General features: G+C 44.8%; 2 protein-coding genes and 1 pseudogene across 4 annotated transcripts; all 3 read right to left on the bottom strand.

The window, feature by feature from the left end:
* Positions 1-11,911: 11,911 nt before the first annotated feature.
* Positions 11,912-33,150, bottom strand: LOC136648786 (DGAT1/2-independent enzyme synthesizing storage lipids-like). 3 transcript variants are annotated; one of them, XM_066625023.1, is made up of 8 exons: positions 33,077-33,150; positions 29,204-29,546; positions 25,750-25,914; positions 21,486-21,679; positions 19,971-20,031; positions 14,726-14,865; positions 13,096-13,236; positions 11,912-12,881 (listed from the first exon to the last, which is right to left on the bottom strand). In XM_066625023.1, exons 2-7 carry the CDS (start codon positions 29,493-29,495, stop codon positions 13,132-13,134), a joined length of 957 nt encoding a protein of 318 aa, XP_066481120.1. In that variant the 5' UTR covers positions 29,496-29,546; positions 33,077-33,150; the 3' UTR covers positions 11,912-12,881; positions 13,096-13,131. The 3 variants fall into 3 exon arrangements, with proteins under 3 accessions (XP_066481120.1, XP_066481118.1, XP_066481119.1); XM_066625021.1 differs by having other exon boundaries at positions 11,912-13,236; XM_066625022.1 differs by having other exon boundaries at positions 11,912-13,236; positions 33,082-33,138.
* A 5,368-nt stretch (positions 33,151-38,518) lies between these two features.
* Positions 38,519-50,674, bottom strand: LOC136649159 (DGAT1/2-independent enzyme synthesizing storage lipids-like). Its single transcript, XM_066625605.1, has 6 exons — positions 50,386-50,674; positions 48,258-48,422; positions 46,415-46,608; positions 43,474-43,534; positions 42,836-42,975; positions 38,519-38,623 (listed from the first exon to the last, which is right to left on the bottom strand). The coding sequence occupies exons 1-6, from the start codon at positions 50,672-50,674 to the stop codon at positions 38,519-38,521; spliced, it is 954 nt and encodes a 317-aa protein (XP_066481702.1).
* Positions 50,675-58,655: 7,981 nt separating this feature from the next.
* On the bottom strand, positions 58,656-58,771 carry LOC136650295 (5S ribosomal RNA; annotated as a pseudogene).
* Positions 58,772-71,433: the final 12,662 nt, after the last annotated feature.

Here is a 71,433-nt window from a genome sequence, read left to right as displayed (position 1 = left end):
GGAGTATTTTGTCACTGTTGGAAGTGGTACACAGAAGATGTGTACTGCCTGCGGCATGGAAGCAGTGTTCTCCTCTGTCCTGGGCACTACTTCCATTGGCAACAAGATGCTCTGATGGAGACTTTTCACACCACTTACAAGTAGAACAGAGGACTCCATCAGAGCCAGAAACAGCACACATCTCCTCCGTAATCAGAGGAGGTACGTGCCACTTCCCGCCACTCTGAGGGCTACCCCTCTCTACTCCCCTTTATTTAAAGGGGAGGAGAGGGGGCGGCCCTCAGATGCAGCCGGGAACTGTGCCAAGAGTAGCTGGAGGAGTGCAGCCACTCTTGGTGTGATTTCCCACTGATCTGAGCCCTCAGAGCAGCACGGAACAGCACCGACAGTGCCTCCACTCCTGCAGCCACTGTTGGTGTGGTTGTCAGTGTACATGGGGGGGCAAGAGGGTCACAGCGCAGCCCCCCAAGTGTGGCACATGGGGCATTTGCCCCCCTTGCAACCCCTGGGTATGCCACTGAATTAAAACTCTCTTAAAATGAATTCACTTGGACTCTACACTTACTCTGGCTGCACTGAAATTTTACAAAATCATATAGAATATCTACATTACGTTACTATGTTGCTTTTAGCATAGACCAGAGTCTTGTCTTGGAATTAGCACATTTGGACCTTGTCTATCCATCTCCCATTTTGCCTGCCAATTTAGCAAAGGGGAATATGAGACCACCAGAATGGTCCCAATCTGATGCAACTGGAGCTCAACAAATTCTCCAGAAGGCATCCCCTCCTCCAATAAAAAGAATAAAACAGGCTTGAGCTGGTAAGGTGAATTCTTTTCTATTTTAGTCTTGTAAAGCCAGCTGGGTTCTGATAGTGATATGCTTGAAATATAAGAATTTAAATTGAACTGGGCACTGGGTAGGGCTGAAAATCTCAATGATTTTGGGGGAGGGTGTTATTGCAGGCAGTCTTCAGAGCAAATACACTCAATGGAACAGGGCTGGCTTCCCCTTGTTTAATTATTTGTTTTTCTTTAATTATTTATAATTATTTATTTTAGTTTGCTTGGTGATGTCACTTTCAGCCATGACATCACTTGAAAAAATTAATTAATTGTGTTGTATGGGGTGACAAAAATGTATGGGCCCCAGATGTCAAATGACCTAGTTATGCCACTTTGCTGAGAGGAACAGGCAGAAGCAGCGTTGTGGAGGTTGTAGTATACATTATTTCAAAGAGGGGTTGTTTCAAAGCGATACATTGTTTCAAAGAGGGGTAAGCAGGCCACTAGACTGGAAGTAAGCTAATATCCCAATCTTTAAAAAGGGGAAAAAAGAAGTCCCCGGAAATTACAGACCTGTCAGTTTGACTTCAATACTGGGGAAGATTGTACAACAAATCACAAAACATGCAGTTTGTGCACATCTAGACAACAACCCAATCTATTGACAATCTATTGATCCTAGATCAATAGAACCCAGCATGGATTTGTCAAAAATAAAACTTGCCAGACAAATCTCATCTCCTTTTTCGATCAAGTTACTAGTTTACTGGAATGTGGGAATGCTGTGGATGTAATTTATCTTTACTTCAATAAAGCATTTGACAAGGTCCCACATGACATCCTAATCTGCAAGTTGGTAAAATATGGGTTCGATGATACAATCTGGGCTGATTAGATGATACAATCTGTTATAAAATATGGGCTAGATGATATAACGGGCTAGAGGAGACAGTCAGTTGTTGGATGGCTTTGCAACTGGTTGGACAGCTGTACACAAGAGGGTGTTTGTCAATAGTTTCACATCAACCTGGAGGGATGTTTCAAGTGGGATGCCCCAAGGCTCTGTCTTGGGCCTGGTTCTCTTTCATATCTTGATCAATGACTTTGATGAGGGATACAATGGGGCCTCATCAAATCTGCAGATGACACCAAGCTGGGATGAGTATCAAACACAATAAAAGACAATAAAAGACAGTAGCAAACACAAAAAAAGACTTCAGGAAGACCTAGATAAAATGGAATATTGGGCTGAAATAATAAGATGAAGTTCAACAGGGACAAATGCAAGATTCTGTACTTAGGCAAAAATAACCAAAGATGCATGGGAGAGATCTGGTTTGGCAACACAGCATATGAGAGGGATCTTGGAGTTGCAGTAGATCACAAAATGAATATGAGCCAACAGTGTGATGTGGTTGCAAAGAAGGCAAATGCAGTTTTAACCTGCATAGTAGAACCGTAATTTCCAAGTCACAAGAAGTCGTGGTTCCACTTTACTCTGCCTGGGTTAGACCTAACCTGGAGTACTGTATCAAATTCTGGACACCTCACTTTAAGAAAGATGGAGCCAAACTGGAGTGGGTTCAGAGGATAGCAATGAGGATGATCAGACAGCTGGAGGACAAGCCCTACAAAGAAAGGTTGAGAGAACTTGGTATGTTCAGCCTGGAGAAGAGAGTGACAGCACTCTTCAAATACCTGAAGGGCTGTCATATGGAAGAAGGGACAAATGTGTTCTCAATTGCCTCTAAGAGTAGAACTAAAACCAATTGGAGTAGAACTAAAACCAATTGGGCCCTAAGGGCCCAATCCTATCCAACATTCCAGCACTGATGCAACTCAGCCAACAGGGTGTGTGCTGCATCCTGCCATGGAGAAGCAGACATGGAGGCCTCCTCAAGATAGGGTAATATTTGTTCCCTTACCTTGGGGCTGCACTGTGGTTTCACCGGTGCTGGAAAGTTGGAAAGGATTGGGCCCTAATTCTTATTATTGCCCTGTGACAGCTGGTGAGCTGAGGCTGACAGGAAATGGCTTCTTAAGGCCACTCTGTGACACTGATGAGATTTGAACCTGGAACTCCTGGTTTGCAACTGTCCATCTAGCAGGCACATTCATGGTGAATGGTCATTTGTCAGTGCAACAGAGTTGAATATAGGAACAATACAAGGTTGTTCATTCTTCCTGATACCTTTTAATGTATCTGTAGAAATACTCTCCATAGGAGCTTGCAATGAAGGCAGAATATCAAGTGCGGTAAATACGTCTTTTTTCACAGGTGATGCTGATACTTTTCTTGCTTAATATAGCAGCCATATACAATTAACTTCAAAGGTTTGAGAGCTGCAAGAGAGATGTTTGAGTGATGCAATATTTTAGAAGCATTTAAATTCTTAAAAATATTTTTTTGTTTTTCACCTGATTGGCCTTTTGGTGGAAAGTTTTCTTGCCTACTCTTTCTGGAGGCAGGGTGTTAGCCAGAAGTCGGTCACTTCAGGCAGGTATAGTGCAAGACTGGGAATAGGATCCAGTGTGCATCCTAAGGTATGCAAATGCCAGAGGGGAAACAAGCACTGATCTCAAGCAGGTGCCTGGCTTAGGGATGCTGGTTGGTGATGCCTGGGGCCTGAATTGCTAGGTTTATCTATCCTAAAGACTTTCTGGTGTGGGATGAGCCAGGCAAAGCCAGGCTTCTGGAAAAGCAGAAGCACAGTTTAAAGCCTTGGGGAAGCTTCAGGAAGCTTTCCTGATGCAGGCTCAGGTCTCCATGAGTCTCAGGTGAGTGGGGAAGGGCAGATTTCTGTGTGGGGAGGTGGTAAAAGCCCATGGGTCGCCATTGTGGACCTTTGTCCTGGGGCACGGGGTTGAGGAGGTCTGCCACTGCCTTATAGAGTTTCATTTTAAAAAGTGGGTCCCTGTGCTAAAATGTTTGGGAACTACTGGGATACAGATTATGTGTTTATGTCCTCAGATCACCCAATTGCTTTCAATTAGAGTAGAAAAGCCAATTATGATTTAGATTGGCTGTTCCCAATCTTTTCCACCCTGAGACCCACTTCATCTGGCCAATGACCCTGATGCTGCCAGGGGAGACCCCTGGCTTCTTTGAGATCACACCAGGCCAGTGACCCACTCTAGAGGCCTCTTCAGGCCTCAGAATGGTCTGTAGAAGCCTCAGAAAGCTGCTTCCAAGTTTTGGTATTCAGCTTCTGGTTTGCATCAGAAAACTAGAAGTAGCTTTTGGAGGCATCTGCAGGCCATTCTGAGACCTGTAGAGTGGTCATTGGTCCGTCTCAACCTGAAAGAGACTTCAAGAACCTCCCCACATCCCCAGGATGGCTCTGGTTTGGAGACAAACATAGGCAAGGGAGGGTGGGATGCTCCACACCTTGACCCACCAAGCATGGGTTCACAACACACCAGTGGGTCACTATCCATAGTTTGAGAAACTCTGAGTTAGATATATTTTCAATTAAGTTGGAATGTGCTTTATTTCAGAAATACTGGGAGAATGGAAAGCAATCTAGTAAGATTTCAACCATATCGTTTAAGGCAGCAAAAACATAAGAACTTTATTTCTCTAATTTAAGACAAGGAAAATACACTATACTGTATATTCTAGTGAAATAAACTCAGTATTCTAAATTATATAGCAAATGGAAGGAACATCTGGAAAAGAACTTGGAATTTGGAAAAAGAATTTACTAGAGTCCCCTGCCTTTAGATACTGTGCAATGACAACTTCTTGCCACACCACTGTCCTTGGAAAAAATTAACAGCCAAATCCTATCCTTGGCTGGCCCCTAGTGTGCTGTAGTGCTAGTGCAGGCTCTCCTGCATGCAATGGGCTGGTTGGGGACCATGACAGGATGGAGATTTAAGTAAGAATTTGTTACTTACATACTCCACTGCACCATGGTCCTCAGTGGGTCTGTTGTGATCTACACCAGCCCTTTGGTTGGTGCAAATCTGAGTGGGCCCAAGGGGCTATATCAATTCTATAATGAGATTTTTGAAGCAGATTCTTTGTCATTTTCACTATATGAATAACACTTATTTCTAAGCACAATGAAGCCCTGAACTAAAGGCCAATCATATCCTATGCCAGCCCAAAGCATGGCTGATGGAGTACGTGCTGCTTGCTTTTGGGGGGAGGGGCAACCTGACAGTCTGGGAGAGAAAAAATTTTTTTTACTTACCTCCCCATAGACCACCTGGCCTCCAATGGGTCTCATCAGACCCATGTGAGCTAATTAACTGGAGTAAGTCTTAAAAGCCTTAGGGGGCTGGGAAAAGGGCAATAGGGTATTTGCATGACCACTACCACCAGTATCCCCCCTCATTCCTAAACTGCCCCTAGTATGGCCCACTCCCGACCCTAATCCTCCCCAAGTGTCAAGGAACCTCCTTGCCACTTTATCTACTCTGGCGGGGTGTATGGGAGCAGCTGGCATGCATGTAGACCCTTCTGGCATTTATGCTGGTGACCTGAGCCTGCAAACCATTGCAGCAGTATTCACACCAACAGCTTGGAATTTATGGCAGCATTTTGCAAGATCAACTTCCATAAGCCCTGAATAAAAGTCTATGGTTTCATATATAACTCAGATGATTTGAAATTATTGTATACGTGTATGATTTTTTAAATTTGTGAATCTCAGGGCACAATCCTAGCAGGTCTACTCAGAAGTAAGTCCTATTGTGTTCAATGGGACTTAGTCCCAGGAAAGTGAGGTTAGGATTGCAGCCTTTTTTTTATACTTCAGAAATAATGCAGTTAAAAAATGTCTTTGGAAATTTATTTGGGTCTTTGATCAATTGGACAAAATCCAAATTGTTGCTGTTTCGAGATAATATTACATGGAATGTTTTAAATGCTTGCCTGTTTCAATGTTGCCCAGATGTCATTAAGTATTTAGGAATATTGATTTCTAGAGATATAACACAGCTTATTGCATTTAATTTGAATAGATTGATATATGACATATCTCTGGAACTGGGCAGATGGGCCCCTTTAAACTTGTCCCTTTAGTTGTACTTAAAAAGAATATTATACCTCACATTATATATGTCCCTCATGCAATTCCTCTCTCACTCTCTCTCTCACACACACCCCCCCAGAAGGTAGGAAGTTATGGAAAAGTATAAAACTAGGACCTGCTTATGAGTGAACCCTTTCCATAAGCAGCAAGTGTGCCTCCTGGAACCAAGTACCTCATTTGGACTAGGTGCCCAGTAATAGGTAACACAGCAGCATCTATGCAAGGAGAAGGTAAGTGTAATCTCCCATTTGACTAACCTCTCATTGTAATAGCTTGTCTAACTTTGTCTCACTTTAATCCAGGGCTTCTCAAACTATGGTGTTGTGACACCCCAGCCTGAGGGCCCTAGCCTCTGCCCCCTTAAGGGGAGGCAGCGACATGATCCCCAGGATCGTGTTGCTAAAGGGGGCTGCAGGGACTGGGATGTACTCACCAGTCCCTAGAGCAGCCTGTCAAGGATGCGGGGAGTCCTGCACGGGAGTCTCCCCAACGTTCCAAAAGTGAAAGTGGAGCGATCGTGCACCACCTCAGCAAAACTGGAGGTGGCATGCAATAGCTGCACTTTCACTTTTAGTGGTCTGGGCAGCCCTGCAGAGGGTCGCACAGGGCTGTCCACAATCCCAGGAGGCTGCAGCAGGGACTGGTAAGTACATGCCAGTCCCTGCAGCCCCCTTAGCGACGTGATCCTGAGGATCCTGCCTTCCCCCCAGCCCCCATAAGAACTTATTGCAGCTGAAACTATCCTAGAGAGTTTGAAAACCACTGCTTGAATCTAACTAGAATCTACTTCAAACTGTAAGTTTAGGACCTAATCTAGAGCCCTGCGGGCTGGCTTCCCATCACTGCAAGAGTCACAAACATGCCATAAAGCACATTTACGAGCCCTTACCATGACCCAGCACCAAAGCTAGCTCAGCACAAGCCCGTGTTGGGCCAGCTCTGGTGCTGCACCCATGTTCTGTCACCCAGCGGCTTGCCCAAACTGCCAGGCGGCGGAGAGGGGACTGCTGACATGGTGGGAGAGGGCAGAGAGGAAGCATGGTGGGGAAGGGAGTGGGGTGGACTGGCAGAGCTCAGTTCCACTGGATTCTGAGCTCCGTGTCAGGCCTCCTGGCTCAACATGGGACATTCCGATTCTGCACCGGCTCAAGAGCCACCACAGAATTGAGTAGCCCCATTGCAGGATTACTTCCCTTACCAGAGGGAAGGGGACCAAAGTCCCCTTCTTCCAAGGAGACACACAGGATCTTGTGGTTGCCCAGGATCTTGTGATAGCCATTTTGGTGCCGTGGCTGCCACTTGCTGTGGGCATCTTAATGTTGGGCTGCCCGACTTTAAACCTAGGCCATTTTAAATTTAGTCAAGTTTTGTGTTTAGATACAGTGCAGCAAAAAAAAAAAAATTAAATAAGAGAGCAAAGACCTGGAGGAAAGGTAAATTCCCAGCGTGCTGACAGTCTAGAATTGCTGAATTCTTGTAGCTCCTTGAGCTATTGTCCAGCTCAGGGGTGGCAAACATTTTAGCAGGAGGGGCACATCATCTCTCTGACATTGTGTTAGGGACTGAGGAAAAAAAGAATTAATTTACATCCACATGAGAACTATGAACTGTTTGCCAGACACCTCTTGCACAGTGAAAACATACAGACCAAGGCAGAAACACATGGAGACATAAGTTGTTCATAGATAATGGGAAGGGAGTTTAAAATAATGTTCAGGGAAAAGCAGAAAACACATGGAGACTATAAAAGGCCTTGCTCTAACTCGACCCACAGCTCACCTCTGGCGGTCGTGACCAGCAGTCATGGGCCAGTGTGGGTTCCAACAGTCTCAGATGGACCAGTGGAGACTGGAGGCTCCATGTGGGCCGGATTGGGAGACCCCATGGGCCCAAATAGCCCCCAGGTCAGGGTTTGCCCACCCTGCCCAGCTCATGTCTTGGAGGCCTGTCTTTTCAATCACTCAAAAGGGTAGTGATTGGGGGAAGGCCGACAGGAGCTGGGAGAAGGCCGACAGGAGCTGAGAGGTATCCAGTTCAGGACTCCTCATCCCTATGGGACAAGGATGGGGAGGTTAGAGAACAACAAGACAAAGGCAGAGTAGGAGAAGAAATTGGGAAAGGTAGCGTGATGGGATGTGATAGATGGTTTGGCACAGTGAGAGGATGCGGGGACAAAGGAGCTAATAAGCAGCCCATCCTGGGGCATTCCATGTACAAATGCTTTTATGCAAATGCCCGAAGTCTCTAAGCAAAGATGGGAGAACTGGAATGTCTGGTGACAAAGGAAAACATTGACATAGTGGGCATAATGGAAACCTGGTCAAATGCGGAGAATCAGTGGGATACTGGGTTATAATCCCGGGTTATAAATTCTACAGGAGGGACAGGCAGGGGCGTGTTGGAGGTGGGGTGGCCATTTATGTTAAGGAAGGGATAGAATCCAGCAAAGTAGAGATTGACGGCGGGTCCGACTCCACCGTAGAATCTCTGTGGGTTAAATTACCAGGCCTGTGGAGCAATGTAATACTGGGGGTGTACTATCGTCCTGTGGTATACAGACTCTCTTGTTTTATTCCTGTCATTATGGGTCCTGTCATTAGGATAACTTTAACTGCTGCAAGGATTCCTTATAAGTGTTGAATATCCTAGACCAGTGGTTCTCACAACTTTTAGGCCCAGACCCACTTTACAGAATGACAATCTGTCCGGAACCCACCGGAAGTGATGTCACCAACCTGGAAGTGATGTCATGGCCGGAAGTGACATCATTGTTCTCACCTAGTAGTTCATAAACTGCAAATAATAAGAGAAAATAGTCCAGCTCAGAAGCTTGTTTCAATTCTCACTGCACACCCCCATGGCTACCAAGCATCCCACCTGTTCACTGTATTAAAGGGAGAGTTTAATTAGCTTTTATTGGGTTATTTCTCAGCCATTTTCCAATAGCAAAGTATAAGGAGAAAAAACCTATTTAAACCTTCACACATATTTAAACCTATTTAAACCTCCCCCACTTCAGGGATCTGCTGAGGTTTAAGTGCCTGGAGGGGAGTGGGAAGGGCAGGGATTAGGCTGGATGGAAGTGGGGGGAAAAGAAGGGGGAATAAAAAAGTGGGGAGGGGAGGGGGGAAGGGCAGGGCATGGGCTGGATGCAACTGAGGGGAGAGGGGGGCTGGATCACAGGGGAGAGCTTGAACTGGAAGGAGGTGGTGAAAGAGAAAGCAAAACAAACAAGAAACAAGCCCCCCATTTGCAGGGAGAGGCTGCAGCCCCCCTCAGGATAATCCAGCAATGCTCCCTGAAGACACTCAGCAGGCACACACACTCCTGTGCAAGCTGCTCTTGCTCCTGGGAGGAGCTTTGAGTACACACAGGCAAGCTGGGGCAAGGGCAGTTCTAGCTTCAAAGATGGCTGCCTGCCCTGTTTGCCAGCCTCCAAGATGGTGTTGCACATACACAGAAAGCTTAGGGCTTTAGGCAAAGGCAGTTCCAGCTTCCAAGATGGCGCCGGCTGCCTAATTTGCCAGCTTCCAAGATGGCCACACACCTACAGAGCATGCTTAGGCAAACACAGTTCCAGCTTCCAAGATGGCGTCAGCTGCCTAATTTGCCAGTTTCCAAGATGGTGGCCCACATCTTTCCGCAACCCACCTGACCTCAGGTTGTGACCCACCTAGTGGGTCGCGACCCACAGTTTGAGAAACCCTGTCCTAGACTTTAGGCTGTTCCTGCTGACATATTCCAGCTGCTGTCATAATTCAGTCATCCCACTTTTCTATTCCTTCCATTAGAATGGAAGTGGTAAAACTCTATACTAAGTACAGTGCACTGCCTCATCCAGGTGATGCTTAGCATCACACTGGTCACAAGGGGTTCTAAACAGTCTGCCACAGTTTCCAGCACATGACCTTCCTCCATCATAACCTGTTCTGATTGTCAAGGAAATTGCCCCACCATCTCTGTCGTGGCAGTCAGCAATGAAGTCCACCAGTTTAATAGGTGCAATGCACTCTGTCACACTTTTTCACAGTTATAGTGCAAAGTCTGGATCCCCAGCAGAAAATGAAGGTAGGCAGAATCTCTCTTATCTCTCAGCCGACACAAGGCTCAGGGGTGGGCAGGAGGAGGTGGGAGGGAGGCATTCCAGGGTGGGGAAAGGCGGGTAGTGGGTGGCCCCAGGAGCGGGTGGGGAGCAGGAGGTGGGGCATAACTGCCAGGTCCCAACTCCATTCCCTGAGCAGCACGGAGCAGCTTCAAGTTGCTCTGCTCTCCTCAGACGTACCACCTCAGGAGGTTAAAGTGCCTGGAGGGGGCACCTCAGGAGGTGGCACAAGTCTGAGAGACCCATAGGGGCTGCAGTGGCTTACCGGGGGTAAGAGTTTACCCTTACCTTCAGCTGAGGCACTGTGGTGCCCTATCTTGTGCTGGACACAGCGCAAGCCTCCTGGCTTGTCTGTTCCAGCGCAAGATAGGATTGCACCCTATATTGTTTAATGAAACTACCATAGATACTCGCCTATAAGGTGATAAATTTGCACCCGGAACTGGTGGGAGAATCGCACCCCCCCCCTCGTCTTATCTGCGCAGTCATGCAGACAGACTGAGGGGGCAAGGGCGCCATCTGCACCCTGCCTGGGTCTGGGAGGGACTCTGCAGGAGGAGGGGCAGCGGCGGCTCCTGGTGTCTTGTGTGGGGTTGTGGGATTCCTGGCAGCCTCGCCTCCCACCCGTCCTGTTCCCCAGTTGTGTGAGGAACTGGAGAAGCCCTGGAGGAGGCAGGGCAGTGGGGGGGGGGCAGCCTGTTGGCCCGGCGCTCCCCCATGCCTACTCAGAGCCACTGCACACATTCACTTAAGTCCTACCTCCCATGAAGGCAGTGAGCGGAACAGGGGTGTCCTGGCTGCCGCCGCTGCTGTCACCAGACCAATGGAGGACAGGGAGCATGCAGGAAGCGTCCTGTGCTGCCTGCTTCCTGCCAGATACTCCCTGGTGTGAGGTCACCGTGCCTCCCTCTGTGCCCGTTACAGACGCAGCAGTGCGCTTGGGAATGTGCAGTGCAGGTCGCTCCCCACACACTCCCTGCCTTCCATCAGTCTGGTGACGGTGGCAGTGGCAGCCAGGATGCCCCCTGCTCTGCAACCTGTCTCCGTGGGAGGCAAGACTTAAGTGAGTGCGTGCAGCGGCTCTGAGTGGGCGCGGGGGAGCGCTGGGCCAGCAAGCTGTCCCCCCACTGCCCTGCCTCCCCCAGGTCTTCTCAGGCTCCTTGTACAATGGGGGGACCAGAAAGGCGAGAGTTGAGGCTGGCAGGAATCCTACAACCCCACACAAGACCCCAGGAGGCGCCGCTGCCCCTCCTCCTAAAGAGGGTCTACATCTGAGTAAATCAGGTGCTGCTTTCCAGTTTCTTTCACTCTCCCCCCCCCATCTGACCCTGCTTGATGAAATGAAAGCCCATGTCTTCCCTAGGCAAGAGGTGTTCTTTCCAGTTTCTTTCACTCCCCTTCCACCCCCTCTGGATCTGACTCCCTGCTTGATGGAATGAAACCCCATGTGCATCTAAATCTCCCCACTGTGCAGTGTCTTCCCTGGGCAAGAGGTGTTCTTTCTAGTTTCTTTCACTCCCATGTGTTTTTATCAAAGAAGAATATCTGTAATGATGTGGCCCTTCTGCCAAAAAGTTTGGAGACACCTGATCTATGAGATAGTCTCTAATTTATTAAAAACTATAATCTAATTAAAAACGGTTTTTGCTATGCCAGGTATACATACTATATATACTATGTATGTCTACTGTGTTTTTAATACTTACTTACTATGGTTTTAATGAATTAGAGACTGTATAGTTCTTAGGTAACAATAACTGGTAGGTTATTTTTCAGGATCTGGCCTCAGGTAAAATCAGACAAAACTATAATAATAATAATAATAATAGCAACAGGTATTTATATACCGCCTTTCTTGGTCTTTATTTAAGACTTTATTCAAGGTGGTTTACATAGGCAGGCTTTATTTAAATCCCTTATTAAATAGGGATTTTTACAATTTGAAAGAAGGTTCTTTCTTTCAAGAACCACTACATTCATGGTGTTTCATTCCGATCTGGCTTCACATTCTGGCCTCCATCCTCCCACGCTCGGAGCAGATGGAAATAGCTCGGCTTCAGCTTGTCAGCTGCTTCAAGGTCGCACGGTGCCGGTGGCCTCGAACCGGTGACCTTGTGGATGTTATCTTCAGGCAGACGGAGGCTCTACCCTCTAGACCAGACCTCCTGCCCTAGTGATTCCCTATAGTCAGACACCTCCCTAAGTTTAACCCCCAACTTATCCGAGGGTCAGAGAAAATTCCATGGTTTTTGGTTCAAAACTTACCCTCGACTTATCTGAGGTTGACTTATAGGTGAGTATCTGAGGTATATATAGAGACAGTTGCCATAGTAGTACACAGTGAAAGCCTGCAGATAGGCCTTTTTTGGTAAGGAATCACAAGAAGACTTTAAGCCAATTGAAAGACATGTTTGATGTGTCACATTAGGCTTTAAAAAAATGAAGATGAATCCCATTTCATAGGAATGGCAGGGCTGCAACCACTTCAGGAATCTGCAGGTTCTGAACAGCACTTAGACTCTAACTGGTCACAACACAGAGAGAGGGCTGTTGCCGTTTGCTGGTCATAATATAGGTGGAGTTTCGGTATCTTGGAGGGATTTGTTCTTGGATGCCCCGTGGATACCAAAAACCACAGATAACTAAATCCACGGTTTAGGCCCCTTTATAAAATCTGCAGATAAACAAGCTCCACCTGTACTCCAATATTTAAGGACCCAAACATGGGAAAATATACAGAGAAAACACAGAAATTAATTGCAGGGGGCTAGATGATTTCTGATGCTGTAGCCCATCAGTATTTTTTCCTATACACTTCATCTTCTGATGCCCTTTCTCGTTCAAATCCAGAGCCGAGACAGAAGAGCTTCTTCCAGCAGATGGGGAGCTGTGTTCTGCTTGCCACCTCAGGGGTTGGGAGGTCTTGGGCCATTCAATGTCCAATGGGCTACTAGGAAACAGAGGATGAGGCAGAAGCCGTTAATCAAGCATGAAACTTGGGAATGGAATTGGAAGGTTTAGCACAATTCTGACAAGGCTTTCTAAAAGCAGAAGTCTTCTGGAGGCACTATGACACTATGATATTGTTAGCATTATGAGAGTAAGCTTTTATCTTACGTATTTGTGGAACTGTGCATTTATTTAAAATTTCCCATAGAGCTCACTTGTCAAAGATCATATCCAGATAGTCCGTTATTCAACTATTCTTCTTTGCGATGCACCTCAAAGCGTTCCCAAAGTGCTGACAATATGCTACCTGGTATTTTTTGGTGTTTGTCTATTAAAGCTCTTAGTGCAGCTTTGGTCTGTAAGAGAAACAAATAGGGGAAAAGATATTCATTAATTCATTTTGCATGTCACTATGAAACACATAGTCCAATCATATTCTTCCTACCCCCACTAGTGTAGCCCCACCAATAACAAGCATGCTGTATCCATGGGAGGGGGCAGATTGGGAGTCTTTAGAGGAGAAGGGGGATTTAAATCCCCTTACACCTCTTCAAGCCTCCAGACCCTCAATGGGTATCAGATCTGCACCAGCAAGATCACTGGCACAAGTACAGGGAGAGAAAAGGGGTGAGGAGATTGCTGAAAATGGGGACAGAATCCAGCATAAGCCATCATCGCTGAATCCACCCCCTCCCACAATCTCCCCACCTCCATCAAGCTCTCTACTTGCCCGTTTTGCCCCACTCCACCATTTTGCCCCTACTTGCCCCCTTCTTGGCTTTACCATCTCTGCAGGTGGTTGGCAATCCACTGGTGGACTAAGAGCACTGCCACCTCATGCAGCAGCGCTCCTGAAGTGGCAACCAATGGCAAGCTCTATGTGCCATCAGAGGCCATTTTGCAACAACAGAAGGGCTTCCACTGTTGCAAAGGGCTCCATACGCCAGCCCCATTGTCAGGAAGATTGGACCAACAATGTTACAAAGATGCACTGAAAGAAGGCAATGAAAGGCTAAGCATATCCTGTGGAAGACTGTTGCATAACCCTGGCAGCTTGGCTGAAAGGCCCCACTTAAGCATCCCCATCATCTCCCCACTGACTACCAGAAGATTATGGATGAGGGCCTTAGACGCAGAGCAAGGTTTTCACGTAAGCTCATATAGGAGGAGTTCAGGGCAAAAGCATACTCAAAGCATCACACCAAATCTCTCTTGTCCTTACCCAGGGGCGCACCAGTTCTTTGCCAGTCTTCCTTTCACTCCCAGGATTCTAAATAGATTTGACGAATGGATTGGAAGGGTAGTGTGGGAGAGATGAATGTGGTTTCAATGCTGCATACATGTAGAGCCCTCTCATAGAAACCACAAATGTGAGGCCACCAACAAGCATGACCAATGGACACAATAGCAGTGGTTTCTATGGCCCACAGACATGGACCCACTTTTCCTTAACACATTCACTGAATGCTCAAAGAGCAATAAATAAAGCTCAGGGGTCTCCAAACTTTTTGGCCAGAGGGACACATCAAATATCTGGCAATGTGTGGAGGGCCGGAAAAAAAAATTAAATATGAAATTTAAATAAATAAATTAGAGCTGGAACTTAGATGAGTGAATAAATGAATGAATGGGCCCATTCATTCAACCTCTCTGGCCCTCAGAACACCCTCCAGACACAATCAGAGCACAGTTCTGATTATGTTCAGTTGAGTGGGCCAGAGGCTTTCAGGGGACAAGAGGTTGGCCGTGGGCCAGAAAGAGGCTTGCTGTGGGCCGCATCTGGCCCCCGGGCTGGAGTTTGGAAATCCCTGGTTTAGCTCAATGATAAATGAATAACATGCTTACTTTTTCAAACAGTTCTTCAGGGGTTATATTTGGGTCATATGGAATAGGTTCTCCAACATAGGTCCGCAGTTTTACTGGAAATGGTCCACAAACTGGAAAGATTAGTAACCGGGTTCGTTCATAAAGCCATCTCATTGGCCCTGTATGCAAAGATAAGATCAGAATCGGATAATACAGAGAGACTGCAGGTCTTCCTGAGGAGTTGCATTTAAGTATTTGGGACAACAAAAATCACCAGCTGAAGTAACAAGTGCTCAAGTGGAAATAAGACAAGTCAAGTCAACCTTTATTAGGCATAAAAAATAAGACAAGCAATCAGCCATCTGCACACCTTGCAATGTCGATAGTTCAGCTCGTACCTGTGTAGCCTTGGTGTGTCATCTGTCAGCAGCAAGATTTTCAGGCATTTCAGGCATCTTGCCAAGATGCTTGTTAGCTGGCCTGGATTGTCAGCTTTCATTTAAAACAAAATACAAGTGTCTACTTGCTCTGGAAACTAATAGACGTGCAAATACATGTAAGTAGCATTCTGTGTGAGTGTTCAGTGAGGATAGCCTTCTCCAGCCTTCCATTCTCCAATGAACAAAGGCAAAGCTGGGACTCATGTGTAGAACGTTGAAAATGTGTTTTCTTCCCCTCTCTCAAATGTGGCCATTGAGCTAGGAAAAGAATATAGTAACAACTGACATGATTCAGGGTGGAATCTATTGTTCCTTTATAAATTTACAGGGGGGTTCATGTATCTGCAGATCCCGCATCCGGGGTTTCACTTAACCATGGATTGGATCCTCAGTGCTCCCCCACCTACCTCCAGAGGTGAGGGGAACTGGGCTCCTTTCAACTCCCGAGGGTCTTCTGCAGAGAGACTCCAGGGTTTTCCCTGGCCTCCCTATGCCTTATAAGGCATTAAAACCGTCACTTCCATTTTTATTATAAAACGAATTCATTTTGTAGCCTTTTTGGTCAATCTGAGACCCGCAGCAGCTGCAGGCTCACCTTGCCTCTGGAGGGTGAGGGTGCGTCTCTAGGTATCCGTGGTTTCACTTAACCACAGAGGGTTCTGGGAAAGGGGGTTTGGGGCACACCTGTATTGTGTTTTCACCCTCCCCTGGGGAAGTCTTGAGAGCTGCCAAGAGAATACAAGGGATAAATCAGTATAACTGATTGGGAAGCAGTGTCAACCTCCCTCCAGCAGCATATCAGTTTAGGTCTTATGCCATGCTGTATAATGTGATTTATTTTTAGAGTTTGGGTATTTAAAAGACATATCTCTATACAAAAATTAGTGGAACACAACATTACTGCACACAGTTGAATGCTAGATTTCATCTGGGAAGAATCATGAGGGGTAATTTCGGTAGAAAAACCTTTGCTTAGGTGATTTGTCCATAAGGCAGAACTACCATCCTCCAGCCCACCATGGACAGAGTCCCATTCATCCGCCTTGATCGTTTCCCTCTTGCTAACTGCTATACTCCACTCAGCTCCTTCCTTACCTACTTCTTTCTTGTGTAGAGTTTAAAGAGGCAAAAACCCTCTAAATCAGTGTTTTCCAACCTGTGGGTTGTGACCCCAATGGAGTTACAAACTCTCACTTGAGGGTGTTGTGGCAAACTCTTGAAGCCTATGCAATAGAAGGCTTGGCAAACTCTCAAATCCTATGCAATAGAAGGCTTGGCAAACTCTCAAATCCTATGCAAGAGAAGGTTTGGATCCATTCCAATTGCCTTAGCTGACTTACCACAAATGAGTTCTTGATATAATCCTGCGCAGCCTCTTCTCACCCTCTTGCCCCACCGCTCCTAAGGTCAACGTTGCGCAGGTTGCTATTTCAAAGGGTTATTGTGAAGACACAAAAAGTAGGGGCAAACCAATTGGGGAAGGGCTGGGGGTGGGTGGATTTGGGTCTGGGAGGAGGGCAGAACTGACGGTGGGTTTCAGTCTCATACTTTATAGGGATTGTGGCATGAAAAAGGTTAAAGACCTGTGCTCTGAACTACCCGTAAGAAAGCAGCACTTCCTTCCCCCTCACCTTTCTCATGCAGGAAGGATAATAAATAATGTAGGAATTTTTGTGTCTCTGTTGTTATCCTTTTTACTATACTAGGGGGCGGACCATATTCTGATGCATTTGTTGAGCTCCAAGTTCATCAGATTGGGACCATTTTGGCAGCCTGGCATTCCCCTTCATCTGCCCTCCCATAAGAGCCAAGGAACGTTGCATACTTGTGAGTAAACACGTGTGTAGCTGACTTTAACTTTTCATAGGGCTCAAGACATCAGTTTCGCAACCCAGCAAGAATCAGGCTGGTAGGTCCTGACCCACGTTTTGAGAATCACTGCTCTAAATAACACAAAGGAGCACTACCTTCTCCCTCACCTTGCTCCTTCTTCATATGGTTCCTTTAAATCAGGGTTGGTCAAACTTTCAACTTTAGGGATCCTGGGCCTTTAACAATTGTATAGAAGAGGGAATTTCAGCAAGGGCAGCTTGTCATCTCACAGATGCATTCGTGTCCACCATTGCAGAGGCAGCCATGGCAAGTATGGGGTGGCATCAGGCAGCAGACCCCACTTCAGTTTTTTGCCTTTGCTGCAACTTGAAACATATCTGGTGGAGTGATTTTTGGCTGGAAATTTAAACCAACCATCTGGTGGCCCTTGGTTCAGGCCAGTTAAGACTGAGTGCCCTTAGATGTCTTCTTTATGTGTGTGAGTTTGACTTTCTCTCCTCCAATTCTGCTCTTGACTCCTTCTTATCTGGCTTTCCCCCACCTGCAGGCCTTGGAAGCTACCCTCATAGAAATCACTTATCTCCTCCTTGACAAACCAAAAGGACTCTATTTGGTAATAATTCTTCTTGACCTCACTTTTGCTTCCTAAAGAGTTCATCACTTTTTCTTGCTTCACTCCTTCATGACCTGCAGCAGGTCTATGCAGAAGTAAGTCCCATTGTTTCAGTGGGGCTTGCCCCAGGAAAGCGTGTATCAGATTGCAGCCCTTTCTCCATGATTCTGTCCTCAAATGTTAACTTCCTACCAGTGTAATCATTTCCCTAGTGATTCCACAAGGGCAGAAAGTGAATAATTTCTCTCCAGGCTCTTCTTGGCCTCTTACCATTTTTTACCACCTGCCATCCCTAGGTGACCTCATCAGTGAGCACCAAGCTTGTAGCCTGCAGAAAGTTGGAATAGAAGTCATCTAAATAAATAAATCTAACACTATGACTTTCAGTTGCATTAGCACATTGATGGCACACTCAAGTCTACAATCTACACCAGAGTTTACTTACTTCATTCCTGGAACTCTGCCTGAGATTTAACCGTAGGTGTTACCTAATTACCTCAAGCACAATGTATCCAAGACTGAACAGTTCCTCTCTCCACCCAAACCCATCTCTACTTGTTGTCTCCTTTAAGTCACTGACAACATCATCCTTTTAAACAGGCACAAAGCCTTGACTTTAGCTTTGATTCCTCTCTCACCTTCCTCCTCCTCCTCTCTCTCCAAGCCCTTTATTTCCCATATTTAGTCCACTGTCAAATCATGTAACAATTCCCTTTATAATATCAGAAGAATATGGCTCCCCCCCCCCAGCAAAAGCTAGCTTAAGCTGCAATCCTATTTACTGGGAGTAAGTCCCATTAAATTTATTGGTGCTTACTGCTGAATAGACATGCTTAGGATTGTGCTGTTCCTGTCCTTCTTTGTGTTTGTGACATTGACTGTATCTCCTCCAATTCTGCTGTTGGCTCTTTCTAATCCTGCATCCTGCCACTTGCAAGTCCCTGAAGCTATCCTCATAAAAATCCCTTATCTCCTTGATAAACCAAAGGTTTATCCAAATTTGGTCCGAATCCTTCTGGACCTCACCTTCACTTCTTTATGACTCACAGCAAGTTTACTTGGAAGTAAGTCCCATTGTTTTCAATGGATCTTACTCTCAGGAAAGTGCTCATTGGATTGAGGCCCGGTCTCACAATCCTATCCTCAGTGGCTCATTTCCCCAGTGAATGATTTCCCTCCAGACTGTGTTCTAGGCCTCTTACCATTTTCTCACCACCCACTGTCCCTAGATGATCTCATCTAATACCACAACTTCCAGTACTATTAACACACTGATCATACTTTACTCTCTGCCCCAGATTTTCCTTCCTCCACTCAACCCTGGATCTCTGACATTTCACCTAGATTGCGTCATCACTGCACCCAGTGCAATATTTCCAAAACTTTAGCAGCTCTTCTCTCCATCCAACCCCTCCATTCCTTGTATACAACAAATCAACGCTTAAAGATGTTGATAGATTCTGGGAAACTGCAACTTTAAGTGACACGTTAAACATTGAAATGAATGTGAGCTTTCTGGACTGGAGAAAACCCAAGCAAACATGAGAAGAATGTGCAAACCACACACGGTGTGTGGCTCTGGATGGGGATCAATTTCTTTTTTCTCATTCACTTTATAATGAAAAGACTTAAATGGAATGACTTCAGGTGAGGACTAGCTGTACTCTCCTGTTAGTCACAGACAACATCACCCTCACCAACAACATCAGTTACAACTCTCTTTATGATATCAGAATAATATGGCCTTTTCCTTGAAAAAAACAAAAACAAAAAACAAGCTTAGATTTGGTCAACTCATCTTGCATAATGCCCTTCTCTGTTCTTCCACTGTGTCACCTCCATACTGCCTGACTTCCAATACCCCATACTTTGTACCGGAAACTAACCTACAGTCACCAATATTTCAAAATTATCCCTCCAATTCTCCTGACTTCCATGCCTTTGCCTTTTTGTGTTGTGTTCCTTCTGTCTAGATCAGTGGTTCCCAAACTTACCAGGCTCACAGCACCCCCGCAGCCTCTTCTTTCCAGCTCAGCCAGAAGCTGTCATCTTGAATCTCACAAAATACTGCAAAATTCAAGATTGCGGCACCCAAATCTCATTAAATCCAAAGTGCCAGTGCACAAATCTCATGAGATCAAAATTGGTGGCACCCACATCTCATGTGATTTGGATGCTGCCATCTTGGATCTAGTGATATTTTGCAAGATCCAAGTTAGCAGCCCCTAGGAGAGCTGGTGGGAGGGGCAATCAGGGCTATCCCATGGCACCCTAACACCATGGTACACATTTTGGGAACCACTGGTCTTGATTGTTAATCCCTCGGTACAGAGACCTTAGTTCATCATTTCAAGAGAACAATGAAATCATTCTTAAGAAATTTTTAAATATATCTTACCTATGTTTCCATATACCCTGTATGCCTCCCGAATATTTTGGGTGAAGATAGGAATGACTGGCTAAGAAACATGAAAAAAATGAGATTATGAAATTTAGGGCGCAATCCTAACCCTTTATGTCAGTGCTTTCCAGTGCAGTTGGGTGTCACTCACGGAGGCCTCCTCAAAGTAAGGGAATGTTTGTTCCCTTACCTCAGAGCTGCATTGCCCTTATGTCGGTGCTAGAAAGCACCGACATAAGGGGTTAGGATTGTGCCCTTAGTGTTCTTAATGCAAAGAAAACATATCTTGTCCATAAAATGCACTAGAATACTTCATTGGGTAACTTCAAGGAAATGGAACACATAGTTCTGGATTTTAAAAATCATGGCAGGAAGCCTGCAAACATATCTAATAACTGGCTCCTTCACACCCAATGTGAGGGCATTCCAAGCTATCTGAATCATAGAAAAATGGGAATGTGCTAAAAAGGTTTTCACCCTGTGACCAAATAACTAGCTTGCCACGTGGCTCATTTGTGGGCTTACAAGCAGAAAAACAGATGTCTTTGAATAGATCTGTGGATAAATTCAATTAAATGGAAGATGTTTCACTGAAAGTCCCACTTTTTGGAGTGCAATCCTATAGAGCTGCATAATATATGATGTGTCCTGGGACACTATGTAATGGAAGATCATCAGGTGGATGATGTGGTGTTGACAGTGATCCCATGTTTTGACAGCTGTTTGATAGCTCTGGGAAGGGCAGGGCTGGCTCCACAGCTGTAATCAATCAAGGCCAATGGAGACCTGGTTGGACACCTGAGCTTCATTTGACCTTGATGGGGCTTTGAATGAGCTAAGGAGGTAGCTCACAGCTGAGTTGCATTTGCACTTAATGGGACACAAAGGATAAAAGGCAGCTTCAGAAGGACCAAAGGGGGCAGGAGAGAGGGACGCTGATCCAGAGGGAGATGCTACCTGAGCTGGAGGGAACCAGACCAAGAGGGCTACCTGACCCAGACCTACAGGAGAAGGGGACTGCCAGGACTCTGCTGGAGGACACAGAAGACTGGGAAGACTGGATTGTGCTTTGGAGACCGGATTGGACTTGAATTGGAGGCTTCAGACCTTTACCCGCTGAGTTAAGTGGAGTTTTGGGGAGGGAAAGCCTCTGGACAAGAGGACTTGCAGGGAGTGTCTGTGTTCATAGCAATAAATTTGGGTAGTTGCTATAGATAAGGAGTTCTGTGTTCATTCCTTTGCACACCACAGCGGTTGTTCTAGAGATAAAGAGGGTGTTAAATAGCCAAAAAGCGGGCATTAGAAGGGAGTTGAGATATTTGGACGGGGCAAATTGGCGTAGTCGGCAGGAGTTGAAAATCAGGATAGGACACACTAGTGCACCAATAGCATCCCAAAAGGATTGGGCCATAAATCTCTTCCGGGCTCAACATAATAATGCTCACGTAATTTACAGGCTTGCTGTAAGGATAAAAGGCGGTTGGACACTTTGAAGAGGATCGTTGTACTTACCACTTTTGCATTTATGGCTATTTGAGCAAATCCTTGACGATTTCTCCAGATGAGTTTGTAATTGTTATCACCATAGTTTTGCTCCCGAAGTCCACCTGGTGCAATGAACAGCAGATGCCCTTTCTTCAGAAGAGCCACACACTCTTCTCTGTTTGCATGAGTACAGCCTCCCATGACAAAATATGTTTTTAGGCCTAGAAAAAAGGAACCAAACAATGATGGGTCATGTTATGTAATGACCTTACCATTAAGAAAAAGATTCAGGGCACAATTCTAACATGTGCTTAGGCTGGCGAGGAAGCCAGGCCAGCGCTCCCAGAAGCACCGGCCTGCAGTTGTGTGCCTGCCATAGGCTGACCTGGGGCAAATGCCCCAAGCGCCAACCTCTAGGGCCCCGCTCCCGACGGAGGCGGAAACTGTACTTCTGGTTAGAAACTGTGCTGATAGTGCCAGGGAACCTCACGGAGGTTTCCCCAGCATGGGAGGAGGTCACGTGAGGCTCTGTGAGCCTCTGGTAAGTAGGGGGGCGAATTTCTGCCTGAGGGGGGTGGCGACAGCCTGCGGGCGGGTGCAGTTGTGGAGCCTTGCCCTGGGCGCAGGGCTGTGGAGGTCTGCGGCTGCCAGCCTGTGGAGGCTGACGGAAGCCGACACAAGGACGAAAGGTAGGCAGCGGGGAGGTGGGAAGGAGGAGTGATGGTGTTCCTGGGCAGGGGGAGGGCAAGTGGTGGGCGGCCCCGGGGATGGGCAGGCAGGGACAGGGAGACAGGGCTGGGATCCCGCAGTTTTGCCAGATCCCAAGCCCCTTTCCCAGTTGGAATAGAGCGGCTTCAAGCCTCTCCTCAGACTTGTGCCACCTCTGGAGACCCATTGAGGCCAGCAGCCCTTATCCAGAGGTAAGGGGAAGAGTTTCTCCTTGCCTCTGGCTAAGCTGCTTATGGCCCCTATCCTGCGCTGGATACAGCGCAAGCCTCCTGGCTTGCCTGTTCCAGCACAGGATAGGATTGCGCCCTCAGTTTCAAAAGATTTGAGAAAAAGACAAGCAGGAGGTATATTCTGGTGGTTGAGCAGAAGGCTGCCTGAAGAATGCTAAGCAGGAGTGGTCCTGGTTGAAAATTGGATGGGAGACTAAAAAAGCTGGCAAAGCTGTTGTGAGATGACAGACCTGGAGGAGTCACTGTTGTGACCTCACTGTGAGAGGGTGAAGGACTCCTGCAGGAATGTGGAGAAGTATGGAGAGTCAGCTTCTAAGAAAGACAGAATGATTAACAGCTTTGCTGACCTGAACCTGCTCCTGCTCAGAAGGCATACCCACATGCCCAAAATGATGTCAACACCATGAAGGATTCCATCTGGAAATGAATGGTTCCATGAGTACTCATAGAACAATCATTGTAAAACCTCCTTTGAAAGAAGGATGAGTTTAGTATAGCCTACCTATGTGAATCGCCTTGAGTCTCTAAGGCCACAATCCTAACTCACTTTCCAGCACCGGGGTAAGGGCAATGCCAAAGTAAGGAAACAAATGTTGCCTTACCTTGAGGAGGCCTCCATGACTGCCCCCTGAATGCAGGATGCAACATGTGCCCCCCGGCACAGCTATGACAGCACAGGAAAGTGGGTTAGGATTGCACCCTAAATCTATAATGTGTTGTGAGAGTCAGTGAGAAAAACAGCATACAAATGCTATTATTAATTATTATTATTATTATTATATTGTTTATGAGCTGGACAGAAAAACCTAATGCAAGGACAGAACTACGTCTTCCCAAAGCTGTGTGTGCAGAGTAACATTAAGCGGGTATTTGCAGGAGAAAAATCAGCAGGTGGAATGCTGACCCTTCTCCTTCTTGCTGATTTTCCTCTGCAATCCCTTTCGTATCAGTTTCATTCCTTCCCAAATTTTCCAGTCCCAAAAAGAGGCAAACTACCCTTTCATTCTGAGCCAAGGAAGAGTGCATGGAGAGAAGGTGCTAAAGACTTCTCTTTCTACTCCTTTTCCACTCTTCCCCAAACTGCTGTTTCATCTGATGGGACGGAGATATTTTCTGGTTGGCTTTTCCCCTGGCATCCCCAAAGCAGATGAAATAACAGCCTGGGGAGGTGATTATTGACCTGGAATAAAGATATCGACCAAGCAGATGAACAACCCTACCATCTTCCCCTCCTCCATCCTGAATTACACCTGACCCTGGTTGAGACTGGGAACCAGTAGTTCCCTAACTTTTTAGCACCGGGACCCACTTTTTAAAATGACAATATTGGGACCCACCTAGGTTTACAAGACTTAAAAATATTCTTGAAAGAAATAATATTTTTACTTATTTACACATAATGATAACCAGAAAAAAGATGCTCTAACATTTCTCTCTCTCTATTTACACATACTTACAGGGCAATTCCAATTTTTGAAAGGCCTCAGTGCTTGAGGCAATTAGTTATCTGAGCCTTTCATCAACTGTGTGTTCATTGGAGGCTCTGCTCAGCTGCTATGGGACCCACCATAAATCCACCAGTGGGTCCTGACCTACAGTTTGGGAACCACTGCTTTATACAAAGGAAAGAGAGAAGAAATGCCAAGCCCCTGCAACCTGGGCCTTTACTGCGGTTTGTGTATCCGAGGGCAGAAATTTCCGCTTGGTCATCCTGTCACAGTACCCTTCATATGCCACAGTGGAGAACCACTTCAGGGAGTGGTGCCGCCATCCCTTAAGCGTTGTGGGTGGCTGGGCTGGGACTTGTCAACCACCATAGCAGAGAGCTAGAGCTGGGTGGAGCAAAATTGAGTTGGGTGGGATTTAAAGGACAACCAAAACAGACAGTTGGGGTAGATTGAAGGAGGAGGAGACAAAGAGGGGAGAGCAAAAGGAGACTTAGGGCACAATCCTAACCAGGTCTACTCAGAAGTAAGTCCTATTTTGTTCAGTGGGGCTTACTCTCAGGAAAGTGTGGTTAGGATTGCAACCTTTGGAGGTGAAGGATAAACCAGAAAATTGGAAAAGGGGGCCAAGTTCAGAGGCAAGGAGGAGAGCCCCAAGTGGGGAAGATGCAAAGGAAAAGATAATGAAAGAGAGATTATGGTACCTGAAGAAGGACAAGGGGTGGATGTTGCAGAAAGGAGGACAACAAGGGGAAGAGGAAGAGACCACAAAGGCAGCAGGAAGGGACCACAGAAGGAAGAAAGGAGAATGACAGTGATAAGCAGAGAAATGGAAGACGAAGGAGTGAGCTCTCAGCCCAGCTGCCCGCTGCAGTTGGAAGGGCAAAGGTGGGCATCTGTCTGAGCAGGCTGCAGAGTAAAGAACTCCAAGGGTAATGTGGAGAGTGGAGACAGGGAAGAATGACAGAAAAACTAATCTATGTATGGAAACCAAGTCAGAGTAAAGAAGTAAAGAAGAGCCCAAAGTGAGGACGGATACTTTAGATTCATGTGCACACAGGGCACAATCCTAACCAACTTGCCAGCACTGGCATATCTGTGGAGGAGGAGGTCTGGTCTAGAGGGTAGAGCCTCCGTTAGCCCGTTAGCCCAAAGATAACATCAGAAGGTTGCCAGTTCGAGGACACCGGCAGCTCCCTGAACAGCTGAGAATGGCTGAGAATGGTGAGACCTTGAAGCAGCTGACAAGCCCATCCTTCCCACTGCCCCCCACCTGGTGCTTGTTCTCAGTTAGCATGTTCCACCAATGCTCGAGATCAGGCAGGCCGGAGGTTCCTTTGGCATTGCGTGCTTGCTAAGTGCACGGTGGACGGGTGGAGCGTCACCCCCTTCCAGCACATCTCCTGATGTGGGCCGCACCACCCACACCCCTTTAGTAACACCACAGGTGGAGTAGAGAGGTGCAGGGAGGAGATGAAACACCTTTAGTCAGCTTCTTGAATCTTGAATCTCTGGCATGCTCAGGCACGCCAGAGGCTCCTGTGGCGTTGCGTGCTTGCTAAGTGCTTCTTAAATCTTAAAGTTAAGAAGCTTAAAGAAGCTCAATGCTCCTTAAATCTAACTGCTTCTTAAATCCCTGGCATGCTCAGGCAGGCCAGAGGTTCCTGTGGCGTTGCGTGCTTGCTAAGTGGGTAGGTGGTGCGTCACACCCTTCCAGCGCATCTCCTGATGCGGGCAGCACCACCCACACCCCTTTAGTAACACCAAAGGTGGAGAAGAGAGGTGCAGGGAGGAGAAGAAACACCTTTAGTCGGCTTCTTAAATCTTGAATTTTAATATTCCATTTAAAACACTTCCAGTGACCAAAGTTATAGGATTTTTCTTTACCTGGCAGAAGAAAGAAGAAACGGTCTGCCACCACACGGCACAGTCTTCCTGTCATTCTGAGGAACGTTGATGTAAAAAGGTAAAAGTCAATAGGCATGCTTCCATGGTAAAGGACAAGGACTGCGGGTCCTTTAGGAATATTGTCCGTGCCGCGAACCTCATAACCTGTTCATGGATCAACAAGTGAGTTCTTCAGTAATGGAAATGGTGCAGATCAAACATGTATCTACATTCTTTAGTAGTCCAGGAGGAAGGAGCAAGCAGGGAAAAGCATGACCTTTCAGTGAGAAACTTACAGCCCAATCCAAACAGCACTCTATGCTGCTGGAGTGAGCTTTCTAGTGGCAAAACTTTCTGGCCATCCTTGAAGGTGAGCATCCAGCTCTGCACACCAGCTGTCAACAGATGCTTGCCATAAACAGCAAGACCACGCAGTGGGTGGGAGGGAGGTGGGTGGAATGTGCCAAAGTGTGGGCGGAAAGGAGAGCAAGGTCAGAGGAACATAGTCGCAGAAGTAACATATGCTATGGGACCCACATATTTTACGGCCCCCACTAAATGCTTGCAAGCTGTCTCTGATGAAATTGGCATCTCATAATCCAGCCACCCTGTTGTTTACGTGTCGGGGAACTGCATGCTGCATGGTATGTAATCATTTTGAACGTCATTAATAAGATGATTCAAATGAATAATTTTGCTCAAATTTAACTATACTGCAGGCACAATCTTCTTGTACCGGCAGAGTGCATGCTCGCCGGTACTGGCCGTCACAAATATGCCAGAAAGCATGTTGCAACAGTGGAAGAGTTTGTGGTGCTGGGAGAAGGCCTCTGCCTGCCTGCCAGCACCCACAGAAGATCAGTGCAAACTGCAGCAGCTGAGCTCCACATGGGCTGACAGAGGGGCAGGGGAGGGCCAAACAGGGCAGGGAAAGGCGTTGACGAGGACCCCTTTATAACTTATGCAATAGGCCCAGCACTAGTTTAATGCAGCCGTGGCAGGGAGAGCAGATCAGACCCAGGAAGCTGCCACATACAGTGGTGGTTTCACCTGCCAAATCCTTACCCCCTTCATAAAAAAACAGCCCCACTGGATCAGGCCATAGGCCCATCTAGTCCAGCTTCATGTATCTCACAGTGGCCCACCAAATGCCCCAGGTGGCACACCAGATAATAAGAGACCTGCACCCTGGTGCCCTCCCTTGCATCTGGCATTCTGATACATAACCCATTTCTAAAATCAGGAGGTTGCGCATACACATCATGGCTTGTAACCCGTACTGGATTTTTCCTCCAGAAACTTGTCCAATCCCCTTTTAAAGGCATCCAGGCCAGATGCCATCACCACATCCTGTGGCAAGGAGTTCCATAGACCAACCACACAACAAGTAAAGAAATATTTTCTTTTGTCTGTCCTAACCCTCCCAACACGCAATTTTAGTGGATGTCCCCTGGTTCTGGTGTTATGTGAGAGTGTAAAGAGCATCTCTCTATCCACTTTATCCTTCCCATGCATAATTTTGTATGTCTCAATCATGTCCCCCCTCAGGCGTCTCTTTTCTAGACTGAAGAGGCCCAAACGCTGTAGCCATTCCTCATAAGCCTTCCTCAACTTATCCTCATCCCCTCCGTCTTCATGAATCTATGAGGACCTGCACCAACAATATTACTGGTGCTGGTTCACATAGACCACTGACCCAGCAATGGCCTTCCCAGGGCAAGGGAACAAATGTTCCCCAGCCCTGAGGAGGTCTCCAGAGGCCAAAACCCCCCTGCAGATTGGGTGCCGTGATTGTGTTGCCACACAGGGAGTTGTGGTAGATTCGACATAAGAATCCAAAAAGTTCATATATATGTTGCCATAAAAATGCGAGTCCATTAGAGCTACTTTCAGTTGGTAAAAATCCGAACACAAAGATTTGGAGCATCTTTAGATATTTGAGTTCCGATTAGTAAGAAAGAGAAAGTGCTGCACCAAAATGCCCCATGTTTTAGCATTCTGATGAGAGAGCTAGAATCTCTGAAGATGCTTAGGAGCTTTACATTTTACTCTCTGAAGACGCTTGGGACGTCTGTGTTTTTATTAGCTGGAACACATAGTTATGGATTTGGGGCTTTGACATAAATATAATGGACTAAAAAAGGTAATAAAATAGAACATGACTGATTAACAGGAGTACATAACAGCATGCCCGGAAGAGAGACAAATTTAGAAAGCACTGTAAAGATGGAAGAGAGCACTTGTAGTAGGCCAGCAAGGCCCTGTTGAACAGAAACCTCTTCAAGAGGGTCAGAAAAAACTGGCAAAGAGAGCACCAGTCTCCCATCTCAAGGCCCCAATCCTATCCCCTTCCACCAGTGCCAATGTCGTTGCACTATAAAGATGTGCACTGCATGGGGGGGGGCAAAAGGCAAGTAAATATTTTTATTTAAGCTATGGGGCCACTTAAGTGTCCCCTCAGACATATGCCATCTATTTTTGAAGTGTATGTCCAAGGAGGGAAAAGGTGTGGGAGATTTTAAAGGGGATAAGAACATAAAAACAACCCCACTGGATCAGGCCATAGGCCCATCTAGTCCAGCTTCCTGTATTACACAGTGACCCAACAAATGCCTCAGGCAGCACCCAAGACAAGTGAGCACACAGGGAGACCTGCATCCTGGAGCCCTTGGTTGCATCTGTCATTCTGACATAGCCCATTTCTAAAATCAGGAGGTTGCACATACGCATTATGGCTTGTAACCCATAATAGATTTTTCCTCCAGAAACTTGTCCAATCCCCTTTTAAAGGCATCTAGGCCAGATGCCATCACCACATCCTGTGGCAAGGAGTTCCACAGACCAACCACACGCCAAGTAAAGAAATATTTTCTTTTGTCTGTCCTAACCCTCCGAACACTCAATTTTAGTGGATGTCCCCTGGTTCTGATGTTGTGTGAGAGGGTAAAGAGCCTGGTGTTGTGTCAGAGGGGATAAGATCTGACGTGCACCACTGCTATCCAATCCATCCCCTCCCTCACCTTCCCCTAGTTCCCATTTCCTGGTTCCTCCTGTGGAATACCCCAATCCTCCCCACCTGTTGCCCACTGCTGCTGCTGACTTAGTGTTGTGAGAAGTCCAGGAAAGTTACTGCCACACAGTTGGTGCTGCTTGCCATTTCTGTCAAGTTTCAAGTCAACCTTTATTAGGCATAAACATTTGGTAGGTGAAGACTCTGTACGGAAACCGTAGAGAGAATATAAACCTAAGTGCCATTTCTGTCGTGGCCTGGCAGTATGCTATAAAGCATCACATTTTGCAACACCATAAGTCAGGCTGCCTATTGCTACAAAACTAGAGGATATGTCTCCTTAGGGCGCAATCCTAACGTCTTATGTCAGTGCTTTCATAAGGGGTCTGACATAAGGGGTTAGGATTGCACCCTTAGTAATTAAGAAAGGAAAATCATGCTTACCATGTAACAATTTTCCTAGCATACTCATCACAAATGCATGTATTCGCTGTGATTTCCTCCACTGTTCGCTATCAGGATCATCTGGCAGGTTACCAATTCTTTTATGAATGATTGTGTAGATACCACCAATATAAAAAAGGATCAGTCCAATTAATACTGGAAAATATAGTATTATCAGAGTTGCTAATAATCCCAGCTGAAATGGCATAAAGGTGAGATAATTTTCCAATGCATATGCCAGCCAAGTTGTAGGTTCTTCTCCAGAAGTATAGTTTGTGTCTTTTGCTGTCATTTTTGGTACAAGGGACAAGCCAAGAACCAAACAGGTTCTTCACATTTATTCCTGGAGTGGAAAAAACAAAAAAAAAGGACACAGTGAACAGACTCACAGTATGTGGGTGCAAATTAGACCTAGCCAAAGGCACTCGCCTTGGAAAAAAACTTCATTTTGCTTTAGCTCATCAGAAATCTGGGGTCTGCCCGGGGCTTGATAACATGCATTGTTAAAGTCCGATGTCCCTGAGAATTTAGGCAAGATGATTGCCAATAGCTGGGATCCAAAGAGCCATCTGAGGCTTGCCTGTGAGCCATGCTAAAGTCACTCCAATATCATCAACAACGTACAACCCAACCTGGACACTGGTCTGGTGGTTTTAGCCGTCAGCTCTTAGTGACAACTAATCATCGTTCTGTCCGTTATTCTGAGTTTGTCATGTGGAGGGTTATGACTGGAAGTGTCATTTTTGGCTTGTCAATTTGGCTTGTCATTTTTGGCTTGTCTTCTCATGCCATGGGGGGGGGAGGGTTATTGTAATTTTAGCAATGTCTGTTGTAAATTCTGCAGATATAAGTCTATGTCAGAGAGCCAGAAAAATTGTGGCTATACAGAGGGAATAAATTGTGTGGTGGGTTCTAACTGGAAGCTGAAAGCACATAGATAAAGTCAATCCTTGTTAAATGTGCTCTCATGCACATGGATTTGCTTACCTCACACCACTTGCTGCCTCTTCTCGGCTATCCACTACATCATGAAGCTATCTGTGGCACTGTGGCCATCCTGAAGCTTTCCACAGCCATCCTGAAGCTATTCACAGGCAAAATTTGCAACTATCTGTGCCATTTTGAAGCTTCACATGGCCATTTAGAAAGTCTTCACTGCCTTTTGCTGCCATTCTAAAGGTCTCCAAGCCATTTGCAAGGTCTCCATTGCTGGTAGGTTAGCTGCCCCTTCTCCTAACCCCACTGATTCCATAGGATCAATGACTCTGTATTCCTAGATTCGGTATCTGCTGGGGCTTCCAGGAAACTTACTCCAGGGAATTATTTATTTATTTATATACCACCTTTCTCTGTTTTTACAAAGCATTCAAGGTGATTTACATAGGCAGGTGAATCTTAAGACACCATTTTTCAATGGGGTTTAAAAAATATTTGTTCTGTGAGAGATGTTTCCCTTGTGGTGTGGTTTATCTCTTCTGGCTGCATGCTATCCAGCTTCCACAAATAACTGTAAATCAAGGCCAGGTAGGTTTTTAAGGTCTTTAACCATTCTTGCCAGTTGACTCTACAAACCCCCTCACCCTCTTGCAGCAGGGGGCTCATCAGCAACCAAGGACGTGCAGTCATTGGAGGCAGGTGAACAGCGCCTTACCTGAGCTCCCAGCCCTGAACTTCCACATGCAACAGAAGATGTTCTCTGGTTGGATCCGGCAGCCTTTCTGAAGCCCTCAAAGGCTGTGTGTGGCCTCTGGGGGGCTTCAGAAAGTCTCCCAGAGCTGTTTTAAAAACTGGACATGCTTTAAAAACACTGCCAGGAGGCTTTCTGAAGACCACCGAGGCTGCATGCTGCCTCCGTGGGCCTGACAAAGGCTCCAAACACAACTTGTAAAAGGTTTCATTCACATTCGAAGGCCCAGTGACCCAGAAGTGTTACATCACTTCTCGGTTACATGCCTTTCTGTGCCTCACCAGCACAGAATGGCATGGCACGTCCTTGTCAGCAACTCCATCCTCTGACAATGGTGAGAGGCATTCTGTCACCACGGAGTCTTCTCAGCAACTCCAGCCTCTCATGCACTTTATCAGCCTGGCTTTGTGTCTCCCCTCCAAACACATGGCCCAAGTTGCTCCTGCTTTGCTCTTTGGGCAATACAACAGCTCACTCACCAGACCACAACTCCTGACCCTCATACAGAATTGACTATATGTGTAGTAATAAATGGGTTTCCAGCCTAAGGTAGTGCCTATGTGTCCATCAATTAGCTGCACAACGGTGTCTGGAGAATGAAACTGCTCTGATGCTGAGTGGTCCAGGTTCATACTGATGCTGGGTTGAAAGTTGTTAAAATGTCTGATGGAATTTCTTGACACCCTTATGCCTGCAGGTTGGAATGATGGAGGTGTCATCAGGGCAGCCTAGGTAGAGAAGTGTTCTTTGAAGACTGGAACCAAGCAAACGTTCTTCTACTCCAGCCATAAAAAAAATATTTTGGAGCCATGCAGGCACCTAGGGCAGTGTCGCTGACCTGAAGGTACAAGTTGTCAGATACAGTTTGAAATAACTGTGGGTGAGGACAAAGGGGAAAAGCTTTGTCAGTGGATGTGTTACAGCATCCTCGGGAATGATATCTCACGTAGCTTGTAAGGATATTGGTGAACAGGACCTCTACATGCATGGTTGTCAGGATAGGTTCTCTGGGAGACAGATTATAGTTTCTTCAGGGAATCAGTGTCAGCAGGGTCAAAGGAGGGCTGTCAGTGACTGCAAAGTGATCCAGGGCCATAGCACCTAATTGTTAGCTCACTCTCTCTTTTCTTGCTCCCTTCTCTCCCCTGTTTGGACACAGCTGAAAGGGGAAAAGTCTTGGTAGACTGAATCTGCTGCTAGCAGCCCAGGTGATCAGGCTAGCTGACAGGGCCCCTGGGCAGAACCCCCCTCCTAGAACAGTACTGAGCCTCAGGGGTTTCTATCAAACATCACTTTCATGATAATGCCTGCAGACGTGACAATACACTGGACTTCAATACACTGCATCCTGCAGTGGGGTGGCACTCACGGAGGTCTCCTCAAAGTAAGGGAATGCTTGTTCCTGTACCTTGGAGCTGCATTGCCCTTATGTCGGTGCTGGAAAATGGGCTAGGTTTGTGCCCTTGGTTAGTTGAGTTTTTTTAAAATGAACCAAACGTGTAAAATGAGTGAGAGTCAAGAAAAGACTGGCAGAAAAAGAATGGTTGAAACACTCACAGGAATGATACCATTTCTGACATCAGCAGATGGCACTGAGTCACTGCAGAATTTCACATGTGCATATATCAGAGAGCAGCTGCCCAGTGGCACAGCCAACCGACATGCCCACCCAGGCCACGCTGGTCACCTGCCACCCCCCCCAAAGTAATTGCGTTGACGTGATGACATCACCACAGTTACTTCTGGCATGGTTAATCGGTTGCACCAGCAAAGGCTCAGGGGGTGGGCAGAATCCACTCATGCAGCCTTCCTCAGAACAGCCAATTGGCCACAATTACTTCTGGCACAGCCAGTTGGCCATGCTGGCAAAGGCACAAGCCACCCTCGGAGACTTTCTCAGCCACACAACACCAAGGAAGCCTCCTGGGGCAGTGTCTTCTGCCTGCCACTGGAGCTTTTCTTGGTGCAGGCAGAGTGGACCACTCTGGAGCAGCAGGTAAGAGGATCTGCCACCACCCCAGGAAGACCCAAATGCCAACTGGTACCACATGATACTGTGCAGCTTATGGAAGCTACATCAATACGGCTGCCAAGCATTTTGAACAAGCCTTATAAATGTCTGAAACCACAAGCAGCAAAACATAACAAATTATGAAGACTGTCTGATTAAACAAGTTCTATCTTACCTTACCAGGGCCACCAGCCAGCTCTTTCCTCTTGCTTTTTGTTGTCTCCAGTGAGGTCTCTCCTCTCTCTGTCTCTCCACAGAGTGAGTTCTCAGTCTTTGGAATAACAAGAAATCCACAATTTCTGCATCTGCTTGGGAGTTTTATCTTTCAACTTTAATGACATCACCCTGTTATTTGATCTTTCCTTCTCACTGCCTGGAGGACAGCTGGCAGGAACCCAAACCAATCCTTCAGCTCACATGCACATGAAGGCCTGTAAATTAATTTTTAACAGAGAAGCTGGGGGACGGGTGGAGAAGGCCTACAATGCGCAGAGAAAATACCAGGGAACAAAGGAAAATACAGATTTATCACAAGTAGTGTGCCACAAATAGCTACGTGCTGGTGCCAAAAGGTCTGACATAAAGTCCATCTAGGCCAGGGGTCTGCAAACTATGGCCCGGGGGGAGGGGGGCCCATTCAGACTGTCACAAGATATCCAGCTCACAGCAAAATACTTTTTTTCCCAACCACATGGTTGTACAGTTAACATGTAGTTCTATCCGCCTGACTCCTTACCATTTGGCCAGAGTGGTGTCAGCTGGCTAACCCTCATTTCAGTCACCTGGGCCATTTGTTTTAAGACCCTCAAACAATAATTATTCAATGTTAACCTCATTCCTGGTGATAAAACAAACCAGATTTCCACACACTGACTTTTAAACAGTGCCACAAAATGATTGCAGTTTGTAAACAAATTTGTAAACACATTTGTAAACAAATCATAACAAACCGGGTTCTGCAACAGACTGGGCAGAGACAGTGTGCTGTGTGTCACTTGCTTCTGTCCTAAATAAAATTGATTTTTTTTTCTGGCCTGCAAAAATATATGATTTGGCCCTCGTACTGAAAAATTTGGAGATGGTTGGTTTAGACTGACATCCCTACTATAAGAATGCCAAAGCCTGAAACAAGAGGTTGTTTGGATTCCCTGATTTGCATAGATTGGGCAAGAGACAGAATCCTGGTAGAGGTCCTGGGCTGTATGAGCACAGATTTACTCCTGCTAATCTTTAGGAAAGCCTGTCATGACCCAACTCAACCCACAGATGTGTTGAAGTCTCTCCTCACACCAGCACCACCTTGCTCTAGGAGCAAAGAAGGAAATCCCTGCTAACTGGGTAAGAGGCACTTTTTCAAGTAGGTGCTCCTCTTTTATTTAGCAGGGGAGAGTAACTGGCCCTCCTCACCCCAGCAGTGTCTTTTATACTGGCTGTCTGCTGGTGTTCTTTTGTATCTTTTTAGATTGTGAGCCCTTTTGGGACAGGGAGCCATTAGTTATTTGATTTTCTCTATAAACCACTTTGTGAACTTTCATTGAAGAGTGATGTATAAATACTGTTAATAATAATAATAATAATAATAATAATAATAATAATAATTTAAAAAAACAAAAACAAAACAGGAGTTCCTGGTCTTGTAAGTTGTAATCCTATCTTACTCCACTGGAAACAAACTAATTATAAACACTTGGAACCTAAAGCAGCCAAAAATAACATAAATTCTGTGTTTGTGTTGGCATCCTTCAGTCTCGGAAGACTATGGTAATGTTAGCACTATTAACACTAAGACAGTGTTAATACACTCTGAATAGTGTTCTGGAACAGAGTGTCCTCTCCAGTGCACGAAGCCTGGGTAAAGTAGATATGGAGGATAGACTGTTACCCATGCAGCAAATCCCCCCTCTCCACGTCGCTGAAATGGTCCAATGGAAAGGCAGAAGCCAATACGGTTGGTTCCAGCGACGTCGCAGGAGTTGCCAGAACGTGACTGTGTTCAGCCATGAACTGCCTCAGGGACTCTGGCTCTGGATTTTGCCTCGAGGTTGACTCCCTCGGGGCTGAGGGATAAGAATAGGCCCTCAGTTTGGCTGTACTTGTTGTAAGAGGCGACTGAACAGCCACCGGGTAGATGGGACTCGTTAGCCTGGGAAGGCAGCTCATCTGAGAGAAGGAAAACTCTGATCCCAAACCTCCGCTGCCTTGCGGCTACATCCAGTTATAGAAAAGGCTTCAGGATAAATTCTGACCTTTGTTTGATTAAACAAGTCCTATCTTATCCTATGGGGTCACCAGCAAGCTCTTTCCTCTCATGTTTTGTTGTCCCCAGTGAGGTCTCTCCTCCTAGGGGCTCACAGAGTGAGTTCTTGGCCTTTGGAGCTCACCCTCCTCTAGGAACAAAGAAAAAACCAAGAGTTCCTGCTCTTACAACTTCTTTTGTTGTCCCCTTGGGCAGAAGTGAGAAATCCAGGATTTCAGCATAGCTGTGACTGAGTAACAGGACTCTGCCCCAAGTTAACAACAAAGACACAAATGCAAGATCTTTCCAATTCAAGCCTTATTTCTTATTTTAAAATGGTTGATTATGGCTGTTGCTTTAATTTTTAACCTGCCATCTCAATGCCAAAGCCAGTATGGTCTATTTTACCCGGATTGCAGGTTGAGGAGCCTGTGGTTAAGAAATAGTGGTTTACAACAGCCCTGTAACGTTCTACCACAGTTGTTCTCAAACTTTTTGGGAGATTTACTCCCAAAGTAAGTCTTTGCTGAGGAGGGGTGAAGGCAAAAAGTAAGCACAAACCATCTCCTGACTGCATTTGCAAACAGGAAGTGGTTTGCACTCACTATTTTTGAACATTCCCAGGCTCAGGGAGCCTTACAGAGGACTGTGCAGGGCTCCCTGCACCTTCCGCTTTCTTTCCCAAGCCCACAGTAAGTAAATGCATCCCCCCTCATCCCCCTTAGTGATGCGGTCCTGGGGATCACATCACTGCCCCTTCCTCCACCCCTTAAAAGGCTGGGGAAGCTTTACACAAGCTGATGGGTCACAACCCACCAGTTTGAGAACAAGTTTGACAGGGATACAAACACCAGCAGGGAAAGACCTGCCTGCATCCTAGTCCAAGTAAATTCCACCTGATCAGCCCCATTCCCTCACCTCAGAAGACTTTTACAGGAACTGCTGCCTGAATCAGCTAGTAGGTAGCCTGGACTTTGGGTGCTACAGGATGAGGAGCCTCCTTGGTGGGTTTCGGTAACCATGATGGGGCAATGGGCAGATCTGGAATTATTGCATGGATGACTTAGGGCCCAATCCTATCCAATTTTCTAGTGCTGGTGCAGCCATGCCCATGGGGCATGCTCTGCATCCTGTGGTGGGGAGGTAATCACAGAGGCCAAATCAAGGTATGAGAACATTTGTTCCCTTAGCTGGGGGGCTGCATTGTGGCTGCACTGGTGCTGGAAAGTTGGATAGGATTGGGCCCTTATTAGTCTATTCTTGCATACATTGATTTATAGCTGTTTGCCCAGGGGCAGAAGAGCAGGGTAAACATTTTTCAAATACATTAATCATTAATAGATAGTTAATAGTGCAGAATAGATGTTGAGCTGAGGATGGTTTACATTTGCAGCCAAAACACACCCCCAGCCCCCACAGAACGCCCTTCAGTTTGCAGTAATTCTATCTAAACTGTCCTTCATAGTCCATCCCAGGCTACATCTAACATGAGTCTGCACACAGAAAACCTGTGGCTCCACTGACTTTTATGCAGGCATAAACAACACAGTCCTGGAACGAGCTGGAATCCCTAGCATGTATGCACTGCTGAAACAGAGACGCCTGCGTTGGCTCAGTCATGTTGTGAGAATGGATGATGGCCGGATCCCAAAGGATCTCCTCTATGGTGAACTCGTGCAAGGAAAGCGCCCTACAGGTAGACCACAGCTGCGATACAAGGACATCTGCAAGAGGGATCTGAAGGCCTTAGGAGTGGACCAAAAAAGGTGGGAAACCCTGGCCTCTGAGTGGCCCGCTTGGAGGCAGGCTGTGCAGCATGGCCTTTCCTAGTTTGAAGAGACACTTGGCCAACAGTCTGAGGCAAAGAAGAAGGCCCATAGCCAGGGAGACAGACCAGGGACAGACTGCACTTGCTCCCAGTGTGGAAGGGACTGTCACTCCCGAATCGGCCTTTTCAGCCACACTAGACGCTGTTCCAGAACCACCATTCAGAGTGCGATACCATAGTCTTTCGAGACTGAAGGTTGCCAACAGAAAAACCACACTTTGAAATGTTTCAAACTTTTTTGAAATCACAATGAACTATCCAGAGCAGCTAAACATGTGTTATGTATTGTTAATGAGTGCTAAGAATCCTGGTCAGCTAGTGAGCAAAATAGTCCCTGAGTTAGGTGCCTGAAGTCCATGGAAAACATGCCAATGTGGGTAATATGGCTACACGTCTACAAGCTGAACTCTCAAAATTGCAAGATGTGCTTATGACTTCTTGCTTTTCTTATTTCCGTTTGAGCATTCATTACTTTAGCTGGTGATGCTGCCTATGCCAGGTTCCCCCCCCCCCAAATATTTAAATGCAGTATCCCAGCTCCTCTCCAATGAGTTCCAGGACCCGGGGCCATAACTGAAAAATACCCATCCTGTATGCAGACCAATCAGGCAGCATACCATCCACGCTGCACCATGGATCAATTCTCCCCCACTACCCAACATCACAATAGATAGGTAGAAACATGAGAACAGGTGGTCCTTATGATCTATTTACAGATGGTTTAGGACTTGGGTAAAGATCAACACTGTGAACTGTATCCAGAAACAGGGAAAAGCCAATAGAGTTCTTACAGAATTGGAATAATGTGCTGCGGTATTAAGCCTAGTCTTTTCCCCCACCTCTCTCCCAAATATTGTCAGTATCAACTGATTTTTGAACTGGACTCCTGAGCAGATTTTTGAACTGGACTCTCTGGAAGCTCCTGAGCAGGCTCATCATCTTAAATTGGTGAGTTAGCACAGTTCGAAAATTAGGAAAAACAGGCAAAAAAATAAATAAAGGGAAAAATGGGTAATTTATCATAGTGAGTGTTGACATCCTACATGAAAGCTGACAGTCTCAGTTAATTTTGTGACTACCAAAATATAGAAATAGATATACGTATCAAAACCAAGGATCCCATTGAGTGAGGTATATATGGGGTGCCAGGTGGGTGGAAGGCGGCAACAGAGGCAGGAGTGGGGCATATTGTGTCCCAGGAGGGGGGGCAGGACCGGCTTTGGTCCCCAGTCTCATATTTTGTTTGTTTCTTTGAGTGGGAGCACAAAAAAGGTTGAAGACCACTGACGTATAGTGTTTAATTGGCTACGTGAATAAAGAGGGTGCGACAGAAGGTGTTAAGAATGAACACCTTCACAGGAATGGAATGGGGATGTTTAGGGCTATTCTGCAGGGGCTTTATTAAAGCAGAGTCTTCCGGAAGGCACGTTATGACAATATTTAGAGCTCTCAGAAGCATTTCTCTTAATGATCTCAATAACAGCTCCACATTACTTCAAGTTTCCCAGAAAGCTCACTTATCAAATGTCACATCCAAATAGTCCATTCTTCCACTATTCTTCTTTGCGATGCACCTCAAAGCGTTCCCAAAGTGCTCTCGGGATGCTTCCTGGTATTTTTTGGTGTTTGTCTCGTAAAGCTTCTACTGCAGCTTTGGCCTGTTAAGAGAAACAAGCAGGGGAAAAGGTATTCATTCATTCATTCCAAAATGTGAATCCTGCCTTTTTGTAGGAGTAATATTCAAGGTGGCACACAATAACCTAAAACGGGTGGGCAAACCTTCACTTTACAGATCCTGGACTTTTAACAACTGTATAGAACAGGGGTGCCAAAGCCCCATCCCAGGGGCCACTTGTGGCCCTTGGGGACTCCCAATGCGGCCTATAGGGAGCCCCCAGTTTCCAAAGCGCCTCTGGCCCTCCAGAGATTTGCTGGAGCCCAAGCTGACCGATGCAACTGCTCTCAATGTGAGGGCGACTGTTCAATCTCTCGCATGGACTGTGAGATGAGGGCTCCCTCCTGTGCTTGCTATTTCACGTCTGTGATACAGCAGCAGCAACAGAAAGGCTGGCCTTGCTTTGTGCAAGACCTTTTATAGGCCTTGAACTGTTGCAAGGCCTTCATTTGTTCATATAAGTTCCGTCTCTAATATATTCATTTATGTAAATTTATTCAAATTTGAAATGTAAATTCATCCTTTTTTTCCCCAGCCCCCGACACAGTGTCATAGAGATGATGTGGCCCTCCTGCCAAAAGTTTGGACACCCCTGGTATAGAAGAGGAAATTTCTTTCCTACACAATTGTTGAAGATCCAGGATCCCTAAAGGTGAAAGTTTGCCCACCCAACCTAAAAGATACAAAACGAAAAAAATTGGTGGTGCAAATCCAAGCAGCCAGGGTCTGCCCCAGGCCGCCTGGGAACTGGGTTACACAAGTGCCAGATCCTGGCCCTGCCTCCCGCTCCCTGACCACCCACCCCTAGGAATGCCTGCTGCCCACCCTCCCCTGCCCCAAAACGCCTCCCTGCCCGTCTCCTTTCTGCCCTTCCCACACACCCCCAGATCTCTGCACCAGCTGAGCTTGGCCGGCACAGACTTACTGGGCCGCAGGGCTTACATCGATGCGGGGAGGCCAGCATACATCTGTGTGCCAGCCTATCCACCCCAAGAGTGGAGCAAAAGTGCTTTATGGCACTTTTGCAACACTCTTCAGCCGGCGCAAGGGACTTTCAGCAGCCAAAAGGGCGCTTTGGATTGTGCCTACAATATTACAAATGCTGACTAAATGCAGGCAACAAAAGGCCAGGCATCTCTCCAATGGAAGCCAGTTGCATAGCCCTGGCACCATGACTGAGAGGCCACCTCTTAACCAGCGGCAGGTTAGAGACAAGGGCCTCAGATTCAAAGTAACGATTTCAGGCAAGATCATCTAGGAAGGGTCCAGGGCTAAAGCAAAACCTCCCACTGCTCGAGACAACGTGCCCATCCCACTTCATTAGCAATGGACCTTTGCTTCTGGTCAGCTATGCCCTGACCAACTGCATGCAGGTGTTGGACATTTTCATTTGTTCTTTTTGCATCCCAGACATTTGTTTCCCAATATGTGTATATTTATGTTAGATGTACTTTTTATTTCTAAGACATAAAGGTAGGGCTAGGCCAGAGATAAGACGTTTACAATATATAACATGAGGTTTGCTTGCCAATTATAGTGAGATGCAAATGATCAGGATATAATCACACCAGACGCGAATGTCCAGGATGCAAAAATAACTGCATGCAAAGGTCCGCTGATTCCAGTGTCCTAGGACGCAATTGTCCAGGACACAAATACCCTAGTGCCCATGTTACCTTATCCAGTGGTATAACAGGCCCACCAGTCCTCCTGTCACTGCCTGCTTTCTAAAGGGATGAGGGGATGGAATTGGAAGAGCAAGTGTGGAGGAGTTAAGAATGGTGTCACTACTGTAGCACAGGACTCTCCTCTGCCCCACACTTTCTCTGCCACTTTGTTCCCTCATCCTGTCAGAATTCAGGAAATTGGAAGGAGAGTAGTGATCAATGAGGAGGGCAGGTGCACCCTTCCCAACTGATCAAAGTATTGAGGGGAAACAGGAAGACACCCGTTGGCTATGCTCCCCATGCCAGTGTGCCTCCTGACCAGGGCCCTAGCAACCACATGTTGAGCATTAGTGTGAAAAACCTCTATTAACTATACCTGATGGTGTGCAGTATTTCTCCATATGGTTTGGAAAGATCTGAAATAAGGTTCTAAATCAGGGGTGCCCATGGAAGCTCTTTATTCAGCCCATATGATAACTTAGCCTACGCTATGCTGCCCTTTCAGAAGCACTGCGTCTGCCAAGGCTCTGGGAGGAACACACAGAAGGAGACTTTAGAAGTCAAGGGACAATACAGGGGGAGGGGAGAGGCAGACCAAGAGGGGTGAGAGAGGGAGATGCTGCTGAGGCACTGAGACAACCCAATTACTACGTGGGCTGCCCTTTCAACAGCACCGCTTCTGCCCAGGCATCACTTCACAGAGAGCCTCTCAGCTGCTGAGCTGCACTCAGCAGAAGCAGCTCTGCTGAAAGGACGGCCTGTGTGATAACTGGGCTCTCTCATTCTGGAAAATATCAAGATTTGCATGTTTTCCTGTCTGTCCTTTGCAGCTAAGGATGACCTGCATGAAAACAAAGTGCGTGTTTCTGCCCATCATCTGCTTAATGATATCACTTCCAGCCTTCAGCAGGCATCATGAATAAATAGCATTCAATCCACTGCATTAAAACAAGTGTGACACCCCTGTTCTCAGTTACGTACATGCCAGGATGTTGTTGTGGTTTGGGAGTTGGGCTTAAACCTGGAAAACCCAGGTTCAAATCACCACTAAGCCGTGAAGCTTCCTGGGTGACCTGGGGTCAGTCACTGTCTCTCAGCCTCACCTACCTCCCAGGGTTGTTGAGAGGACAAAAGGAAGGGAGGAACTACGTACACACCCTGAACTCCTTGTAGGAAAGTCGGTACACAAATGTGGAAAAGAAAGAAAGAAAGAAATGTAGAAGAACCTTATGTACATACTGCTGTACACTTGCTGAGATCCTTCACGCTAATGGCAAGTGTGTGGCTCTCAACAGGCATGACCAACGGACTCATTGGCTGTGGGTTCTCTGGCCAGCACACACGGTCCCACTTCTCCAAAGGCATTCATCACATGCGCAAAAGATAATGAATAAAGTCTTCCTTGACACTGCAGTGCTATCTGTGCCTACTCAGAGAGTTCAATAGGACTTACTCCTGTGTAAGTATAGGATTGCAGCCGAAGAGCCCAATCTTGAGCACAGCGCACCAGCTTACTGCCAGTGTGCCCTGTCGCAAACATGCCCTATGACATGCAAGTCCTTGGCACCAGCCCAGTGCTGGGTGGGGGACAGGTGAGTGGGGGCATGGGGAGAGGTGGGGTGGAGGCATTCCAAGGTGGTGGGAGGCGGGGAAAAGGCAGGGAGGAGGCAGGGTGGGGAGGGAGCAGGTTGGGAGGGGGGTGGCTGAGTTCTGCCAGATCCAAAGCCCATGTTGGGCTTCACAGCCCAAGGGCTGCTGTAGAATTGAGTAGTCCCATTGTGGGACTGCTTTCCTTACCTGGGATAAGGGAACAAATGTCCCCTTCTCCTGAGGAGCTGCCGGCAGCTGCCCAATGCGCTTAGGATACCGAAGCAGCCATTTTGGTGCTGCTGCTGCAGTCCTGGTGCTCCAGAGAGCTTAGGATTGGGTTGCCAAATCCCAATCCTGAGCTTCCTGGCACGCGGGGCTGCGACGGTGCTAAAGTGGTTACCACTGCATCCTGAGCACACCGGGCAGCTGGTGGTGGCCCCTCAGGGAAAGGGGGCATTTGTCCCTTTCCCCAGAGTAAGGGAAGCTGCCCCGCAATGGGACTACTCAACTCTGTGTCAGATATTTAGCCAGCACAGAGTAAGGATGTCTTGTGTTCGGGCACGAGGCCCAACACGGGTCTCTGGATCTGCCAGAGCTAAGCTCTGCTGGTCCCAGCCCCTCCCACCCCTCCCCTGCCACACCTTCTCCCTGCGGCCTGACCACCCCAGAATGCCTCCTCCCTGCCCCCCCAGCCCTGACTGATCTGTCTGCTGCATGGGGGTCTGAGCGACCACCAGGTGGCAAACCGCCAGCCTCCGACCAGTGCTGTCCCAGTGCGGACTCGTGCTGGGCCAGCTGCGGTGCTGGGTCGGTGCTTATGCCTACAGATATGCCTTATGGCTTGTTTTCGACAATGTGTGCCGGCAGTGAGCCAGCCGCACTGCTCTGGATTGGGCCCTAAATCTTTTAGCTCAGGAGTAAAATAAGTAAACACTTACTTTTTCAAATAGTTCCTCAGGGGTTATGTTTGGGTCATATGGAATGGGTTCTCCAATATAGGTCCGAAGTTTTACTGGCAATGGTCCCAATACTGGAAAGACTAGTAACCGGGTTCGTTCATAAAGCCATCTCGTTATCCCTGTATGCGAATATAAGATCAGACTTGGATCACACTGAGAAACTGCAGATCACCTTCATGTTTGAGGGGAGAAGGGGTGTTTTATTTGAATATTTGGGACAAAAAATAGCCAGCTAAATTAACAAGTCCTCATGTGGAAATAAGACAAGGAAGCAGCCGTCAGCACATCTTGCACTGTTGAGAGTTCAGCTTCTACATGTGTACAGGGAATCTTGAATCCACTGATATTTGGGTCATCTTTAAAAAAAAATCTCTTTTTAAAAAAAAATTCTGCTCTGTATATTTCTGAATATTAAGGAAGACTTCAAAATTGTACGTCGGGTGACTCTTCTGACATAAAGACTTTCAACTACCTTAGTCACAAGCTATATTGAAGCATATACAGCCTGTGTCTCAACAGTTTTTCTTGGAAGTCATTTCCATTGCATTCAGTTGGATGTGTTACTGAGAAAGGGTGCAGCTTAAATAAAATGTTTTAGAATATAAACTATAACTTACATGTGTTTCCCCATACCCTGTATGCCTCCTGAATATTCATTGTGAAATAAGGGATGATTGGCTAAGATATGAGAAAGAAAAGAAATTATTAAACTAAGGCTGCAGTCCTAACCACACTTTCCTGAGTGTAAGCCCCATTGAACAAAATAACACTTACTTCTGAGCAGAGCTGGTTAGGATTGTGCCCTTAACATATGCAGTGAAATTGACAACCTAATCTTATCCAGGATTGGGCTACCAGGAAGAGCATGTTACCACAGAAGAAGTCACCATGAGAGACAGCAGTATGTATTGGAATCGAGGAAGATCAGGTGAGGAGGTAGAATGTGGTGTCTGCAGTGGCCCCTTTAAGAGTTAAGGCCTGGGCTTTCAGCCAAGGGTGTGCTGCACAGCTGCAGTCACTAGAGGCAATGAGGTCCCTAAGGATATAAGGATCACCTGAGAGAGTAAGGGTTTGTGGGTAGCAGAAGGAGGAAGAGGGGGGTGGTGACTGGAGACATTAGTGAATGGATTTTGGAGAGTGCTGGAACAGATTGCTGGAGACACTGGAGTTTGGTGTGTGGCTGCTGTGCCCAAGACCTGCTGAGGACCAAGGGTCTGCTGTAGTGGTGGGAGGCTGCTGGCAGGAGAGAGGACCTCTGCAGGTTGAACAGGTGAGCTACCCTGGAGGTGGGGTCCAGCAGGACTGCAGGGCAGAACCAGGGCCATTGTTGGGGGAATGAGAGGGGAGCTAATTAGCTTAGAGTGGGCATAAGTTCCCCATCATAAGAACAGACACATCTACGCTTTGCTGGCTAGCAAAAGCAGTGGGGCTCCAAGCCAGGCTTGCCTGTTCCTGGGCTGTGTACTTATTGAGTGAATTATCTGCAGTTCCAGATCTCTTACTCGTGCAGCCATGTATTAATTTATTTTAGATCTGGATTTTCAACCCACCCTGCTGTTCGAGCCTCAGGTAGGTTGCTTCCATTTTAAACTATGGAAGTTTAAATAGAAACAACATACTGTATTGGTAGATAGAATGATATGGTGATATGAGTAGTGACCTAAGAGAAGCTCATGTGATCCCATCACTTTCTACAGAAACGTCATGGGGATAGCTATGGAGTATGGTCAGGAAATGACACTGGATAAGGAATTGTTAGCTGCACTAATCGGAGCATGGCCAGGGCAGCAAGGATAGTGTGGTGTGGCAGACATCTGGGGCACTGTGTGATGATGTCACAAGTTCTTGGGCACTGTGTGATGATGTCAGAAGAGAGAGAGTAGTGGCCCTAACAGGAGGAGCTGGAATTGTAGGAAACCTTTGAGACAAGTGTTGAAAATGGGCATGGTGGAGGTCAAGCAGCTGTTTCAGCTTCAATATGGGAAAAATTATACCATAATTCAAGTCAGTTTTTGCATTGCATTATAGCTCACTTTCCCCCAGCTTCCTTAAGAATTGGTGTGAGGGCTGAGCTGTGCTTTGTCCTTGAAACAGCTGATTAGCTGCCAGCCTAGCTCAGAGCAGGTCACATACTTTGCATGCAGAAGGTACCAAGTTCAATTTTTGGCCTCTCCAGAGCTGGAAAAGACTTATTTGAGACACTGGAGAGTTCCTGTCAGTCAGTGTAGAAAATACCGGTTTTAATACCTTTACTAGGTACATCATAACATACTAAGAAACTAGCCTTTCCACATCACTAAAATCCCTAAAACTCAATTAATGTGGGCTAATTTTTTTAAACTACTGTACTGTATGCACCCAGACCAAGTAGTCAAGCAATGAAGGTGTGAAATTAAAAAACAATTTTCACATCATGAATAATAATCTGTTCAGTTTTTATACAACTGTTTTATACAACTGTTTTTATACAGTTTTTTTTGCATCTTTTTAGATTGTGAGCCCTTTTGGGACAGGGAGCCATTTAGTTATTTGATTTTTCTCTGTAAACCGCTTTGTGAACTTTTAGTTGAAAAGCGGTATATAAATACTGTTGTTAATAATAAAAATAATAAAAATAAGTGAGGCTTGGATTAGGAATTTGGCAAAACACAGTACCACAAGTCCACTGCCAAACTGGGGAGGGGAGGAGAGGAGCCGCTTGCATGCTGTGGTGAGGCTAAATGGAGGCAAATGGCTCCCAAGGGAAGGAGGGGCCACTTCCACACTATGGGGGGGGGGGGGCTCCCTGCAAAACTTAGTGCCCTGCTCCCCTCTAGCTATGCCAGTGGTCACAACTGGAAGTGATGTCACACCCAGGTTTTTTTAAAAGTGAAAATTGAGGGGAAACATGCCTTCTTCCCCCAGATGCTTGCCACCTGCTTGCTCTGCAAGCTAGTGGCATAGCTAAGACATCTATCTGCAACCTGGGCTCAAAGAAGATTTTGTAGCCCCCGCCTCCACTACAAAATCAAGTTTAATTAATTAGGCAAATAAATACAAATTGTGCCCCTTATTGGTTAAAGACACTGTGCTGGAGTATCTTTTGCCAATTCTCCCCCTGCTAAATATAAGAGGAGCCCCACTTGAAAAAGTATCTCTTTACTCAGTTAGCAGGGGTAACTGTATTATATATGGAAATGAGAGCAGACTCATATTAACACCTTATTGGTTCAGTGCTGTACCATAATAACGTCTCATTGGCTCTCAGAACAATCAGTCTCACAGATCAGTTTTGAGTTATGAAAATCCACTTTTTGTACCATAGGGCCGTTGTGTTTTCATTTTCTTGTTAATTGACCATAACGTTTGATAGAATACAGATATTCTAATGAGGTTTCATGCGATCAGTGTGAGCTCAGCAGTACTGCTGACCAACATGTTCCAGACAGGCTCTTGCAGTTTTGCAAACTCCACAACAGACAGTGAGCCAAACCATGCAGCCAGATCTCACTGCTACCTATCATTTGAACAACATACTTGCATGCATGCATACACTTGCCAAACATCATGCTTACTCACCACTTTTGCCTTTATGGCTATCTGAGCAAATCCATGTCGTTTTCCCCAGATGAGTTTGTAAGTCTTATCACTGTAGTTTTGTTCTCGAAGTCCACCTGGTGCAATGTTGACCGCATGCCCTTCCTTCAGAAGATCCACACACTCTTCTCTGCTCGGATGAACACCGCCTAGCAGAGTAATATATGTTTGTACACCTGGAAAAACACAACCAAATAAAAATTGGAGATATTAGATAATGACTGTACTTTTAACATCTCAACTTATTTCTGAACTAGACAGGACACATGTCATGAAACCACACCTTCCCAAACTTGTGTGTGTGGTGTAACATTAAGCAGGGATTTGCAGGAGAAAAATCAGCAGGTGGAATGCTGACCCTTAAACCTTCCCCTTCTTGCACCTTTTCCTATCAATTTCCTTCCTTCTCAAATTTTCCCCTTCCAATAAGGGGGAAAAAATGACCTTATCATTCTGAGCCAAGGAATAGGGAGTGGAGAGAAGGTGCTTAAGCTTTTTCTTCCTGCTTCTTTTCCACTCTCCCCCAAACTGCCATTTCACTTGGTGGGACTGATTCTCTTGTCCCCTCCATCCCCAGAGAAGATGAAAAAACAGCATGGGGAGGATATAACCCCTGCTAATTGGGTTAACCCCTGCTAATTGGGTAAGAGGCACTTTTTCAAGTGGGTGCTCCTTTTTTTAGCAGGGGGAGAGTAACTGGCCCACCTTACCCCAGCACTGTCTGTTCTAGTGGCTGTCTGCTGGTATTCATTTGCATCTTTTTAGATTGTGAGCCCTTTTGGGACAGGGTGCCATTTATTTATTTGATTTTTCTCTGTAAACCACTTTGTGAACTTTTAGTTGAAAAGTGGTATATAAATACTGTTAATAATAATATATTGGACCTATAAGAAAAATATCCACAATAGGGATAAGGTACTGGTATTAACCTTTAAGGCCCTTCACAGTTTGGGTCCAGGCTAACTGATAGACTGCCTTACATACATTCCTGCCCACCTTCTTAGGTCTTCTAAGGGGGCTCTTCTCCAGGTGTCACCTCTGTCCTAAGTGAGAGGGGTGGTGGCTTGAATCAAGCCTTCTCTGTAGTGGTGCCACAACTACAGAACTCCCATTCATGAGAATGGCCTTTTGGCAAGGGCTCAAAACATTCCTGTTTTGTCTGGTATTTGGTCGATGCCCTCTGCATCTCTGCAATATTGCTGTGACTTGACTGCTTCCCTGGACTAATTTATTCTCCTCCCTCCATGGCTCAACTATATATGTCTGGTTTTTGTTTTGTTTAATGTTTGAATATTTTAGTATTTAATGTTAAAATTAGGCCCAAATCCTAACAAACTTTCCAGCACTGGCATAGCTGTGCCAGTGGGGCATGTGCTGCATCCTGCAGTTGGGTGGCACTCATGGAGACCTCCTTAAGGTAAGGGACTGTTTGTTCCAGAACCTTGAAGCTGCATTGCCCTTACCTCGGTCTTCAAAAGTTGGTTAGGATTGAACCCTCAGTGTTAATGTTTTGATGCTTTTCTATTTTCTTTTTACTTGTTGTGATACAATGTACATTTATGATGGAACTTTGTAAGTCGCCTTGGGCATTTGCTTTGGCATGGGAAAAGCAGAATATATTCTCTTCAAACAAACAAACAGGCCTCCAGCCAAGAAAAAAAATGTGAGGTCCCTAGCAGTCTGACCCTGAAATGCAGCATGTGTATCAGACGAAAGGAATATCTCTTTGATACCTCTAGTCAGCACCATCCATCCTGGATTAAACATTACAATGTTCCATTTTAAAATACTTCTAATGACCAGAATTAAAATATTTGTGTTTTACCTGGTATAAGAAAAAAAATATGATCCATCACTGAAAGGTACGCTCTTCCTGTCATTCTGTAGACCTCTTGTAAGAAATAAAAGCTATCCATAGGTATGCCTCCATGGAAATAAACAAGGATTGAGGGTCCTTTAGGAAGATTCTCCATGCCGTAAACCTCATAACCTGTCCAAGGAACAACAGGAAAGTTCTGGATGCAGTTTCTGCTCTGTTGACACAGTTGCATTTGTGCCAGCTGATTGACAGACCAATCCTACCCAATTTTCCACCAAATCAATCCAGACAGTGGTTGCATATAACAGGGGCTCTCTAAAGATCTTATCAGATCTATAGGCAACTATTAAGTGATATGCTGGACTAACTTTTAGTTGTGCACATCATCAAAAATATCATCAACCAGCCCGTGTCCATCAGCAGCTCTTTCTGCCTTCCTGCCCTGCAGAAGAGACAGCCTGGAGCATAGACTTGTCATCAGCTCCCAGGGACCAGAAGACACAGTCATAAACACCTCCTCATATTTCTCGTGGATTAGAATTTTGTGAATTTTAATTTTGTAGATTTGGCTCCATGAGCCAGACTTGGCCAAGAAGGGAGTATACATTAATTAAGTCATTCAATAATTCATTCAAATGGAAAAATCAGCTGTGATAATGTCACAAAACAGTTTGATGTGTGTAGAGGTCAACTGTCTGCAGCAGGAAAAAAATTTGGGGTTGTACTTTTTAACATATTATATTACTGACAGCACAATCTCTTGCACTGAAACAGGCAGGCCTGGAGGCCTGTGCTGTATCCAGCGCAAGAAAGGGACACAAAGTGGCTCAGCCAGAGGCAAGGAAAAACTCTTCCCCTTACCCCTGGGTAAGCCACTGCGGTCCCAATGGGTCCCCTTGGACTTGTGCCACTTTCAGAGGTGGCACAAGTCCAAGGACAGCAAAGCGGTTTGCAGCTGCTCTGCACCGCTCGGGAACGGGTTTTCGGATCTGGTAAAACTGCCGATCCCAGCCCCGCCTCTCACTTCCTGCCCATCTGCCCCAGGACCGCCCTCTGCCCACCCTCTCCCACCCCAGAAGGTCTCCCTCCTGCCTCCTCCCCACCCTCCCCAGACGCTTGCGTTGGTCGAGCGGCTGATGCAGGGCTCACCCCTTTCAAGTTGGTATGGAGGCTGGATTCATCCTCTGCAGGCTGGCACATGTCCCTGCGCCGGCCCAGCCTCTTGAGGTGGCGACCCTCCTAGGGACTTGTACTGGCCCAAGGCGCAGTTCGGTTTGTGTCCCGATTCTATTTTTTATGGATATATTTTTATGAAACTGATGGAAGAAGAGAATTTTGGGAGGGCTAGAATAAAAGCCAGTCAGTGCTTTTAAACCGATTCCACTAACCTTTGCCTTTCTGATTTCAAGCCAGAAACAAATTAAGATAAGCAATATGACTTTTACTGCACAATCCTATCTATGCTTATGCAAAAGTATGTCTATTGAGTTCAATGCGCCCTACTCTCAAGTAAATATGTATAGGATTGCAGCCTCATTGCCCACTCCTATCCCCTGCCAGTCCACAGCATGAAGCTGTGCCAACGGAGTACATGCTGCATGCTATGGTGGATGCACAATCAAATGGCCAACAAAAGATAAGTAAAACGGTTTCTTAACTATAGATAGGCTGCCAGATCACCAATGGGTCTCCTTGGACTCACACTTCTTTGCTGGTGTAACTCCAGAGAGGAAGGAAACGGGCGGGCTGGAAAATTGAGGAGAGAAACCCACCATATGCTGAAATCTACCTCCTCCAGCTTGCCTCCTCCTTGAATCTCCCACAAACTGCCCCTCCACCCCCTATCTGCTCTAGTAGGGGCTGGCTCTATTGGTGGTGGGTGTGTGGAGCTCCTGGCCATTTTTACCAGCGGTTCTGTTGCACTCAGCAGTGGCCTTTTCTACAGTGGAAACTGAGTTCTGCTGTCCTAAAAACCCCATAGGATTGAGGACTTCATTTCCTATTCCATTTCCTATTCCTACAAAATCAGAGGACAGCTGGATTTTCATTCTCCTCCTGAAAAGCAGGGGTGTTGTAACACAAGAACTATTTGTGATATGGCCCCTTAGAGATTAAGGAAGAAGATCCAACTTACCATGCAACACCTTTCCTAGCATACTTATCAGAAATGCATGTATTTGCAGTAGTTTCCTCCATTGTTCGCTATCAGGATCTACTGGCAGGATACCAGTTATTTTACAAATTTTTATGCAGATACTACAACAACTGAGCCATACAAATAACAGTACTACTGGACAATAGAGTATTACCACAGTCACTAAGCCCAGCCAATATAGACTAAAGACTGGAGAATTTTCCAAAGTGCATATCAGCCAAGATGTAGATCCTTCTCCTAAAGTAAAGTTTGTGTCTTTTGCTGTCATCTTTGGTGTAAAACAAAAGCCAAGAAATATTCTGTTCACAGCTAAACAATTTCTTCACTTTTATTGCTGGAGGGGGGAATAAAAAAAAGACACAGTGAACAGACTCACAGTGTTAAGATGCAAATTACACCTAGGCAATGGCAGTACTCTTTAAAAAGAAAAACCTACATTTTGCTATAGCTCAGAAGAACATCTGGTTGGAGAGTGGGGCAGGAGGAAGAGGGGGGAAAGGGGTGGATCCCAGCAGCACCAGCATGTGCCTGAATCCTCTCTCTGCACCCTCTACTCTTCCCGCTCCTTTACTCTCATTGGATGTGTACCACCAAAATAGCTGGCACAGATCTGAGGAGACCAATTTGGGACATGGAGGCTTGCCCCAGGATAAGGAAACCTCTTAGCTCAGCACTGAACTCTGTTACTCTATGGCCGCTCAATAGCAGGTGCAGAGTCAAGTAGCCCCATTGTGGGGCTTCTTGCCTTATGCAGGGAAAGGGGGCAAAAGTTCCCTTTCTCCAAGGAGCTGCCAGTGGCTGCCTGGCACACTCAGAATCAGCGGCAGCCATTTGGCACAGCATGCTGGGTGTGCCAGGCAGCCGCTGTCAGCTCCTTGGGGAAAGGGAACTTTTGTCCCCTTTCCCTGCATAAGGAAAGTAGTTCCACAATGGGGCTACTTGACTCTGTGCCTGTTATTGAGAAGGCATAGTATAACCGAGTTCAGTGTCGAGCTCTGGTGGCTGCACTGGCTGCCGGTTCGTATCCAGGCTGAATTCAAGGTGCTGGTTTTGACCTTTAAAGCCCTAAATGACTTGGGACCAGCGTATTTGAAAACCGCCTTCTTCCGTATAGTCCAGTTCATTCTCTGAGGTCATCAGAGGGGGGCCCTGTTGGTTGTGCCGCCATTGAGAGAGGTGAGGGGAATGGTGGTCAGAAACAGGGCCTTCTCGGTGGTGGCACCTGCATTATGGAATTCCCTCCACTTTGAATGGAGACATTTTCCTTGTTATTAACTTTCTGGCGGGGTCTGAAGACTTCTTTATTTAGGAAAGTCTTTGAGGCCTTATAATGGCTGCTTCTACAAATTAAAGTTTTTACAGGGCATTTTATTGCTGACTGCTGTGTATCTTGCTTTTATTTTTAATATTTATCTGTTTTTATTCTGTATTTTAATGTATTGATTGTTAGCTGCCTTGGGTACCCTTCGATGAGAAAGGCAGAGTATAAATACAGGGTGACCCAAAAAAAACAGAACCCATAAAAATTTTATTAAATCCTACAAAGCTCCAGTAAATTTCAAGAAACTTACTGGACTTAAACTTATTGAGTTTGAGGAAGATTATTGTTCCAATATTTCATGCACAAAGTCAAGTTGTATACCCTGAAAGAAAAAAGAAGAAAAATTAAAACAATTTTATTCAAAGATTTGTGGGTTCTGTTTTTTTGGGTCACCCTGCAAAATAAATAAAATCATATCTTCACTATCAGGAGAGTGTAATCAGTCCTTCCCATCTCACCCAGACACAACAGAATCGCAACATCAAACATTAAAGAATGTATAACAAGCATGTTTTAAAAGTACAAACCAACCAACACATTCTCAAGAAAGAAACACACAGAAACCTTGCGCAGCTCCAAGAAGAGGCAAAAATGTCTGCTTCCACCCACCTCCAATATCTTCTTCAGCTCTCCATCTCCTGCTGCAGCTGTTCTGGAGAGTTTGGCTTTACCCTTCTGTTTTTGTCTCCTTCCTTGTTTCTTTCTGAACTTTTAATAGTGTTGAGCTTTCCCAGAGGGTGAAGGGAGGTTCAGGTGTTTTTAATTAATGAGCAGAGTCGACAGACTTCAAATAGCAACATACCTTAATCACCCTGGCCAATGTGGCAATACAGATGAGTACATCAAATCTGCTTAGTGTTGCAGGGTGGAAAGAAGACAACTCAAGAAATCCCAGTACTCAGGAGTGAAAGTTTGCAGGCTTTATTTCATTGCAAGCAATGGGCATCTCAAGGGACTTATGTCCAAAGCATTGAGAGCAATTTCTCAATATTAACTGGACCCTTTATAGCATTCTGGGTTCTTTGTTTGAAAATTTAGACTTCCTGTTGGCTGAAGTTTGACATCATAGATGCAGCTGATGCTTAATAGGCTATAGATAATTTTAGAGACACCTGATAGGCTTGTTTCAGGTTACAGTTCCCATAAAACGTAAAATTAAACATATTGAATTACAAAGTTTTCAAAAAGCAGTAGAGTGTGCTATAACATCATCTATCCAGTGTTGACCCATTGTTGACCCTTTTTCACATCCATCAATTCAATTAAAAATTGTTTTGACAAGGTTTAGACTACCCTCATTAAAAGAGATGGCACAATGCTCAAAGACAGGTGTGAAGACCAACATCTGGCAGATCTTCAGACCCCTTTCTTGGCAGGACTTCATGCCCATCTCGTTAGTGCATCTTGATACAGTCCTCTTATCTTACCTTCTGTGTTAATCCAAACATTGAACACCTGTGAAGCCTCTCTGCAAAACTAAAGCTTCTTTGTCTTTTCTTAAGACTTTTCTAAAATCAAGCAACCCTTTGGTTCCTTAAGACCTACTTCTAATGACTACTATATCTTAATTCTATATAACTATTGTGACCTTTTACTTTGGGTACGTTCTTTGGTTTGGTATCAAGGTTCACTTGGTCTCCATATGTATACTTTTGCTCCTAAAGCATTACAGTAAAAGCTACAGGGATACAGGCATTTAATTAGTGAGTGAATGTTTTTGCCAAGACATCCCTGTCTCTGCAAAGGTTGTCTGCCCGAAACTGGTATTTGCTTATCTGAATTACATTCCAGACTCTGAGGCCCAAGCATCTTTAGTCAGACTAGCCTTATTGCTTTTACCATTCTGTGTGTTTCCATGCTTTAGTCCAGGGGTGCTCAAACTTTCAACTTTAGGGATGCTGGACCTTTAACAAGTATATAGAAGAGAGAATTGCAGCAGGTGCAACTTGTCATCCCACAGATGACAAGCTGCACCTGCTGAAATTCTCTCTTCTATACACTTGTTAAAGGTCCAGCATCCCTAAAGTTGAAAGTTTGAGCACCCCTGCTTTAGTCAGACTTTTAAAATGATTCTTTCCTTGCTTATACTTATATTGGGCTATCCAGTGACTTTACAGTCTAGGGTCAAGGGTCACCGTGCCTCACTAAGTAGGTTGCCAGCATGCAAAATGCTTACCGTGGACAATGTCCAGGGATTTTATCCACAATGGAGCACCAACTTAAAAAAATTTTTTTAACAAAGAACAAGAACATGACATGTGGACACTGGTCACAATGTCAACTGGGTTATCAACTGGGTTATCATGGTATGGAGTTTTGACACTCTATATCTGTTTCATAAATCTAGCCCCTCAGGGCATCACTACTGTCATGTGTCTCTCTGTCCAATCATACTGCTTAATCCCACCCTCCTGTTGCAACATCTACTAATACTGAGTGCTTTTTTCTCTCAGTGGTTGGCAGGAGCTCCAGCTATTGCCTCTGCTAACCAAACACAGACTAAGGTAAACACTTTAGAGCCATTTCATTTCTCAGGACTGCAGCATTGCCATAAGTCAGTCTCATGCAGTTCAGCTGGAATCAATCTTTCTTAGTGGGTGGACAGGGAATGCTCTGGGGCACCATGCCTCTCACTCCAAACAGGCTGCATGTGCACCCAGACAGCCTCACTCTTCCTCAAAAACACTGAGTATGTATTCTGATCCAAAGACTGCGCTGCTGATGCTGCTGATGTCCTACCATTCTACCTGTGCATTTTGCTCTTTTTCCCAGGCCCCTGACAGTGTCAGAGAGATGATGTGGCCCTCCTGCCAAAATATTTGCCCACCCCTGCTCTAGCCTGTACTCCTCTCTCCTCTCCATCTTTGACTCTTCTAATCTGTTCCCTTTTTCCTTTTCAATTCTTAAGCCAGGCAGAGACACTCCCTGCAGGAAAGAGAGACTAGCATTTTACATGCTGCCTCTCGTGTTGAGAGGTCTTGGGCTGATCTTCAATACATTTGGGTTTGTGGAGAATGCATGTGACACAGAGCATCTAACTGGACACTGACATACAAAGAATGAGGCAGAAGTGGAAAAGAATGAATCACAGAAATCAGATGGGGATGTTTAGGGCTGCAAAGGCTTTAATTAAAGCAAAGTTTTCTGGGACTTCTGGTGATGTCGGACTGACCGGTGCACTTAGTGTGTATCTCCTGTTGGAATTGCTAATATGTACTGAAGAGGACTTCTTGTTTGGTCTCACTATCTCGCTAAGTGCCTTTTAATGACTATTTGATTCATTTCTTAGCATTTTCCTGACTTTCGTGCCAAGGTTGCCCTAGAAAATGCCTTTGAAAAAAGATAAGCTCACCTCCATTTCTTCAGCTTCTTCTCCCCCCACTACCAGACAGAGGTCTGCCTGAGGTTTGCCTCAAATGCAAAGCAGCATTTTCAGGCACTCTCAAATAGGGCCAAAGCAAAATCTCCCTGTACAGTACTTGAAGCATTGTGCCAAATTCCACTTTCCCTAATCCAAGGCACATCAGGCTCCACCAATCTGCATTTCACTCCCAAAATTGTAAAATGATGTGAGGAGTAGAGGGGAAGGGTGAGTATGGGGGAGATGAGAGTGGTTTCAGTGCTGCATACATATAGAGCTCCTGCACAGGAACCACAAAGGTTGGGCCCCCAACAAGCATGACCAATGGACACACTAGCAGTGGTTTGTTGGTCTACAGACCACTGTAGGTCCCACTTCCCCAAACTCATACACTGAATGCACAAAGGGCAGCAAATGAAGTTCCCTTTACATCTTTTAGTTCAGAAGTAAAATAAAATGCTTACTTTTTCAAATAGTTTGGCAGGGGTTGTATGGAACGGATTCGCCAATATGGGTCCACAGTTTTATTGGAAATGTTCACAGACTGGAAAGATCAGTAACCAAGTTCATTCATAAAGCCATCATATTGGCCCTGCATGCAAAGATCAGATCAGACTCAGATAACACGGAGAGGCTGCAGATCTTCTTGGGAAGGTGCATTTCAATAGCTGGGACAACAAAAATCACCAGCTGAAGTAATGAGTCCTCAGGTAAGTCAAGCAAGCAGGCATCTGCACACCCTGCAATGTTGATAGTTCGGCTTGTACGTGTGTAGTGTTGGCATGTTACCAATACCAAGAAATTGCTTGTTGAATTGCAGGCATCTCACCTATTTTGCAGGTTAGCTGGCCTGGATTGCCAGCTTTCATTTCAAACAAAACACTGGTGTGTACCTGCTCCTGCCAGTTTCCTGCCATGTAGGCAGCGTTCTGTGTGAGAGAGCTCAGAGAGGAGAACCGTATCCCTTCCATTTTTCTAGCGCAGTAGTTTTCAACTGACGCTGTTTTGAGAGCCGCCCAGCTCTGTGGGATTATTCTTAAAAAGTTTCACTTTGTGCTTGAGCTTTCTGTTTCTGGAGGGGGCGAGGTAAGTGGCTCTCTTTCCTATACTAAGGAGGGGGAGTATGTGCACCGCAACAGAGGCAGCCATGGTGGTGGCAAGGGGCAGCAGAACCCTTTGGGTATTTTGCTTGGCTGCAACCTGAAGCATATTATGTGGGGTGATTCTTGTCAGGAAATTCAAACCAACCGTAGTTCTCCCTCTGACCTGCAATGTTAAGCAATGCACCAAATTGCAGGGCTGATGCAAGCCACTGATGTAAGCTACTGTGTCTCAACCACAGTCTGCGCAACCCGTAATGCAGGCAAAATGAATTATGTTCAAATTGAAATTGCAACATCATAGAATATTTTACCAACAATTCCCTTCAGCTAAACTATGAAAAGTCCAAGATTGTGGTGTTTGGGCACTCTTGGAAATCACAGTCTTGGCTTTTCAATGGTAAAACAATACAACAAGTAAAGGAATTTCAGTATCTTGGTCTCCGGTTTCACTACCGGCATTTCTGGTCTTCCCATCGTCTTACAGTAATTAATTCATCCAAACTAGCTGTTCAGGCTATTACTCGCTTTTTCTTCTCTTGGAGTAATTCATTCATTCCAGCTGCTCTCCAGGCTTTTAATGCCAAAGTTACACCTCAAATTTTGTATGGCATTCCTGTTTGGATGCCAGCATTAAATGATTCAATTGAAAAGATACATTCTAATTTTCTATACAAGATCTTAGGTGTACCACATTGCGTCCCCTTTGCGGCACTTTGCCTGGAGACAGGCCAATATAGGCTGGAGTTTCTAGCTTGGTCCAGTTTCTTAAAATACTGGGCCAAAGTGTGCTTCAAGGCTGACCAAAATCCATTGTTAAAGGGGTTATTGACTGACTAGCTGTTGTCTCCTTGCTTAGCTCTCTTCAATAAGAAAATTAGACAAATGGGTCTCGAGGAAGATCTACAAGAAGCTGCTACACTTGAGACTTCTATCAGGCTCTTGATAACAAGACTAATAGACATAGAAAGGCAAGAGATTTTGGCTGCAGCACAAAAAAAATGTTCACCCCTAAATTTCCATCTTAACAATACCTTTGGTCTACAACCAAAATACCTGTCCTTCTTAGAGTGCCCCTTTGAAAGGAGGGCTTTTGATGCAACATGTTGCCTTCTAATGACCTACTTGGCAGGTTTAGAAATGCCCTGAAAGAAGAACGATTTTGCAATTGTGGCCTCAGAGAGGTAGACTCTCTTCCACATATTGTTCTGCATTGTGCTTTTAATCAGGTGCTCAGAGACCAGTATCTCCCCTCATTATCTGGAAACAAAAAAGGTCTCTCTGAGATCACCTCTTTACAACTTTTGCTGGCAGGTGAATTTGAATCTGTGACACTTCCAGTTGCTAAATTTCTACATGTGAGCAACTTGAAGCGGGCTACGTTGCTGGCTCTAAGCAACTTGGAGTAACTGTGTAAGCAAACTGGTGTGTTTTAACTCTTATTTCCTATCTCTCTTTTAATATATACCTTCATACATGACTGTTTGGAGATATTAGTTGTAAAACTATATGCCTAATAAAGGTTTGTTGAAAGTTGAAATTGCAATGTCAATACAATTGAACTTTTTGAAGTAATTCAGGCTGCAATCCTAACCACACTTTCCTGAGAGTAAGCCCCATTGAACAAAATAGTACTTACTTCTGAGCAGACCTAGTTAGGCTTGTGCCCTCAATAATTGGAAGCAGCATGGGCTTCTTTTTGCTCCTACCATAGGAGGATCCTGCTCACCAGACACAGCTGGGGTAAAATCCAGCATTTGTCAGCTGTGTTTCCTCTCATTTCTTTACCCCAAACCAAACAAAACCATCACTTCACTTCAAGAGCAGGAACTGCTCTCTATTTGCATCTGTGTTTGGGAAATGATTGGAAGCTTTCAGATAATCTGGGGAGTGTTCTTGAGATGAGTTGATGATATGATCTGTACCAACCTGCATTTTCCTTGTCAGCTATCAGTTTGTCAGTTTCAGTATCAGGATCCACCAACAGTCAGATCTGTTTAATACTTTAATACTTTAATAACAGGACTTTCAGTAAGATGCTGCAGATATTCAACTCTAATCCCTAGCCAAGATCTTACTTCCTCCATTCAATCCTGGATCTCTGACATTTCTCCTTGATTGCATCATCATTGCATCAAGTGCAATATGTTCAAGACTGAACAGCTCATCTCTCCACTCAAACCCTCCTTTCTTTGTACTCTTCTGGTTTTTTTATTTTCCAAAAACAAACATAAACACACACAACACAAAAAACATAACACCGCTACACACAAAAAAAGGGATGCAGGAAATCATATATCATTATCATATATCACTACAACTAATAAATCATTACGTATCTTAAACAATTTCCTCTTCTAAATTTACCTCTTAATATCATTTTTCATTTATCCTTCATCTATTATATCATATCAAATATAATATATTGGTTGGTTGGCAACCTTCAGTCTCGAAAGACTATGGTATAAGCCTACAGCACCCAGTATTCCCAGGCAGTCTCCCATCCAAGTACTAACCAGGCCTAACCCTGCTTAGCTTCCAAGATCAGATGAGATTGGGCATGTGCAGGGTAACAGTTTATGCAATACAATTATCTAAATGCCCTATCATATATTTCTAAAACTTCATTTTCAACCAAGCATAAAAAGATTTCCATTGCTCAATTTGTGTCAGTTTTTGTTGTTAATCCAAAATTTCTGAATGCCTGTCCATTGCCTCATTATTTCCTCTATTAATTCATCTTTCATTAATATTTTAAAATCCTTCCAATATCTAACATATACATTCTTCACTACAATTAAAATCATAATAAATAAATACACATCATTTTCTTTATCTATAACATCTAAAATAATAAGCAAAAATAATTCAGGTTTCAGCGATATCATAAATTCAACACTCTTGTATTACATTTCTTACCATTCTCCAATAGATTTGCATTTTTTTACATATCCACCACATGTTCCTTCCACACATTTACATTTCCAACAACTACTTGATATATTCTGTTTCATTTTTACCAGTTTTTTGGTGTCATGTACCATCTATAAAACATTTTATGTATCTTTTCTTTATAATTTGTTGCTCTAATAAGTTTTATATCATGCTTCTAGATCTGTTCCCATTGATCTATTGTGATATTATGATCTATATTTTATGCCCATTTTATCATACATTATTTTTCCTTATGTTTCAAAATCCAATAAAAACATACTTTTTAAAATATTTTTTTCTTTTGTTTACAGCAATAGTCTATCAAATGGCATCTATTCTATATAGAAATCTTCTTATTTGTCTCTCCCAAATCTTGCATCTAATTATAGGTGCGTCCAACCAGCCAGTCTCCACACCTCGCCTTGACAATTCTTCTTTTTTCTCTTCTTCCTCACTCTCCATGGAACATGTCTCAGAATTTGAGCTTTATTATCATCCACTGTCCATTTCTTTTCCTTTGAAACCTTCAGTAATTTATCTCTGTAAAAGGTTCTGATGAATTTCACATGAATTTCTCTTGGTAATTTGTGTTTTCTCAAATCAAAAGAGCTCACTCTTCTCACTGAATCCAGTTCTTGAGGTATCTCCTTCTTTGGTGTATCAATCCATTCTGATATTAATCTAACAGTCTGTCGTAATGTATCTTCTTTCTCTTCTGGTATATTTTGTATCCTCACCACTCGAGCTGCACTATCCATCTGAATCTCCATTAACATTGTCTCTGCGTCATGCTGATTTTCTTCTATCTTCGATATTTTAGCTTGGTCTTTTCTTATCTTTTGTCCTGATATCTCAATCTCTTGTTTATCTTCTTCTGGTGAAATTTTCACATCCATTAGGTGTCCACTAAGTTCATCTAATCGTTCAGTTAAAACATCCACACTGGCTTGAATCTGTGCAGATTTATTTATTTATTGCTGTACCATTGCCAACAGTATTTCCATGTTGTCTTGCATAGTCTGTTTCCAGTCTTTCCTTTCGCTTCCTCTTGTACTAGTTTTCCAAATTCCATCTCCAATGCTGGCAAACTTCGAAGTTTCTTACCCGCCATCTTCATTCTTCCTTCCTGTGGAACTCAAATATCTTTTGCTCGCAGTGCTCCTTAAGACCACTAGATGTCCTCAGCGTATTATCTTCCTTGCTCCACTTATAAACACAAATCCTATTCTTGCAATGTCTTTTTAAATCCACTAGACGTCACTGGTGCACTGTTCTTGTTTTGTTTCTGTTCTCTTATCTCTTATTTATACATGTAGCCTTGGCAACTGACATTCCTCAGTCTGCAAGAATGTCAAAACATCCAGCCGTTTTCAGGCAATCCTGAAAGAAAATATCAAATCAAAGCAATAAACGCTCCAATACACAATCTTTATCCAAGGACAATTAATTTGGAGTCCACTGAAATTCAAAGTTATAAAGTTGTAATTATATTTTCAGATAACCCTAACAAGCTTGGTAAATCTCTTCTACAATTTCTCCTCACACTGATAAACAGCAGAGGGGGGAACCTCCCCCCTCTTCTTCTCAAGGCAAAAAAAAAACCAAATCAGGCAGTCAATTACTCAATCCACGCCAGGCATACAAAAATGGAATAACACTTACTTAATTCTTTCAAAGTCTTTCCCTGCTGGGGCCTTCAGCTTGGTTCAACATGAATTCTTCACCATTACTGCCAAGATGGCGGAATCTCCTGGGAAAGCCCCCTGGCCGGGCTTTATCTCCTCAGGAATCGTGCCATCACATGGAGGAGTTTGTCTCTCCTGACAAACAATCCCCAGTTCTCCTCAGATCCACAGTTTCTGGGAAAAAACAGAGTGCCCTTCAACAGCTCAAGAAAGGCACGTCTGCTCACTGCTGGCTGGCACCGCCCCCTTTCTTTGTACTCCTCTATTAGTCACTGACAACATCACCCTCACCCACATCATTACCACCCTTGGCTTTAGAACTGATTCCTCTCTCTCTCTCTCTCTCTCCTTAATTTCCATATTCAGTCTACTACAATATCAGAAGACTATCCCCCCCTTTGTCCTTGACAAAAACTAGGTTTTACTTGGTCAACTCACCTTGAAGGGGAGCCTCCACAGGAGAAGGAATGGGTGGCATGAAGCAATGTAGCTGCAAAAGGAAAGTGGAGAGGATGCCTCTGCTTTCCTTTTGCAGCTGCAACAGGCTCTGGAGGCAGGGGGGAGGTTGCGTTACACTGGCATTCAGGTGTCTGAAAAATTTGGCATTTTGCTCCCCCTCCAGGAATCTTTCAAGGAGGGAGTAGCTCCTTATCTGTTTGTCCTTCAGAATGCAGCTTGAAGCCCACACCGTAGAGAGTACACAGACACGAGGAAATCCATCATCACTTCCGTCTGTATTTACAAGTTTACAATAACAGCAGCAGCATAGCAAAACAAAGCAGAGACAGCAAAACATACAACACGCATGACCACCAATGACCCACACGTGAGCGCTCTCACAGTCTCTTATATAGCTCTGTGCACAAATCAGGATGGGTGGTGTCTCCTCCTCCTGCCACACCCTGTCTCATGATGCCTGCCTCATCAGCTGGCCCATTCTACACCTGAGTCCTGGTGACTCAGCACTTCACAAACATTAGGCCCTATCCTATTCAGGCCTGCAAATTTAACCTGGGTTGTGTTCTAACCCTGACAGAATCCCAGTAGTGTGAAGCCACCAGTGCATATCTAGGAAGGAACCTGATATATGTATATGTAGGTATGTATGTACATACATACATACAGACAGACACACACACACACACAAGAGAGGACCCCATATCTATAGATCCCATATCCACAGGTCAGTGGCATAGTTAGTGAGGGGTGGAGAGATGGTCCGCTGTAGTTAACAGCCTAGGGGGGTAACGCCACAAAGTAACCAAAATCACTAAAATCGCGGTGGTTAGTAATAATGTCATCATGCCGTTGTCTGCATACCATTGCATGCAGAATTTACAGCAGAATGTAATGAAGAAAACCAGAATGAAATATCTCCTTTCTAACAAAAGTTATGGCCGAAAAGCCAGAAAACAAAAAAAAAAGCATGGAGTTCTATGGAAAGTGAAACTAAGCCACATCACGCATTTACTCACGAGTAGGCAATCTTACCATAGTCACCACAACTGAGGAGAAATGGAGGCAGAGATTGCATTGGTTGCTTGAAAAGATCCCATAACTATAGGGATAACTATCCCACAACTATAGCCCAGAATTGTTTGGTTCTATTGAGGCTGGAGGCCCATATTAGTTTATTCCATTGGTGATGAGCATAGTTTTGCCTCTTGGTTTTCACACATGTCTGTAACTGTTTTTTAGTGTAAAATACAGGTCTGGGATCCGCTGTCCCCCTAGTTTCCTATATTGCGAATAAACCCACCGAATCTGGCTTTTCAGCTCCAAACATTTTTTGTCAAACCAGGGAGTTTCCCCAATATTCCCTCCCAATCTCTTGCCTTTAGAATTTTTTCTGAATACAGATGACACATGTGCGGTGAGGGCCTCAAAAGTATTAAGATACTCCTGAGTATCCCCTTCTTGTAGCAGAGCTGTTTTTAGTTTCAAACTTAGAGACAAACTCCAGAGTTTCCTTCAGCCTCCGGTTTAAATCCGGGGACCAGGAGACTTTCACCCACGATTCAAGGTTGTCAGCCCCACCACTCAGAGTCCTCAGGTTTCCTTGATTTGAGTTGAGCGTTAAAATAAGAGGGAAATGATAGCTTAGAGTACAGTTACCAACCTCAAAATCCAAAATAAAGGACAGGAGGTGAATTCTCCAGATTTCGGATTTTCCAAAAGGCCATTAAGCCAAAACCTGTTTGTATGGGCACAGAACTTAGCCAGTTGGATACCTGCTGTATTATACAGAGTGTCCTTAGACTGCCTTTCCAAAGCAAGAAAGGGGGGTAAGGTAGGCTCAGAGTCAATCCCTAAGGCTTCATAGAAAAGGGGGGCCAGATCCAACCCTCCAGTTGAAATCTCCAGCAAGGAGCAGATGAGATGAGGGAAATTTTCCCTCTAAATCTGTTGTAATTGAAAATATGGCATCCCAATAATGAGGTAAATTCAGCTTCTTTAGACCTGGAGGGACATAAAGGTTAACCACAACCAATATCTTGTTACCTAGATTTATTTTGACTGCCTGAAAATTAGGGGTTGCGATCTTCAAAGTTACTGATTCAGCAGAGAGAAAGTTCTAACAAAAATTGCCAAACTAATTAGCAGGCGACCCCTGGTCTTATATTTTGGGGCAGGGAGGGAAAAAGAGTTGAAGCCATCCAGGAAAAGAGGGGTTTGCGACCAAGTCTCCTGGAGGAGAATGATATCAAATAGTTTCAAGTAGTTCAAAAAGTCCTTATCCTTGGCTTTACGCCACCATCCAGCTATAGTCCATGATATAAGTTTAAGGGTGGGCACAGGTTGTGGGGTAGAAGGGGTGGATAAAAGTCATTCCTGAAAGCCTTGTTGTGCATTGTCCATCTCAGTCTAGAATCAGGAGCGTTGGGAGAATCCGGCATGCCACAACTAGTCTCAGCTCCTGGGACAGACAAGGGGATTGGTTGCTCACAAAAGTTTTCATGCAGCGCAGATAGAGAATCGTGATGCTGGGGAATTGGTATGTCTCCACAGAGGGGATCACCTTTAAGTCGGAAGCCCCCAGATCAGTTTCGCTTGGCTGAGCTAGTGTGCCAGTCTCACTATTGTCATCAGACTGTTGATGTATGAGTTCTTGAGTGGTAAACAGCCTAGGAACAGCAATTGGGGGGGGGGGGAGGGAGAGTCAGCTGAAGAGAGACTTCTGATGCCATAACAGTGGAGATCCCTTAAGTATCATCTGATGTTAATTCATCCTCTTGAGGGGTTTGAGCTTCCATATTCTTTATCAATACAGACCTGACTTTGTCCAGGCTGGAAATAATCCTAATGCATTCATTCCTAGGAAGTTCTTGGAAGGCTGTGATTGCCTCCTCCACTATTTCATTGTCCCCAATCGCCATGTGTAACAAGAGGTCCTTTGCTGACAGATCCATCTCATTTGTCTTGCAAACCCGGAGCGCCTGCTGACTAACCATCTCCTGGTCTGCCACTTGGGCAGTCATAGGTAGTGGAGGATACTCCAGCTCATTTTCTTGAGCACCTGCTTCTCAAGTGAATTTCTTGTAGAATTCTCAAGTGATTATATTTGGGTATTCCCTTCTGGAATGTTCCCTTCTAGAGTCTCCTTCTGAGCTGCTATATCCATAGCTGTAAAGGAGCCCATGCACTGAGCAAGAGAATTTTCGAAGGACCTTGTTATTCTCACCAGATCAATCATCATTACAAGCAGGAGCTTCCTGAGGCCTATGCAGCTGCAAAACTTGGGTCTCATTAAAGTCGTGTTTGCTGCTGAACTTATCAGCCACAGGAGGTGCTGGCTGGCTGCCAGCAGCAGTTGGCCTTGAGGCTGTGCATTCTCCTTTAACTGGCAATAGGGATTTTGGTTCCATATTAGTCAGTACTCTCTTGACTATAATTTCAAAAGAGCTCAAGAAACTTCTCATTTTCAGGAGCATTAAGAGGATAATTGAGGAAGCAAACTTTAAAAGCAGCCTAGTCTTATTCCAAGGGGCTGGTAAGAATTCAAACTCTTGTAAATCCAATTGTCTCTCATCAATCCAAAGCAAACTACATAAAGATCTTGTCACCCTATATTTATCTGTCCATTTCCTTTGTTTATAAAATTATGAGCAGTCTCCAGAGATGTTTGCTCTTTTTGAAGGCGTCGGGAGGTTGTTGCCCGCACATTCTCCTTCCACAGATTATTCCTGTCCTTGGGACCTCCCTTCTCCCTTGCAGATTCCTCAAGAGTGTGGGTTGGAGAATTATGACCACAGTGAAATTTGCTGGTTTTTCCCCTGTTTTTATTTAACATCATCTGTAGCATATCTAATTGAGAGGCCATATCATAAAGGTTGTGAAATATAGCCATCACAGATCTCCCAGTGATAAGGCAGTGATAAGGCAACAAGACTGAGCAACTGATTGCTGGAATATCCCAGGGCCAAAGTGGTCTGCTTATTCTGATCAACATTACATAAATCTTCTGTTAATGAGAAACTTTGACCAACTGTGGCATCGTCACATTGGGACATCTGTGTTACTTCAAAATAAGGGGGGCAGAGGCCATCTTTAAGTCACTGTCTACCAAGCTGGGAGCTGTATCTGTATCTGATTCTAATGCTGAATATTTGTTTCAAGAGGTAAATTTAATTAAATGTTTTACGATCTCCCCTTCAGACTCAGTCCAAGCCTTTAATTCATCCAACCGCAGTTGCTTTGCGACCTTGATCGGAGACATGCACCCTGAGGGAGTTCTCAGCTGCTTCTTTCTCTTCCCCATATTCGTTTGTTGATAGCAGGCTGGATAATCCAAAGCAATCCAAAACAATCCACGGATTTGAGTAGGGTGAGAGAAAAATCAGCAGGTCCTCTGCTATCGGCCAAAGTTCCTTGTCAGACTGATCAAAAAATTTGTGCAGAATAGAAGGAATTAAGGTAGAAAAAACTACAAAAGGGAAGGGGCAAACTAAGAGCACTTTAACCTGCAAGCTACCATCTGAAATAGAAGAACTTTAAGCTGGGCACTGGGGAGGGCTGGAAATCTCACTGATTCATTTTGGGGGGTAGTTATTGCAGGTAGACTACAAAGTAAGCTCCATTGTCCACTATGGGACTTACTTCTGAGTAGACATGCATAGGATTGGGCTCATAGGCTGCAATCCTATCCACACTTTCCTGAGAGTAAGCCCCATTGACCACAATAGGACTTACTTCAGAGTAGATTCACTTGGTGGAACAGGACTGGCTCCCCCTTATTTAATTATTTCATTTTAATTTCACTATTTCTAATTATTTATTTTAATTTGCTTGATGATGTCACTTCTGGCCATGACATCACTTCCAGTGCGTCCTGGACAGATTGTCATTCTAAAAAGTGGGTCCCAGTGCTAAAAGTTTGAGAACTGCTGCAATAAGGTGTTAGCAAGTTGACATGGGGTGTGTGTGTGAGACTCTACAAGTTTTCAAAATCACTAAAATCAGAGTTTGGAGGAATAAGACCATCATGTTATATATCAATCAATGCGTAATTTCATGCAGAATGCAATGAAACAAACCACATTGAAATATCTGTGTTCTATCAAAAGGTACAGCAAAAAAACCCGGTGGGGATGGGGCAATGGTACATCACCAAGCCCACCTGGGGTGTTGTGCCGCCCTCTACATGGGGTGACGCGCAGGCCTCCTGCACCGGGTGACTCAAATCCTAGTGACGCCACTGGTTCCAGAGCATTGCCATTGCGCATCCACTCCGGAAACAATTGTTTTATATCAATTGTTTTATATTTTTATATTTTATAACAATTGTTTTACACATTTTATATATTTGTTCATGCTCTCCCAAGATGCTGGTTAACACACACACACACACACACACACACACACACAGACCATTAATGTGGTATGTTTTTATTTACAGATACATATATTAGCCTTCATTCCTCTGCAGCCTCCTGCCTTTTATGAGAATTGGTTTGCTCTAATGGCTCCCCAATAGTCAGGATCTCAAATCCTCTGAGAAGCTCCTCATAGCCCTACATAAAATAAAAACTGATGTTGTTTGACGTATTAATCAGTACTGTCTGTTTCATCAGCAAATTTCCATTGTGTCGGCCAATCCACTTAGCTCCACCATCTAGTCATTAAAAATTAGATATCATATCCACTTCCCTTCCAAACAATATCACATGCAATGTAATCCTTTGCAATCATATTTACCAATACACAGGGGCACCACGGTACTGTTTCCTTTTCCATCATCATTCCATCATCCCCTTTCCCTCCACACCGTTTGTCCCACCACCATGAAGCCCTTTCCTATTAGTCAGGCATGACAGGGGGACAATTGTTTGAGGGGTCACATGAACCCCTTTTCCACCATACCCCTACTTTCCCTAGGGGAGGGATTTCCAGCAGGGGGGACAGACAGGGGGCAGGATATCCACCCAGGGATTGAAAGGGCCAGGGTTTACACATGTCAAACTTAGTCTGATAAGAAGTATATACTAATTACTACTGCTGTGCAAAAACCTGAATACTTCGCTCATGTCCTAGGATAAGAACATAAGAACAGCCCCACAGGATCAGGCCATAGGCCCATCTAGTCCAGCTTCCTGTATCTCACAGTGGCCTACCAAATGCCCCAAGGAGCACACCAGATAACAAGAGACCTGCATCCTGGTGCCCTCCCTTGCATCTGGCATTCTGACAAAACCCATTTCTAAAATCAGGAGGTTGCGTATACACATCATGGCTTGTACCCCGTACTGGATTTTTCCTCCAGAAACTTGTCCAATCCCCTTTTAAAGGCGTCCAGGCCAGGCGCCATCACCACATCCTGTGCCAAACTGTTTTCAAATGTTATTGTTCTTCAAAAGGCACAAGGGCTGTGAGTCTGAAAAAGTTTTTGATTCTTCTTTGCCATCATGATAAACAATTGTCTCTAGGCTTTTGATGTCAATGTTTAAAGATCTTCCCATGGAGTTAAAAGTGGGATGGGCCTTTGCCTGGATTTTTTTTTTTTTTTTTTTTTTGCTGGCTGTTTGCTCTGGGGTGTTTTCTGGCATCTGAGTTTGGAAATCAGAAATTGGATTCTTTTAGGCCTTGGTTTTCTGGCTGATTTTACACACCGTGCTGGCACCAAACGTTTCTGTGGGAATAAGCACAACAGCATAGCCTGCTCCTAAATTATTAATGGGGTACTAATAACTTTTTTATTCTGGGTTTAACAATGATCAATAATAAACTATGGGTTAATTGAAAACTTTAACCCTATAATTACTTAAAAAACTAACTTAATTTAAGCTAGAAGGCAATGGTTTTATTGTGGCTTTTATAAGGTGTGCTTTTCATGGGGGGGTAAATCCTTTCTACATCTAATATTTCACTTAATGAGACAGGGAGGCTCCTAAGTCTAATAAATTGTCTCTTAAATATATATTAATCTAAACAAACAAACAAATATATCATCAAATATATCATATCCCTCGTTTTTAATTATTTAAATAAAAAATTGTAAGATGCACTTTGTATAGAAACAAAAAGGAAATTAAAAAACAACGAAAACAAACATATAGATATGAATATGGCTTAAACTTAAAAAGATGAATGACATTTATTTACTACAATTGGTTTGCTTGAGTTCTATAAGGGTCCACTCCACGTAGAAAACAAAGAGGGAGCTCCAGAGCAATGAGGACAAGCATGGACAAGTGTTTGTGCTTGTGAAAAAGAGACGGAAAATTATTTACAGACTGATAAAAGAAAGCATGATAGCTATGGGATCAGAGAATATAATGAATTCACTGATGAAAGAAGGGAGGCTTTTTTAAAGAGCCTGATTCAGCTTTTAAAGACACCCTTAAGGGCCTTTCAAGCTATGGGATCAGAAAAGTTTCCTGACGAAACAGAATAAAAAAAACTTTTTGATAAAACAGAAGGCTATGGGATCAGGAAAAGTTTCCTAATGAAACAAAATGAAATAAGAAAAACTTCCTGATGAAACAAAAAGCTATGGGATCAGGAAAAGTTTCCTGATGAAACAGAATTTCTGAAAAGGGGGGGGTATGAATAACTATGGACAACAAAATAAGGTTTGGTGAGACTTTAAAACACACTTTACAAAATAAAAGGAAACCTAATAAAACATATTAAATATCTATTATTAAATTAAAAAAACTTAATCACTTATGACTTTAAATGCTATAATGACTGCTGCCAATGGGTAAAATGGCTGGTGGCTGCAGTCTTGAAGGGTATGGAATGAGAGGCACTACAAAGTTTAAAAACTATTACAGTAGCTTCAACTTGTAGAAAAAAGGGGTTTGGAATTTTTTATGGAAGCTTTTACTTGTAAACTAAACTGAAAGGAAGAGGTGAGTTTAGCTTAAAGTGAATCTTTGGGGTCATAAATAAAAAATTGATGGAAAAATATAAGGACAGCTTTTAATAAAAGGTTTTAAATAAAAATAACTTACATGGGTGTTGGTAACAATTTAAGGATTAAAACTGGAACAGGGCAAAATCTTAAAGGTCTATTATACAATATAAAGTATGGTTTGATTGTTTAAAAAAGCAAAGGTTATTGTAAAGCATAGAAGCTTTAACTTTTGACTTTTAAAACTTAGTGGTGGGATGAACACAGTTTGTTTTATTTACTTTGTTAATCTCTTTTTTTATGAAGGCACTTTCTAAGTGCTTGGGAGAGGGGACTTACTGGGCCATACTGCATTCTGTGCAAGGGTTCTTAGGGCTTCCATCTATAGGGACCTAGATGATATGTATTTATTATATCTTCCTGTAATTCTTTAGCATCTGTACTAGTGATGCTAAAGTCTTTAAGTGTAATTTGTATTTCCTTTGGCACAGAATGGGGGAGTTTGTTGTTTTTTGAGGGCTTGCCTGTGTGCATTGTGGCATTGTACCACAGAGAAGGGTATGGATAACTTAAATTCATCTGCTGTTAAGTCTTTTATTGTTTTTTGAGCCATTGTTTCCATAAGGGATGGCTGTTTGTCAGTGTCTGATTGTTCTTTTTGTTTTAGCTGGGTTGATGCAGAGGAGGGAAAAAGAGAAGAAATACAAGCTGACAGAGGAGGGCTTTTAGGAGTACCTGGAGGAGCACAGTTTCTGATAGGGGGACAGATATAGCAGAATCAAAAGTCAGAGAAGCAACTGTAAATCATAGCCGAAAGGCTTGTACCCATGCTGATACTTACCTAACGATACTATACTTACCGATGCTATGCTTACCAAGATCCTGAAGGATGAAATGAGCTCTGTAGCCCTTGCCAGGCGTGGTAAGCTAGCTGTTTTCGTGTGGCCCCACGTCTGGGTGCCAGATGTAGCACTGCAATGCTGCTTTGGGAAGCACCCAAGGCTTAGGCCTTGTTGCTTGAGGGAGTGCAGAAAGCAGAAGCACTGAAGGGACCTTGGGAGAAGAAACTGAAATAGCAGGGAGTCAGAGCAATGATGAGACGGCAGACAAGGATTCAAATGGTAGAAACAGGAGGAAGGCTGGAGATGAAGATTTTCGCCCAGCCTCCAACAAGCCTTTTTATTAAGTCTCCAAGAAGCACAGAACAAGCTGGGTACTTTAGGTTAAAGATAAGCGCTAGCTAGCTCTAGCCTGACTACAGCACATTCCTTGATAAGAAGTACGTCTCCAAGGTACTGTCTCCCATCCTGTTTACGTAGGTACTAGGCAGTGAATCAAGGCTGTCTCAGAATGTGTCCTGAAAGCAAAACGCAGGTTTGCCTGTGGAGTGGCCAAGGTTCACTAAGCCTTTATGTTACTATGCATTTTCCCCACAGTGCAGGAACTCACAACTTGTTAACTTTTATTTATTTATTTATTTATTTATTTATTTTTAAACCATTTTTTATAGGAGAAATAAAATATTTTTATGTGCTTCCCCCCTAAAGATGAACTTACTTCTGAGTAGACATGCATAGGATTGGGCTGTCAATCTCCACATCCCCTTCCCCCTACCTACTTTTTCTACATGTGGGGAAAAATACTGTACAGGTGCACTTGTAGCTTGTAGTATGTAGTGTGGCACTACTTCGAGGAGAGGAAGCAGTGAATGGATTCCAAAAAATGGCTTACATGAGTTCCATGTAGTAAAATTACTCTAAGCAACTGTGGGAGTAAGAACAAAAAAGGAATTCTTACACAAGAGGGGTCCTTAGGTGCACATAGAAACAGCTACATTTGCAAACAAGCAATTAAATATGGTTTAATTCAGGTATCAGAATACTCTGTGTCTTTGGGAAGGTGCTTGGCATGCAATTGTATGTTCTCTGCTGCCCTGAGCAGCTGCTGTGCATTGCTGGAGACGAGCTGCAAACGCTGGCTGGTGGAGGGCATGCTTGTGGGGGAAGGATGAGGAGGATCTCTGGCAAGGCTGGACAGCACGTTGTACACACGTAGAATCCCTTTTCACCTGCGCTTAGCATGTGAAAACGGGTGCAGATATATATCTCTGCCAGGATTAAGAGCCCAATCCTAGGTATGTCTACTCAGAAGTAAGACTCATTCTAGTCAATGGAGCTCCCAGGGAAGTGCCTAGGATTGCAGCCTAAGAGCCCAATCCTATGCATCTCTACTCAGAAGTCCACTTTAGTGAATGGGGCTTACTGTGGATAGGA

Source organism: Tiliqua scincoides, chromosome 4 (genome assembly GCF_035046505.1).
Source record: "Tiliqua scincoides isolate rTilSci1 chromosome 4, rTilSci1.hap2, whole genome shotgun sequence".
In the NCBI taxonomy this organism is placed as follows: Eukaryota; Metazoa; Chordata; class Lepidosauria; order Squamata; family Scincidae; genus Tiliqua; species Tiliqua scincoides.
Note: the sequence above shows the minus strand (reverse complement) of the source record. Positions and strands in the feature narration are given on the sequence as shown.

Bases quoted from the DNA above. Each gene is read 5' to 3' on its own strand.
- LOC136649159 (XM_066625605.1), bottom strand. From the start codon at position 50,674: ATGACAGCAAAAGACACAAACTTTACTTTAGGAGAAGGATCTACATCT. The intron at 46,609-48,257 runs GTAAAACACAAA...GTGTTTTTCCAG, and splicing joins TATTTTTTTTCTTATACCAG to GTGTACAAACATATATTACT. The intron at 42,976-43,473 runs GTAAGTTATAGT...ATTCGCATACAG, and splicing joins CAGGGTATGGGGAAACACAT to GGATAACGAGATGGCTTTAT.
- LOC136648786 (XM_066625021.1), bottom strand. From the start codon at position 29,495: ATGACAGCAAAAGACACAAACTATACTTCTGGAGAAGAACCTACAACT. The intron at 20,032-21,485 runs GTAAGTACAACG...CATGTTTCTTAG, and splicing joins TAGCCATAAATGCAAAAGTG to CCAGTCATTCCTATCTTCAC. The intron at 13,237-14,725 runs GTAAGCATGTTA...TTTCTCTTACAG, and splicing joins CTGAAGAACTGTTTGAAAAA to ACCAAAGCTGCACTAAGAGC.